This window comes from Pipra filicauda, unplaced genomic scaffold (assembly GCF_003945595.2).
Source record: "Pipra filicauda isolate LSUMZ 115617 unplaced genomic scaffold, ASM394559v2 scaffold299_size895176_pilon, whole genome shotgun sequence".
In the NCBI taxonomy this organism is placed as follows: Eukaryota; Metazoa; Chordata; class Aves; order Passeriformes; family Pipridae; genus Pipra; species Pipra filicauda.
The window spans coordinates 345073-412676 of record NW_024104419.1 but is presented as its reverse complement, the minus strand read 5'-3'; the positions used below and the strand labels follow the sequence as shown (position 1 = coordinate 412676).

Genomic DNA, 67604 nt, shown 5'->3' with positions numbered 1-67604 from the left:
CAGCATTCCCAATTTGATCCAACTAAAAAGGAGCCAGCTAGTGTTCAAGGAAAGGACATTCATCCTATCCAAAATGCTGAATGCCCTCTCATTCTTCCTAGAGCAGGATGAGGAGCATAGAGCTGCAGCTGTGAAACTTTTCTCTAAGTACTGGGACACATTAAGAATGAACCTTCCAAACACTGCAAAATTTCAGAAAAAAAAACCCTAAAGTTTTTTTGTTTTGGTTTGGTTTTCTTTTTCCAAAACATAGTGAAAAAGCATACAGAGCTTCAATATCCACAGCAAAAACCAAAAATCAAACAGAGCTCCTCTGATCTAGAGTGCTTTTCTTAAGGTATTCAGAGACTTTAGTGCATTCTTTTTAGAACTAAGCTCGGAAACTATATTTAATTTTTCATTTTATTAGAAAACTAAACTGTGTGAGGCAAAGAAACATTTAATCAAACACACAACAGTGAAAACATGGCACTGACAAGGCAATTAACCCAACCATTGTAACAAACTCTGCTTCAGGCTTCTCTATTGCTTACAGTCAAGTATACATCATCTCCGCCATGTGAGACATCTTCTTGGGAATATATAAGTAGTATTCCATGTATCCCGAAAGATCTTCAATAGTCACGTCATCCACAAAGGCTCGAGCTTGCTCGGAACAAGACCTGGGAGAGCTTGACGAGGCTGTCCCACCAGGGGACCTGCTCTGGAGAGAGTGGGCATGGACTCCCAGGACCGCCTTCTCGCACTCCGACAGGACGCTCCGGAGGCCGGAGAAGGAATACACCTCCATGGTTCTCCACTGCTTGCACTGGCACTTCTTGTCCGTACAAGGGCACTGCTTGCCGTTGCTAAGCATGGATAAGGACTGGAAATCTGAGGTTTGGCTAGAATGCAAGCTGGTTTCAAAGGAGGAGGGCGGAGCAGGGCAATGCTCTCTCGACTTCTCCAAAGGCTCCTCGGCGGCGAAAGCTTCCCGCGGTTCAGTTCTGCCCTCGCTGGCCTCGAGGGGAGGATCCTGCCCGTCCTTCGTACCGTGTTCTGCCGGGACAAAAACGTCTGCGCTGACGATGCCCTTCGATGTGTCTGCCTGGGATTTCTGTTTCAGCTGGCTGTTGGCTTTCATGTTGCAATATGTAAATTTGGGAGGATGCAGGACCGGAGACTTGGAGCGCCGGCGGCGCGGGACCCTTGCTGATCCTCGGGAAGGCTTCCTCACACACCTGCAGGGTTACAACAGGGGAGCAGGTAGGTAACTGCAGAATCAACACCACAGCTCAGCAAGCTTTAAAATGTGGCTAAAAATGCTTCAGAAGATTTTTTTTTTCTGCTTAGAAAAACCAGGTGACTGGTCACTTGCTATCTCTGACAGGAACAGCGGAGGAGTCTGAAAAAGTTTGGGCTCCCCCAAAGGAAAGACATGTACAAACAGCCCTTATTTAAGGTGCTTCCCCCAAATCTCCTGTGTTAAGCAAATGATACTTTGTCATCCCAAGCTGAACTGTAGTAAAGAACCTGTACCAGTTGGAGCTGCTGGCAGAATCACCCTGAATATCCAGATACTTCGATACAGATATAAAATAACCCAAGAATGAGGTGAGAGGGGGTTGCAAAGGACTACTGAGGAAATCAGTGGAAAAGGAAGTTTTAGGAACCCCCTCTAAGAGAAGAGGCAATATTGCTTTTGAAGTCTTTGATGAAATCCCCTTAGAAACATCGTACTGATTATGGAAAAATTTTGTAATAGAAAGGAGAGAAGAGATATGTTGAAGCAACTAATTAACAACAACTGGCACTGAAAGCAGCCTGCAACTGTTAAATGTCTCTCATGTTTTACCCATGCCACGCTTCCTTGGAACAGACAGTCTGTTGCTTGGCTCCATCCACGGCTGCTCTTGTTGTTGTTCTGAGGATGGTCCCGTCGCCCACGGCCAGAGCTGCAATGCATCTGGGGAAGGGAAATGCCACGTCACAGCAATGCCTGAACACACAGCTCCAGAGGTCCAGATTCAGCCTGTTCCCTTTGGATGCTCGGCTATCACAGTCAAATTCCCAGCCTTGACTTCCTCTGTAGTCAGTGGGTAGAAACAGGGCATTTACAGGGATTTATCCGACCCCTCTTTACTACACTGGCCTCAGTCAAGTGGCTAAAGATAGGTGAGATGAAATGAAAGGCGGCCAAAATGCCCAGAGGCTGATGTCATGCCCTATTTGTAGCAAAATGACACGTTAAAGGAATGTAAACTCAGGTTTCCAGGCGTTCTGGTCAGACAATAGTTGTTAAAATAGACTCCCACTCATCTGAAATGCAAAGTCAGGAACCAGGAGCAGCAGGGTGAGGGGGAGTCAGTGGGGAAGGGGGTGAGGTACAACAGATAAGGACAGATTACTGGTTCATTTATCATTAAATTTCCCAGATAAACATGGAATGACCCTGGAGGTCCAGATGACAAACATAAATGCCTCAGCACACGAATCTGTATTTATGATGGCTGTAGGTATGACTTGGAACACGGGATAGGAAACTGTAGGAAACGAGGCTGAAATTCTAGCAAAGAGCCCCAGCACTCTGCCCAAAGCTGATCTTAAGGGATGATTCACAAGACTTGAGCAGTTCAAAACACAGGCCTGCAAAACAAGATCTTTTTATGCCTAAGAAGGTATCATCAGTAATCACCCAGAATCCCACACAGTCTGCCACTGGTACTACATCAGAAGTGGGATGTCTAATAAGCACAGCTCCTTGTTAGAGAACAGCCATTTTTTTCCACACTTGTCAGAAGACCTCCTGAAGCAGAGGAAACAAGTAGCAAAGCAAAGTGTATTTCCACATGCAGGGGAAGTCCTGAGTTTGCAGTACTGATGGCTGTGGAGATGAATTCACAGGGTAACAATGTCAATACAAAGCTTTCTCCTGTGTCTGTGAACTCCTAAAAGACTTCCCAGTGAACTGCCTCACAGAGTGTTAGACATTTATTAGCTCCTACTTTTAAGGAAAATCTTATCCTACATATAATCAGCACACCCAGTGTATTATGGAACATGTTTTTAATACCAGAATGGCTGCACTTTGCTCCACAAAATCCCCTGAAACCAGAGACAAGCTTTGTATCACAGCAGGTGACTACAGCTACCCTGACAGTTAAGAGTGGGTTCATTGCTTTGGGCAAGTCATTTGTATTTCCATAAAGTCACTGCGTAATTTCAGTCGGATATTGTGTCAGAATTAGTCTGTAATAAAGTACTCCTTTGCATATTAGACAGTTATAATTACTATATTTCATCTGAAGTGATGCAGTTGTCTTCTCCTGAAGAGCAAAGAAACTTTCACCAAATTACTTTTTCTTTTTGAAATGCAAAATAACAGCAAACAAATACAAACAAGTAACAAAAATCTGACAGATTACATGGCCCTTTTGGTTGCTCACTTACCCTGCTGCATCCACTCTCAGCTTTTTGAATGCTGTTTGTAGACTCTCTTCCTCTTCATCTTTAGCTTCCAAGTCCATTGATGAGCTCTCAGTGGGTAACCAACCGTGCCATATAGAATAAACTGAAATACAGAGATTAGGATTTGATGCTGAGGTCTGACCACACGTGGTCTGTACAAAACTGACTGACCCTGCTGTGGGTGCTCGTTCTTCTGGGGGCAACACCACTCCTTTGTGATCAGGCCTGCCCAGGGCTGCTCACTGTGAACCCCGAGTTTCTCAGAGCAGGCACAGTCTGTGTCAAAAATAACAGGGAGTCTTTTTACCCATGAGTGAACAGATGTTATGGATCCTACCAATCCGTGTAACTTGGAGCTGTGAGCACGGGCAGCAGAGCCTCAGGAAGGTACAGAACCACAGGCTGGCTGAGGCTGGAGGGGATCCCGCAGGTCTTGCCTTACTGCTCCAGCAGGGCCACCCCGAGCTGGCTGCCCAGGTAGCTCCTGAAGACCCCCAAGGAGGGAAGGCTGCGGAGCTGCTCCGGGCTCAGCCCCCCCAGCGCTCCCCCCGCTCGGGCAGCACCTCCCGTGTGTCAGGGCGTGTTCACGGCCTCTGCTCCCTCCCGGGCACCGCTCAGCGCAGCGCGACCCTGTCCCGTCCGCGCCCACCCCGCGGCCATCACAACCTCGCTGAGATCCCTCCGGACCCTCTTCCCACCGGGACGGCCGGCACTGCCCTCCGTGACCCCCCCGCGCCCCAGCCCGAGCCCGGGCCCCGCGGGCCCCGCCGCCCCCTGCCCCGGGGCCTCTGCGCGGGAACACCCGCGGCGGCCCCTCCGCGCCCCCATCCCCGGGGGGCGGTGTGGCGGCTGTCCCGGTATCCCGCTATCCCGGGGGTATCCCGGGGGTATCCCAGGGGTGTCCCAGGGGTATCCCGGGGGTGTCCCGGGGGTCCCGGTGCCGTCACTCACCCGCCGCCTTCCCGGGGGCGCGCAGCACAACAGGACGTGACGTCACGGCCCCGCGAGGGCGCGCCCTGGCCCCGCCCGCCCCCGCTGCGCGCGTGCGCGAGCACCGCCTATTCCTGAGGGGGCGGCGGGAGGCGCCGGGTCCGGCCCTGAGCGGTGAGTGCGGGGCTCCCTCATCCCCATCCTCATCCTCGTCCCTGTCCGCGTCCTCATCCCCTGTCCCTGACCCCTCTCGCTGCCCCGGGGCCGGTGAGCGCTGTCGTGTCCCCCCGGCGAGCCCCTCCCGCGCGGTTCCCCCCGCGCTGGGTCGGGGGAGCCCCGCGGGGTCCGCGCTGAGTCACGGCCTGGCCCCGCCGCGGGGGTCGGGGATGGGCTGGGGAGGGGAGTCCTGGGGGGTGGGGGGTGTTAAAAATACGGGATTTAAAAAACTACGAAATTCGAAAGTGTCAAATTTAAGAATGGGAGATTTAAAAAAAAAAAAAAAAAAAAAAAAAATTTAGAAATGCGAAATTCAAAAATGAGAAAAAAATTTTAATGGGAGTTTTAAAGCAAAAATTTTAAAAAGGCGAAATTTTAAAAGTGTAAAATTTGAAAGCTTTAAAATTTTAAAAGGTGAAATTTTAAAAGTGTAAAATTTTAGAAGTGTAAAACTTAGAAGCTTTAAAATTTTAAAAGATGAGATTTTTAAAAGTATAAAATTTTAAAGCTTTAAAATTTTAAAAGATAAAACTTTGAAGAGATGTAATTCAAAAACTATAAAATTCCATAAGATAAAATTTTGAAGGTACGAAATTTAAAAACTGTAAAATTTTGAAAAGATAAAATTTTGAAGGTACGAAATTTAAAAACTGTAAAATTTTGAAAAGATAAAATTTTAAAATATAAGTTTTAAAAGTACTTGTTCTGCATTGTTTGTCGGTGATGAAGGGCAGCACGAAAAAATATTTGACCTAAAACTGATACTATATTTTCAGTCGTGTACAATGATTTTTAAAATTTTAACCCTCGTCCTCCTGCTAAGGTTATATAATACAGGAGTTTGGTATGAAAAAAAGAAAAAAATATGTAGCCTGATTTATTTTATTTTAAAGACTCATCTAAAGATGATTAAGGGGGCCAAGGAAAAAACTGAAGTAGGGACCATCTGTTTCACCAGAGCAGTAGTATTTGGCTAAGAGAATATATAAAATAGTAACTTGCTCAGATTCCTGTTGTCAGTGTCTGTGTAAGTTCCTCTTGTGTTTACTCACTCTCTGACTCACTGGACAACATGTGCCTTGAAATTGTTATGATACATTATCCTTCTGTGTGTGTCACCAGAGCTGTCTGCAATCCGGGGTGTCCAGGTGAAATCACAGCACAGGGAGCAGCCAGAACAACAGCAGGGAGAGCTGCCACCTCCAACGGGATTGAGGTGCTGAGGGAGCAGAGATTGCCCCTCTCTGTCTGCATAAGTAACTGAGCTGCAGAGGTTCAGATGACCAGTCCCTTCATCATCTCAGTGGCCCTTCGCTGGGTCCTCTCCAGCAGGTCAGTGTGTCTCCTGTACTGTGGAGCCCAGTGCTGGACACTCCAGCTGTGGCCTCACCAGAGCTGAACAGAGGGAAGGATCAGCTCCTTGGACCTGCAGCCCAGGATACTTTAATCCCTTTGCCACAAGGGCCTGTTTCTGGCCCATGTCCATCTTGGTGTCCACCAGGACCCTGAGGGCCTTTTCTGCTTGTTCCTCCCCAGGGCAGGGCTTTTCCTTTCCTCTTGTTGAAGTTCATGAGGTTCCTGTCGAGGTCCCGCTGGTGTATCAGCCACTCATCCCAGTTTGGTGACAACAGCACACTTGCTGAAGGTGCTTTGCCACATCAGCCAGATCATTAATGAAGGTGTTGAAAAGGACTGGTCAGTCTTGACCCTGGGGTTCTGACCTCCAGAGAGCCTGGAGAGCATCAAATTTAGAAATATTTAGAGACTCCTGTGTAGTAGATTAAATGACAGCCAGGGTAGATTAAAAAAAAACACAACCATCAACCAGTTTTATCAATTCTTTTTTTTTTTTTTTATTATTTAAAACAGTGCTTGCTGGTTGTGTTCATTTGCATTTGTACTTGTTCACCAACTGATATTGGAACATTTTAATGGCTATTTGCAATACCATGTTCTGATAGGATTGTATAGCTCTTGCTGGGGCCTAGACATAAAGTCAAAAAATGTTGTTTGGCTTAAAACTTTATCTTGTTCTAAGAAAAATCTGTTGGTTTGAGTTTTTTTAAAATACATGCGTAACATCGAGTCCCAGATGAGGAAATAACAGTTGTAACAGATTGACTGTTTCTAGTGGTGGTGCTCCTTCTGACTTTCCCCTCTTCTGCAATTATTGTGGTAACACTGTAAGACAAGTAGCAGACTTACTGGACTGTAATGGATGTGCAAGATGCTTGTTGACACCAAATTTTACTTTGAATTGCTAATTCAGCTACAAGAGACTGTTTGTTTCATTCTTGGGTGTCATAAAGCTGGTTCTGAATCAGCTTTCAAAAATGTTCTGGTAGAATGACCTCAGCTTAGCGTGCACAGTGTGCTATTTTGAGTTTATTTTCATGTATTACGGTGCTGCTGGGCAACTAATGTTTTCAACAAGGATTTGGCCTTTATTTTCTTATGCCTTTTTTCTGCTCGAAGCAGTACATGGTAATTCCATCACCTTCTGGCCATCCCAATGATGAAATCAGAAGCTAAGGATGGAGAAGAGGAAAGCCTGCAGACAGCATTCAAAAAGCTGAGAGTTGACACAGCTGGGTAAGTAACACCACAGGGAGGCACAGAGTTAACATACTACAAATGGACTCGAGGGGAACACCCTTGCTGTGAAATTTGAGGGAATGAGGTAACTGCAAAAGGTTAAGCATGGAAAGCCTTCATTATAGTTAAACAAACTGAAGTGAATTCCCTACCTGTGGACTGCACTTCTCAAGGAGTTGCAGTTTGATTGCTGTCAGCTTGCAGCTTGAAACAAACCTCACAACCATCAGCAGCTGACAGCATGCTTGAAGTGAATTTTGGCATTAATCTGCCTGCCAGAGTTCACCAGTCCTGGAGTCCACAGTGCTAGAACTCTGCTGTTGAAGTTAGCCTGTTGTCATGGCTCTGAAGGCCTGGCATGAGAATAAACTCCCATCTTTTCCCGGGAGAGAAACTTTCCATGTCCCTGAAAGAGTGCATTAGATTCAGTGCATGATTCCCACACAAACTATTTTCATTGCTGTCACCGATTTTCTATTTATAACCAAAATCATTACATGGGAAAGAATGCCTTTTGTATTGTCTTGTCTTGTGGGAGATCTGACACGTGGCACTTACCCTCACTGACCCAGGTAAGAGAACACAAACACCATGTGTCTTCTGATCGTTTTTATGATCAGGAAGCTGCAGTCAGTGATGCAATTATACAGTCCCTGAAATGAAAGTGTAGGTAAGGCAGCACGTAAAGATCAAGGTGTTAACTGGAATTACCACAGAGCTGAGATTGTGAGTAGATGGGCTTCTAAAGTTATTTTTCTTTTAAGTAATTAAACTCATTAGTAGTGAATTGCCTCTCCTTTTTTCAGTATCTCTAGTCCCACCCCCTAGCTGGGCATACTTAGTTACTTTGGAATTTTTACTGGTGTCCTTCAGTTTTCTTCTGTGTTCACTATCCTTTAAATGGAAACTTAAGGATTTGGATTCTCTTAACCCCCTCCTAGATTAGTGTGTGGGGACTCATTTTCATTTTTCAGGTTATCCACCCTGCTTACAAACTAATTTAATACAGGATTCGGAAAATAATTTTCTTGTGAATTCCAGTGTAATGTGTGAAGTCACAACTGGGAAAAATTGTTCTTATTACAAGTCGTTCCAAATGAGAGTCTGGGATGAACTTACAGCACCAGAAAATTTAGTAAATATTCTGAGATCCCTGGCTTGAGTAGAAGTTGAAGGTCTGACACGTCTGTGTTGCTCAGTAGTATGAGGAGTTTTAGCTTATGTTGCCCTAGACAGAGGCTCAAGTGTTCTTCAGCTAAACAAAGTCTATTTATGTCCAAAGAACATTTATTTTTAGGAAAGAAAGGCTTATTTGTCTCTGGAAAAAGAGACGTGTTTCTTCAGTGATGGTGTTTTTCCCCTCCCCTCTCTCGGGAAGCTGAAGTTTAGTCATTGTGTGTGTTCGTCATTGACACGTGGGGTTCGGGTTTGCTGCTGAATGGCATCCTTTGGTGAAAGAGTGTTATACAAACCTTTGAGATAGGAATATGTAAACACTTATCCTTCTAATTTGGGTCTTTATGGGCAGGATTTTAAGACACATTCTAAATTATTTGGAGCAATGTTTTCTGGGAAAGAAGATTCATAAGGGGTTTTTTTCATAATCATATTGCTAACCAGTCTAGGCTGTTAACTGTTCATTCTGTTCATCCGTTCTTTCACAGATCTACTACTTCTCTCTCTGTGGGTGAAGGGACAAGTCCCAGAGCACTAGTTAGAACAGTGGCAGATGAAACCAAACCTAAGACTGTGTGTGCTTCAAAGGAAACCTGGCATGGGTAAGAGAAGCTTGGGATGATCAGACTACTTCAAATGATACTACATTGGAAGGGAATTTTAAATAGACAAGGTTTCTAGTAAGTCCCCCCCTAAACAAGGAACCTGAATGTCCTTTATTAAAGAAGTGTTTCAAATACTGCACCCCACCTTTTTCTGTTCATATATGACTGCTATTCTTATTTACAGTTATGTGAAGTGACATGCTGGTCAGCTATAGGTTGCTAAATGTTACAGATGTTTCTCAATACAAATGTGAGTTGCTGATTTTGAATCAGACAATGATCAATGCACCTCTTTCAATCGCCTCTTGACGTTGCAGAAGCTGTCATTGTGCCTTGGGAACAAGATTAAAATAAAGAATTGATTTCTGGAGTGTCTGTGCAGAACTTCATGCTCATCTGAAACAAAAGCTCCCTTTGCCCTGGATTCATTGCTTTTGTGCTGCCTTCTTGTTCTTTGTCCTTCTCTTAGGGGTTATTTTGTCATGTCTCACATGCTTTACTCATTTTCTAACTTTAAAAACCCTCTCTTTTGAGTTCATTTCTCTAGTGTTCCTTTTGTATTTTATAAGCTGCTTGACTAGCACAAAGTCAAGATAGCAGAATACTCTGAGCTTAAGGCTCTTGCATGCAGTGTGAATGCAGTAGGGATTTTGCCCAGTGCTATTTGTGACCCAGCAACAAGTCTTGTAGTGAATCTTCACTCCCTTTTGTGTCCTTCCCTGGCAGGTCTATGAAGAAGCCTCCGAGAGGAGTCGTGAGAACCCAGCGTCGCAGGCGTTCCAAGTCTCCCATTCTTCATCCTCCAAAGTTCATCCACTGCAGCACAAAATCGCATTCCACGTGCAGCCAGCTGGTGCAGAAGAGCCAGCTGGATGCCCAGGACGACAGCAGTGGGTTTGGGATGCCAATCTCCAGGGAAGCTGGTGCACACGGACGATGCAGCGCTGCTCCTGACCTTGGCCACAAGGGAGCTGAGGTTGAGGCTTTGGGGGTTTCTGTTACACAGTTGACATCGGAGAACAGGCAGGAGAACTCTCCAGCTGCAGCTTCTCTGGTGCCCAGAGCCAGCCTAAAGACTACGGAGCTTTCTGACTTCCAGTCCATGTGCAAGCTGAACACGAGTAAGCCGTGTGCCTGTGCAGGTAAAGCCTGTCAGTGCAAACTGTGGCAAGACATGGAAGTGTACAAATTCTCTGGCTTGCAGAACAGCCTCCCCCTGGCACCCGACAGAACAGTTCCTGAGGATCACTCGCAGCCTTTGCCATCAAGAACTCCCTCAAGTTCTCCACGCTCTTGCTCTGAGCAAGCCAGGGCCTTTGTGGATGATGTGACAATAGAAGACCTTTCGGGATACATGGAGTATTACTTGTATATTCCAAAGAAAATGTCTCACATGGCAGAAATGATGTACACCTGACAGCAATGAGTGCCAGAAGGGTGGCTGGTTTAAATCTGCTGTCACACTCATGTGAAGATCCAACCCACTCCCTGCTCACTTGCAATAAAAACACTTCTTTGCATCTCAGCTGATGTTCATTATTTAAGCTGGACCAACAGTTCAGTTTCAGCATTATAATTTAAACTTGGAATAGATAACGAGGTAAAATGTACCTAGATCGTACCTGCCTGTACTTAAGACCCAACACTTGGGAAATTCTGTTTTTGTTTTCAAAATCCTCTTTTTGTTTTGCTGGGGGAAAAGAGTCCCTATTTTGCATGGTGATTAGAGCCCTTATTGTCAGACACTTGGTGTAATTCAGTTTCTTTGAAATCACTTTGACCTCAGGTTTCAACACTTAGGCTTGTGGTTTTGGATGCTTGTGCCTCTGATTTTTTTTTTTCATAAAGGATTGTGACCATCTCCCCTTGGTACTGTTACCACTCTGGGCAAATTCAGGAGATGGAGTCACCTCTTCTTGAGTAGAGGCAGTGGTATTTCTTTGTGCCTGAAGAGGCTTTATTTCTGATGGGCTGATCAGCATCCTCCTTCCCTGTCTGGGATGAGGTTAATGTAGTCAGATGCTCTTGGGTTAACACCATTTCCTTGCTGGGCTACCTGTTGAGAAAAGAAACTTGGGTGATCAAAGCAAGATTGTTTCAAGAGGTTTCTGATCTCTGTAGCGTTGATCAGTGGAAAATATTGGGAAAGTGGAAACAAAGCTTTTATTAAATGTCCAACAGGCTTTAGAGACTTGTCTGCAGCAGGAGAAACACCCTGTGTCCTTCAGGGGAATTGCTGCTGCAGTTAACCAAAGGAAAAATGAATCTGTGGGCTCTGTTCAGTGTAGTTTTAATGAAGGCCAAAGCAGCATTTGCTCACTTCAGTGGTCTTAATTCACACGCTCTGGTGGTTGAGGTTTTTTTTTAGCTTCTTTTTCATCCTGCTCTAACACCAAGTATAACCTTTCCTTCAAGTTTTAAGACCTATAGACTTGAGTGAACAGTTGCCAGTTGTAGGGATGTCTTGAACAGTATGTTTTCTTTCTCCTCCACTCCAGTCTTTTTGCTAAACCATTGTCATTTTAGCTGCCTTGTCCAGCTTTGCATTCTTCCTGGAATTTACTACTTTGGAAGCAAGCAGCTCACTACCCATTGTGTATCAGCCCAGTGTCTCTTTTGTAAGCCTTTAGCAAAGGAGCATCCCATCAAATAATATAATTTCTTGAGGGAGAGAAGAGTTATGTTTGGTTTGTCTTCACTGTTTGCAGTACCTGAACTTTTCTGACCTCTGAGGTCTGGAAAAGAAACAGGCACAAACATTTCCCTGTGAAATCCTTTGGTGTTGCTCTTGTGGTTTTTTTTGTTGTTTCTGTGGTATCTTAGAACAAGTGGCCTCATAAATTTACCTGTTTTGCCAGTTCTGAAGTGTCATCTACCCCTTGCAGAATGTACCTGGGTCCCACATCTCCTTTCCGTGTCCCTGCTCTTCCATAGCTACATTTCTGCCACGGTGTTCTGGATTCAAGGCAGTTATTTGGTAACTCTTTTGGTAACTATTGTCTGCAAAGTGACCTTATTTCTCAAACAGTTATTCTCTTTACTGTTCCCAAATGCAAATTCCAACCACGGCACCATTGTGGGGCTGAGAATGCCTTTCAAGACCGAGCTGCTTTTTACCATTTCTTTGTTAGTCACAGGCCTGCAGGGTTTAGGATTGCACTGTCCACTGCCCAGTACTGCGTTAAAGGGGCTTGAAATCCAGGAGGTAATGCAAAAACAGAGTAGAAAGACACGAACTGGTGGTGACTGTGGAGGGAGAGGAGCAGTGCTGGGCCACTAGAGGTCAGTCCTGGCCGTGTGGGTTGGCTGCTGACACGGGCTCAGCCTTCAGGGGAGAACGTGAATTTTTCTGCCAAAAGGAAGAAACAAGACCAGCTCTGTGCGGTGCCCTTGTGCACACACACTGTTAGGGCTTTCTGAGGTTTGGATTTGTTGGTGGTCAAAAAAAAGCTCTTTAAATGCCAACATCTGCATAAGCTATTGATGTTTAAACAAACATTAAATGAAGTGTTTAAACACTGAAGTGTGCAATCCGTTCACAACTGTGCTATGTAATTAGAAAAAGTTGCTAAGTAAATAATTACGTGGTCCTGAACTTGGCATCCTCTTGGGACAGTTACGACATCTCTGGGCTCGTAAGTGCTGGAACACCATGGGTAGCTGCAACTGCTGCCTTAACACTTTCCCTTCTGTTACTACAAGGTGTTTCAAGATGTTTTGGTCTTCCCAGAAACCACAGAACTAAAACCTCTGGTTTTGCTTTGAGAAAATAGGAGTTTCCAGCCCTTGATCATGCAGCAAGAACTTTGAAAACATGCCTGAGTAGTCTAAAAGCTTGGATTTACGGAAAAAAATATCGAGCTTGAGCCAATTTCAAAGTCTGACTTTTTCTTTTTTTAATTAAGAAAGCTTTTGAGGGCTGGTTCTGCCAAGCAGCACTTCTGAGTAGTGTTGGAGTCTCTTACCAAAGTGCCCCTTCCTGCCTGTGGCTGAATAGAAGTGAAGCCTTTTGTAATTAGCTTTGTAGGGGGCACTTGGTCCTTCTCACCTGTGTCTGCAGGTGTTCTGTGTTTATGTGCTGTCTATACACACTTAGCTTTTCTTGCAGTTATATATATTGTGTGGTTTCTCTATACATCTTCCTCCTAGAAATGGCAGTGAGGTTGTCCAGGTGGTAAAATGGTGTTGTGTGAGTCTGGAACTCACCACTGCCTGTGGCAGCTTTGCCCCAGAGCTTTGTGTGGGTTTTGGGAGCTCCCCTGGAAGGGCAGGGCATGGCATGGAATGGCACAGCCTGCTGATAGCACCCCACAGCTCCTGCAGCTTCCCAGCGTGGTGCTCAGTAAGGGGAAGGTCATCTCCCCATGGTCTTGCTGTGAGTGTCTTTAGGAATGGGACAGGGGTGCTGGAAGAAAGAGGGCTTGGATTAGCCTGTTACCTGGTCTTTCATTCCTTGTCCTCTACCATTTGATGATGTGAATTGTTACAACGTGGGCTGTCACTGCCCTGTCTCTCTGCAACTGTTCCAAAGGCACGGTCTCACCTTTCTTTTCCACACATAGTGAGGCTAATTTATGCTGCCAGCTGTTAAACAGAAGATTTTGGGAAGTGTGTTGTTTTTTGGGAGAGAAAGGTGAATGACTGCTTGTGAATTCCTTTCGTTACCCTAAAGCAGCTTTGGAAAGTCACTCTGAAGGAAGCAGAGGGGCAGCGTGAGCTGTGCACTGCACTCTGGGTGAGGGCTGTGCTCTTCCTCCTCCTTCCACCTCTACCGTGTGAGTGACCTGTCCCCCGGTGCTCCATCCCCGCATCCCGCGGGGCTCCCGGTGCTCCTGGGGGGGAGCGAGGCGGCCCCTTCCCAGGCTCTATTTTAAGCAGACATTTACTTTCCCAGCCTCTTCTCCGCCTGGATCCCTGCCCGAGGCGGGGGACGGCGGGGGGGGGTGGGATGTGTCTCTCTCCCTCCTTCATAAAAGGGCCCCGAGGCGGGGGCCGGGCTCCGGGGGGTTATTTTTGGGAGCAGCTCCTGGGATCCGATGGCCTTGTTAGGGCAGCGCTGACCTTTCTCCCGGCGGGGGAGGAGAGCGGAGCGGGACGGGGCGGGCGGCAGAGGCCGGGCGGGGAGAGCGGCCGGCTCGGGACCCCCTTCCCTTCCTCCGCCGTGGGCTCGGGACCCCCTTTCCTTCCTCGCGGGGTTCGGGACCCCCTTCCCTTCGCCGCCGCGGGGGTGGCTCCCCGGGCGGCCCATGCCCGTGCCCGCCGGGCAGGTACCGGCGCGGAGCGGCTGCCCCGACGGGGGGGCTGGAGCTCGGCCCGCCCTTCTCCCCTCCTTCTCTCCCAATTTCTCCTTCCTCCCGTGCCCCAGCCCCTCGGCCGGGCCAGGCGAAGCAGGAGCGGCCGCTCCCGGTGCCCAGCCCGCTCCCCCCGGGGATGCGGCAGCCCCGGAGCGCTGCCCCTGGGAACGCTGCCCGGCTGAGGGGCACCGGAGGGCACCATGAGTGGCGGCAGGTTCGATTTCGATGATGGAGGTGCCTACTGCGGGGGCTGGGAGGGGGGCAAAGCCCACGGGCATGGCATCTGCACCGGCCCCAAGGGCCAGGGCGAGTACTCGGGCTCCTGGAACTACGGCTTCGAAGTGGTGGGCATATACACGTGGCCCAGCGGCAACACCTACGAAGGCTACTGGTCCCAAGGCAAGAGGCACGGCCTGGGAATCGAGACCAAAGGACGGTGGGTTTACAGAGGCGAGTGGACCCATGGCTTTAAGGGACGGTACGGCGCGAGGCAGAGCATGAGCAGCGGAGCCAAGTACGAGGGCACCTGGAACAACGGCCTGCAGGATGGCTACGGCACGGAGACCTACGCTGACGGAGGTGAGGGTGGCTCCAGAGGGGCTGGGAGGGGGCTGAACAGCAGGACACCCAGCAGAGGTTGCGTGTTGTCCCTGCTGGTGACCTAGTCCTGTCCCCACTAGTGAGATGGGCACAGTGGTCTACCATGAGCCATGGGGGTGCTTCAGTGAAGGAGCAGAGCTCGGGGCACAACTGTGTGTGCCCTGATTTTCCCAGCTGGGCACAGCGTGCGTGGCTCGCTGTCCGCAGACACCAGGGAGGAGCAGCAGGAGCACTGACCACCATCCCTCCCTCGGGACCTGCTCTCGAGTGTCCCTATCGATATTTAACACCAACCAACTTGACTTGTGTAGTCTGTGGCTCCTGGTTCCCCAGGGACTGGGTATTCCTGAAGCAAACCAGAAGCTCCTGGGTGGTGCACAACCACAGCGAGCTGTTCCCTTGCTCCCCAGGCAGCGAGCTGGGAATGTTCTCATGTCAGATATAAGCCGATATAAGCCACCCACGGCACTGTAGCGCTCTTTACCTGTGCCTTAAACGCCGCCTGCCTGCCTCTGACGGGCTGCCTGGACATCTCCTTTGCCAAACCGTTTTGATTGAGTCTAAGCTGTTTAGAATATAGCCTTTCCCTAAAATAAATCCCTTTGATTACTTGTAAGCTTTCAACCCCTGCTACTACAGAAACGCACCACATAGTCAGATATTTGTTGTGTGCTGTAAATGCTCGGTCTAATTGTGTTCTCGCATTAGTGGCAACTTTGGGGGTTAGAAACATGGCAAGAATTTCTGTGCAAGTAATTCTGTAGCTCTTCAGCACTGTGATGTTCCAGGCTGCCACATTTAGGATGGCTAAATAGAGAGGGTGATTTGAAAGAAATACCCTTCAAAATACGGATCAGAATTGCATCTATATTTATCTACAACAGGCGTTGGAGTTAGTTTATAAAGAAAAATGGCTGTAATAGTATAAATCTTCAGAATGAAAAGCATCACAATTATAGGCATTAGAAAAATGGACTAATTCAAAACTGGCTGTCAGGGTTATGCTTTTACATAAATATTTCTCAATGAGTTGCGTGGGTTTGTGACTAATTTTAAAACTGGGAATGCAGTCTTGAAGTTGACCCATTTTATTTGCACCCTTGGCGGTTGTAGGTACAGACACGAACTGAAACATCCCTCCAACTCCTTAAATTTTCTCCCTTCTCTGTCCTGTGGCCATGGAAGGGTTTAACAAGTGCAGGATGCAGGGCCATAGTGAGAGTTCAGTGCACAGAACCTTCCCACGAGGCCATAAGAAGGGTAGGTGACATGTGAGGTGTGCTCTGATGAATGAGGAGCAGTGATCAGGTCACTGTCAGCAACGGCTGCCGTTGGGACTTTCATTCTGGAGATGTCAAGATCTCCTGTGAATTGGCACAGCCACTTCCTCACTGCTTCCTAAAATGCAGGTTCCTCTCAGGGTGAAAGGCTCCTGGAGTTCCAGTTAATGGGGAAGAATTTTGAGAGGCAGAACTTGATGAAGGATATGAATTTGATTAGATCTTGGACTGGAAGCTCGGGAGAGGAGAGCAGGAAAGATGAGTCAATGTTTTCTCCTGCAAGGATATATAATATACTGCTTCTGTCAGCACAGCTCCCCGGGGTGTTGTCCCACACCCAGAACGTGCCAGCTGCATGATCCCTGGTGCCACCCGAGGTTGGCAGTGAGGTCCTGATCCGTGAAGATGTGCCCTGCCAAAGCCACCCTGGGCAGTGCTGAGCTGGGCTCTCCCCAGGGGCTCACGAGAGCTGTGTCCTGGTGCCCAGCAACCACTCCTTGTGTTGGGCCTTCCCATCCTGGCTGGTCCGAGCTGTTCACTCAACACGTGAGCTCCTCTGATGGCACAGGGACATGTAGGAAGCTGCATCCCAAGCCAGGGTGGGGATCACCGTCCAGCAGCACCTCTGTAGGACAGGGGTGTGATGGTCTTACTGACCTGCAGGACCTTTTTGTGTTTTGTCTCCTCACCTGCACACCAGTAACCACCTGCAAGATCCAACTGTGGCCAGGCTGCTAATGGGACCTGTTAATATTTGAATTTGAGGTTGCCAAGATAAACATCTGGAAAGGCTCTGGAAATGTGCTGTCCCTCGACTAGGGGACACCATTCCCAAGCCCCTTGGAAGCCAGCCACATGAGGAAGAGGGCTCTGGGAATATGCAACTCTTGCCAGGCCAGCAGAAACTTTAGGTCAGGGTTGGGCTGCCTGCGGATTTCAGGGAAATGTAGCTGATTCTAATGTTTTAAAATAGACTTTAACTTTTTATATATAATATATAGAGAGAGACATGTATAAAAAATTTATACTTAAAAATACACTTAAAATATACTTATAGGGTTGTCTGTGCTTGAGTCTTGTGTCTGGCCAAGATTGGTGGCTAAATAAAGCCCATATCTGGAGTAAAGCTTTTTGAAATTCCATATGATTTTTGGTGTCTAGTAAGAAGCAGAGTCATGGTACAGTTTAGCCCAGGCACTGTGTGGGTCATGCACTCTTTCTCTCTGCTACAAAAAGCTCATTTTTGTGAAAGCTGTGAGAGACTGATGGTTTCAAGGAGCCTTCTGTAACAATGATTGTAATCAGCCAGGAGGTTCAGAGCTCCTGGTGTGGCTGGGCAGAGGCAGTGACACTGTGATCTTTGGATATTCAAGTTGGATATACTTGTGTCTGCTGCTGTCACCAGAGAAGAGGTCAGAGCCCTTCACAGGGGCAGGATGCTCGAGCTAAAGTGGATGGTGACTGGGGCTGTGAAAGGCACAGAATTAAGGAATTCATTGTTTTGCAACATAAGCTATGAGTAAACACCTAGTTATTTGGTTTCCACTTGTGAGTTTTGTCCATGCTGTAAGGAAGGCCTCATTTTTTGGATACTTTTTTGTGTTTGACTCTGAGTCAAAACCCAGTGAAGTGTTACTGCAGAAAGCAATCTCGCTGCTGATGCTAAATCATGCTGCACACCCAGGATTCAGCCCAAAGCTTGTCTTTGCTGTACAACTGCTTATATATATCTGTATGGGTCAAAAAACTCACTTGCAATCAAAGCGGCCTAAAACCAACTTATTTTTGATGCTGCAATTTGTTCTCTAGGGCACCAGGGAAAACAGTGGTGGCAATTAACCATGAGGAAACAATTAGACCAGTCAGTGATCACAAGACCACAGAAAAGGGGAAGAGAAATGCAGAAGTGTGCTTTACTGGGGAGATGAAATGGGTGATATGGAGCAGCACAAATCCCTGAGTGCCTGTGGCAGGGAAAATACAGTGGGAAGTGACCTGGGCTGGGACAGAAGGAACAGCATCCATGGGACTGCAGCTGGGAAAGGAGGAAAGGGCTCTGGAGAGCCAAGATGGTGCTGGCTTGTGTCTGCTGCCTCTGTAGAGAAGCTCCTGCCTGGCTGAATGGGACCCATGAATTAATATGGTGATTTTTTTTTACCCTCTAGTGGTTTTTTTCTGCCTTTCTTTTCCAGCAGAATCCATCAATTAGTACAGTTGGCACCAAAAAGCAGTGCTCAGTTTTTGCTGACCCATCTTGCACGTGATGCTGTGCATTCTTTTAACATTCTTTTAACACTGAGTTCTAATGCATCTGTCCTTGCAATATCTGGGTGACAGCAGAGGGCTGTAGGGCAGGGATTTGATTTGAGCTGTTTGCATTATTACCTGGTTGTTTGTGTTATTTACATTCATCACTAATTACATGAGAGCCTTGAGGCAGGCTGGGAAAGGGAGGTGTGGCACTGCTGGTGGTGGGCTCTCTCTGCCATTTGGCATTTGGCACCAGGAGCTGAAACTTGCACCTCTGCTGCAGCTCTGCACCATCCCATCCTGCTGCCAGGGCGAAGCAGAGGGTTCTCCCACCCCATCAGTGTGTCTGGAGGTGAAAGCTACAAGGTTGCCATTTCCATCAATCCCACAATTGAATCCTCTCCTTGCTATGAAGTTACCTGGGCAGCATCCCCTGCTTTGGTCGGGGGTGGGCAGAGGTGATGAACTGCATCCCTGGGGGTCGCAGAGGTTTTTGTCATTATGACAAGTAAAAATGCAGGCAATAAAGGCTTAGGGCTGGGGAGTCAGGGAAGTGGTCTCTGTCCCATTTTCATCCTAAATAAGAGATTTATTTGTTTCACATCCACTGCTTTTTAATGATTTTTTGCAGAACCTCAGGCACGTGTGAGCCCGTGGCTGCCTGGCTGCCAGCTGTGTGTCCTGCCTGTCCCCCCTTGCCCAGGCTGTTTTGGTACTGGGGGGTGGGAGTGGCTCAGGGACGTGCAGCCCTGCTGCAGAGAGGCTTTGCACAGCCCCATTGTCTCTTGAACTGGCTGCACTGGGACGTGTTGGTGAGACAGGGCTTGGCTCCTCTCAGACCCTGCGTGCCCTGACACACGGCCCCCGGCGCCTCCAGCCGCTCCCAGCGGCCTCTGGCTCTGCTCCAGGGGTGGTTTATGGCCCTGCCCTGGCACAAAGCCTCAGCCAGACAGGGAATTGCAGCATGACAGGGGCCTGGCAGTGCCTGCTCGCCGTGTGTCAGTGCCCTCCCTTCAGCCAGGCGGGGTTGGCAGGTTTGGTCACACCACGTGTCACAGACACAACGTTGCTTGTGCTGAATGGGCTGAAATCAGGCAGCAGAGACCAGCCTGCAGAGCTGGTGTCAAATTCTGTGTTGGTCTAAGAAGTGCCAACCCAATCTCTGCTCCATGAAGACCCACTGTGCCATGTGGCTTTTCCCATCCATGTGGCTCCAATGCTTCCAGGGGAACAGAGTGGGGCAGGGACTTTCTGGAGTGCAGTGGCTGCTCCAACATGGCTCCTAGGGAGCAGCTGAGCCCCCCTAAACCTGCAAGACTTTTCCAGAGTTCCTTTTCCAGGGAATTAACATGGCAGCACTATCAGCTGCAGCCTGATACGTGTGAAGTTGTTCCCATCCCAGGAGAAGGTCTCCAATGTCACCCCGATCGTGTGTCAGCCCTGCTGGCTGGCTGGGCAGGCAAGGTGGAGCCCTGACCTCATGAGCTCTCAGTGGGGAGTGATGTGGGGGCACCATGGGGGTCTCTATAACTTCATTTTTCACTAGGGAGACTCATCACCATTTTATGGAGAGGGATTTAGGACCACGGTGAGGAACATGCTGAGGTGCCTGGGCATCTCCAGTGATGGTTCTTGGCTCCTGGATCATGCCCAAACCCACACCGCCCACCTTATTTTTCCTTAACAGAGCTTCAGGCTCTGCCAAGAAACCAGGCAATGGCCCCTTGCTCTGGCAGATGGCTCCCCATGGTTGGCTGCCCTCTTCACTACCTGAACCCCTACTTTTTTTTGTAGGAGAGACCAACTGTTTGCAGGGAGCCCAAAATCCTGCGTGCCGTGGGGTCGGCAGGGGCTGGTGGGGGGCGGCTCACTCAGGGCAGCAGCTGCTGCCTGCTTGGACACTTCTTGTCTTTCCTGGCCCTCAGCACTGTAAGTTAACACTCCACAGGCGGGTCCAAAGAGGATTTCAACGAAACCTGAAGCTTGGGAGGAGAGATTATGCTGCAGAAGTGGCCTGGGAGAGTGTAAAATATGCACTCTCACAATCGCCAAAGAAGGAACTGGATTTGCTCCTTGGGGAGCAGGGTTATCCCTGGGCTCAGTAACGGTGTCTGAGGGGGCAGATGAATGCCTTGAAGAGGGGTCACACCCTCTCATCTCAACCTGGCCCTGCCTGAGCCTCCCCAGGACCCTGGGAGTGCCTGCTCTCCCAAAATCACGTGCAGGCTGCCTCCTGCTCCCTGCTCTGGGTGCAAATCCCATACAGGAAGTGGCTTTGGGTTTACACCAGTGTTGCCTGATGCCCCAGCCCCTTTCCAATGAGCTGTCACCTGCCAGCAGAGTCTCTTGGGTTTGTCCTCTGCTCTTTGCTCCCTGGAGGCTGATGCTTTTGCGTGTGGGTGAGCACTGGTGGAACTGGGGCTCCCCTTTGAGGGATGGCGGGTACATCTCCCCTAGGTCGGTGCCACCCCGCAGCCCACCTTCCTTCCTTCGCTGGCTCTCCTGGGGCCCAGCTGCTCGTTCACCCCGTCCCTCTTCTCTCCCGCAGGCACCTACCAGGGCCAGTTCACCAACGGCATGCGGCACGGCTACGGCGTGCGGCAGAGCGTGCCCTACGGCATGGCCTCGGTGGTGCGCTCCCCCCTGCGCACCTCGCTGTCCTCGCTGCGCAGCGAGCACAGCAACGGCACCCTGCCCCAGCAGGACTCCCCCGCCGCCCACCCCGAGAGCCTGCCCCTCTCGCCCACCATCACCCGCGGCGGCTTCGCCCTCAGCCTCTACGCGGACGCCGAGGCCGGCAAGCCCAAGAAAGGGGGGCTCTTCCGCAGGGGCTCCCTGCTGGGCAAGCTGAAGAAGTCCGAGTCCAAGTCGTCCCTGGCCAGCCAGAAGAGCCGCGTCAGCTTCCTCAAGAGCGAGAGCGGGATCAGCTCGGCCGCCAGCGACGCCACCTCCACCGTCAGCCTGGGCGAGGGCGCCGAGGGCGAGGAGTACACCCCCTTCGACTCCGACATCGACGCCACCACCACGGAAACCTACATGGGCGAGTGGAAGAACGACAAGCGTGCCGGCTTCGGCGTCAGCGAGCGCTCCAGCGGGCTGAAGTACGAGGGCGAGTGGCTGGACAACCTGCGGCACGGCTACGGCTGCACCACCCTGCCCGACGGCAAGAAGGAGGAGGGCAAGTACCACCACAATGTCCTCATCAAGGGCATGAAGAAGCGTGTGATACCCCTCAAGAGCGCCAAGATCCGGCAGAAGGTGGACAGGAGCGTGGAGGGGGCTCAGAGGGCCGCGGCCATCGCCCGGCAGAAGTCGGAGATTGCAGCGTCCAGGTGGGTGCTCGGAGCTCCAACGTGCAGGTCCCTGTGGTGGTGGTGGTGGTCCCCATCTCACGTGGTCAGGACCTGTCCTCTTTCTCGCCCCCTCTCTTGTCCCCCTGCAGCTCTGGTCTGTGGGGATGCTGCTGGACAGCAGGGACTGGCACCAGCCCTGGCGCTCAGCAGGATGGGGAGTGTGAGCTGGTGGGATGGGGAGCACCCTGGTGCTGTGCCAGGCTGCTGGAGCTGCTGGGCACTGATGGGGCAGCATGACAAATAGTGGAGCTTGATGGTGGTAAATCCAACAGGCTCACGAGCAGCCAGTGAGACGTGTCCCAGACAAACTGGGGCTGCAGCAGAGCACGGCTCAGCCCCTGGTGTGGCTCTGTGGGGAGCTTGTGGGATGCATTAGGGTTGTCACTTAATTTTAGCAGCACAGTGTCATTACTCCAACACCCCTCCTGGGACAGAGGAGGGAGGAAATAAGAGAGGCTCCAGGGTCTGCCTGGGGAGGGCAGGGGAAGTTATCCCTCCCCAGCTTGCATCCCTGCCTATGTCCGAGCTGTGTTGGCAGCATGCTCCTCCTCCTGCAGGATTCCTGCAAGTCTCAGAGCCGACCTGGCAAAGACAGAGATCTGGGAGGCAGGGTTGGAGCCTCCCTTCCTCTCCTTTTCCTTGGGGAAATGTGGTTGTAACACATTTTGAGGTTTCACCTGGCCTCTCCCTCAAAACTTCCCCACATAGGCTTTCCTCAGCTGCTGGGTGGTGGCTGCGACTCCACATCTGTCCTGTCTCACTCCTTTAAATTCCTGTTTAATTATCAGTGACTTCATTATCAAGCAGAGAGGGGAAATAAGCAAGGAGGACACCTATTCCCAAACCCTGTCTCTCCCCTCAAAAAATCCCAGCTTTACTCTCCCAGCTGCTGTTTCTGCTCTGAAATTTTGTGGGGAGCGTGACTGAGATTTTTTAGCAAAACACAGTTGCCTCAGAGAGTGGTGGAGAAAACCCATCAGGATTGCAAGTGAAGCTCCGTGCAGGGCCAGCTGGGATAAAAATAACAGTCTGGGGCAGCGTGGGGCCCGCTGGATCCTCCTGGCAGGGCAGGCTCAGCCCAACCAGCTTCGCTGTGCCCGGGAAGAGCGTGTGGCTGCGGTGTGAATAAGGAGGCTGGAGCTGCAAACGCTGCTCCCCGAGAGCTTGGCTGGTTTACACAAACCTCTTTTTATTATACACTATTTACACTTTGGATCAAAAGCAGCTCTGCAGTGTTTTCCATCAGGAGCTGGAATGCGCCCGCTGCCCTGGTGGGGGACTGCATCCCTCCCCAGTGCCGGGGAATAATTTCCTATTAAGGAAACCTTGGAGCTGGAGGAAATAAGACGTGAGAGCCGGTTTCCTCCAGGGAGCCCTGGGCTATCAGACCCTGCAGTGGTGTGGCTGCTGGGGCAGGGAAGGGGTTGCTGTGCTCCCTGGCACTGTGGAACCCCAGTCCCGTTCCTGGGGCACTGTTTGCAGCTGAGCTGGACCCACTGAGAGAGCATTCAGGCTCCTCCATCCTCTAAACTATAACTCAGTGTTTCCATCAGTGTTTATTCCTGGTGTATGTTGCTCTGAGCAGAGCCACTCTCTACTTGATGTCTTTTGTAAATTCGACTTGTGCTCTCCTCCCTCCTCCCTTCAGCTCAGTTTTGGGGTTGAGAGTAAATACAGACAATTTTGCCCCAAGAGGGTCCTTAGGTTATCTCCAGCTCTGCCACTGACTTTCGCTTTGGCCTTGAACCCTTCCTGAGTTTCCACATCCAGGACAGAGTAATTGCAGACAGATTGTGAAAATGCATTATTGCAGTTTATAGAAGGGCTGCACTATCATTAGCATCGCCCGAGCTCGTAACTGCGAGGTGGGGTTTCCTAGATGGAGCATTCATGTTTCTCCTCGGTTTGCAGTGTGTACTTTACCCACAAAAATGCCTTTGAGGCTGCACTAATCCCTTTCTGGGGGAAGATGTGGCATATCTGTATGTAAGATTGTAACTAGGAATTAGTTGGAAGGACGCAGCAGGCTGTGCAGGTTCCCAGGTACCCCTGCATACCTGTGCCATTGTATATGAATGTTTGAGTTTCATTTGCTTCTAACACTCAAGGGAGCCCCTTGCAATAAAGAGCTGAAGTGCTGTAACATCCAGCCTTCTGTTGTCTGGGGGTGAAATGTCAGGAGAAGACCAGATTTCTCCCTTTTGCACCATAAAAGGCTCTTTTGGGATAGAAATCCTGAGGAAAACAAGCCCAGGCGCTGGAAGCTGCCTAGGGCAGTTGCACCGCAGAAATGCCAGGCACGTGCCGAGCTCTGGGGGTGCTCTGTGGGCAGCAGAGACGGGAGCCCTGCCTGGGGCTGCCCTGCCTGGGGCTGCCCTGCCTGGGGCTGCCCTGCCTGGGGCTGCCCTGCCTGGGGCTGCCAGGCGGGAGAGCAGCGCCAGCCGGGGATGATGGTCAATGTGGTCACCAAACCCTCCCTGTCCCATTTCCACTCCAAGGGTGTCTGAGGTGCCAGGCTGCTTCACAGCTCCTGTCCCACCTGCCAGCTGGTGCCAGCTACTGCCTGCCCTGCCCCAGCAGCGCTGCCCTGGCCTCCTCAGCTCCCTCCTGAATCCTCCTGGCTCGGCGATCCCGCTGCTTTCCCCATTGTGCAAGAAGCTGAGGACATCATCTCACTGTCAGCTGAGGGAATGGCAATTTTTTTTTTTCCATTCTGTTTTTCATTATTTCAAAATGTGAAAATCATCTGGCTCAGTGTCCTGCTGTCCTGAGCAGCCCCCTCAGACCAACCAGCTCCACCCTGGGCAAGGCCCCTTGGTGCTGCTCAGATACAAACCTTGGGCATGTCTATTGGCAGCGCTGGGGATCAGGTACTGGGATGGAGCTGATGAAAGCTGAGGTAGGAATCCTCGCCCAGGCTGCTGTCACTCTAGGGAAGAGTCATCTTGGAGTGCAGCCTCTGTGGCAGGCAGCAGACACAGCTTTACCCCTGCCCAGGGGTGACACAAATGGACCTTGGTGTTAGCACATGTTTGGTGTTCATTAGCTCTGCTGATGCTCCAGGGCTTGTCCTGCTGTGATCCCAAGGGATTCCCATCAGAACTGGAACACAGCTGTTCCTGAGGCACTGGGTGAAGGTACCTGCTGTGTTTCTCCACTCTCCACCCTGACTGGGAGATCATTGAAAAAATGTTGGGGTGGATGGGAAAAGCAGTGAGGGCCTGGGATCATAGCCAAGGTGATAAACTGGCTGGAGGACAGTGAGGAGGGGGCAGCCACCACCAAACTGCGAGTGAGGCAGTTCAAAGCCATCCCGAGGTGTGTAATGGGAGTTCTATGGGCACGTGGGTTAGTGCCAAACAGGGTGCCTGGGGAGTAGTGTGTGCTTGCTTATCCCATGGGGAGGATGGTCCCACTGGATATAGGGAGAAGGAGCGTGAAAATGGTCAGCTTTCACCTCTTCAGAACAAAAGAAAATAAAATAAAGCTAGAGTAAGGGCAGGACTTGGCTGCAGGGGGAATCTTTGATTTTTTCAAAACTGTGTGCTCAGTAGCTGGGCAGCTCATACTGGGGTTTTCCTTCTGACAGGTGCTTTTGGGAGATAAAATGAGTGTAAATGCTGCAAATCCCACCTCTGTCCCACTGCAAGAGCATCTGACGTGGTCTGCCTCTGCATGTGGTTGTGCTTCCCAGTGACTTGGACTGAAGTCAATGGAGGGACTTGGCCATGTGTCCTGCAAGGCACGGGCCTGGCCAAGCTCTGAGATCCTCTGACGGATGCATGTCCTGGCAATAACACCTCAGATACATCTGCCAGATGTCACAGGATCAATAGGAAAGCAAGATAGTAGAGGCAATAATGGCTGCTGTGCTTCACCCTTTTGTCGTCGGGTGCTGGCTCTGAAGCCCCTGAGGGGTTTTTGCCTGGAGAGTTCAACTAGAGATGAATACATTTTGGATTTATTTTTGTTTTAATGTAACATCTGTAGATATCTGTAAGAATTTCTAGACTGCATTCTGAAGTGTGGGGCACCAAGCCCTGATCAAGTAGGGTTTGCTCATCATGGTGAGCCTGGGCCGTGTGGAAGCACCGCAGGGCTGCTGGTGTCAGGAGTCACATCGGCTTCCCCGGCAGCGACACATGGGCATCGTTCACAGTGAGCTGCTGCCTGGTTTCGAAGCCTAAGCTGGTTTTCTGTCTGTACCCATGGCTTTGGGGCACATCTTAGCTCTCCCTTCAAATTACAAGAGTGCTCCACAGCTCCCGTATCGCTTTCCAACCCTGCCCTGCCCAGCCGCATTCCCGGCAGCGCCGCCGCCGTCTCCCTGTGCTCAGCATTTCCAGGCTGCATGGCCGGGCAGCAGCGAGCGGCTCCTTGGGGAACGCGGGTGTGTGGTGCAAATGACGTCCTGAAATCGCTGCAGTCAGCAGAGGCTCCTGACTAAATAAGGGCAGGCAGAGCGGGGCTTTATCGGCCCGAGCGCGACAGCTGAGAGCCGGGGCCGGGGCAGCCCACGCCGCCGGGGTTCGGCCACACACTCCCACCAAAAGCTGCTTTATTTGGCACAGCTCTGCCCCGGCGAGCTCCTGCCCTTGGCCCCGCTGCTCTTGGGGGTCCAAGCTGCAGGTGGGGAAGGTGGGCAGCCAAAGGGATGTCACCTTTTGGCGAGGCACAGTGCGTGTCCAGCACAGAGCTGGGCTGGACTGGTGGCCGCGGTGGCCTCGGCCCTCCTGGGGCTCACAGCACAGCTCAGCCAGGTTTCGGATCTGGGATTTTAGGTCTGTTGAATCAGACTTGGGGTTTGCTCTGAAAGTTTTAGTTTTTTGTTTGTTTTTTAAATATGCATTGATTTCTGCTTTCCTCAGGCTTTTAGCCGGTGGCACAGGCATTAGACACTTCAGGAGTTCCGCACATTCCCAGACCCTCAGGTCAGAGGCCAGAGGGCAGGATGCTCATGGCCACCATGGAAGAGCAGGCAGCAGCAGTGATTTGAGGCAGCCCCTGACAGGAGGGCTCCCTGCTCCTCTGCTCTCACAGTCTCTTTGCTCCAGGACCCCACACCTCTGTGTCATGGATGGACATGTGATGAGGAGGCAGCAGCAGGCAGAAGATGGGCAGAGCCTGTCCTGACCCCAGTGGGGTTGTTGGCTGTGATTTACCTCCAAGTGGGAGCTGCCAGGGAGAGACACAGGAGCTGGGAGCAGCATTTCTGCAGCTGTATGATCAGACACCAAAGACATCACAGCCTGACCTCTCAGGGGGCTGAAAAGACAAGTGCATCACGTGAAGGGGTGGAACAAGACTACCCCTCACCTCCCCATGGGGTGCAGGGTGAAGCTCACTCCCAGTAAGGTGCAACCACACCTGGAGGGAGTCGAGTGGCCTGAGCTGAGGACAGGTCCTTGATGGCTGAGCATTCTGGCTGGCCCAGGTATTCTGGCTGCCCCACAGCCCCCAGAGTGGGAATCTGCATCTCGGTGCTTCCACAGGCAGAGCTCAGAGAGAGCCAGTGCACACATGAGCAAGGAGAGACAAGAGCAGCCTCCTGCTATAGCTGAGGGCCAGGACACAGCAGTGAGGGGATGTTCCTTGGTGCTGCTGTCCCAGCAAAGACATTTCTCACAGAGCTCGGTGTGTTTATAAAGAGAATAATCTTGTTTCATCACTCCTGGCTAACAGAAACCCAGTTGGTGGCATCTATTTCTGCACCAGCCGAAGCCAGGACCGGGACTCTCCCACCTTCTGTGTGGCACAGCAGCCTCCAGCTCTGCACAAGTGCTGCCCTTTTCACACCTCTGCCTGACCCTCATCCCACCTGGACACCGGAGCCATGCAGGGAGAGAGCTTCTGGGTTTGGGTGAGCTCCTCTCCATCCCTGGTCCCGTGTGGCCTTGGGGACAGCGAGCCCCAGCATTGGGGTCGAGCCAGGATCACACACCCACCCCAGCTGTGAGACCCCCACAGTGTGTCCCCCCATGTGTGGGGCTGTGGGCTGGAGAGGTTCAGTGCCATTGGGTGAATGATGTTGAGATGTCTTCACTCCTTTCTTTGAGCCCTCCCCTGGAACAGCCCCATCCCCAGCCTGGGCTGGCTGCAGTTCCAGCACTGACACATTTTTGGCCCACCATGCTCCTTATGCCGAGATGCTTCTCCAGAGGAGCTTTATCTGTTTTCCACCCGCCTCACAAGAATTTCCTCAGGCACTTTCATGCCCTATTAGGGTAAGAGGGAACGTGCACTTTCAGTAGCTCCAAGGAGGAAGCATCTGCTGGGCAGCAAACTGCTTTCTCCAGGGCTTCCCGGGTTATCGGGGTTGGAGCAGGCGAGGCTGTGGCTTGCAGGGATCCCCTCAAGAGGAGCAGAGTTGGGCTGGCAAGATGCCAGCCCCAGGGATGGGTATGACTCTGATACCAAGCCAGGCAGGGAAAGTGGAATTAATGGGCTGTTCAATCCGACCTTGTGGGAAATCCTTATCTCAACACCTTACACACACACAGAAAGGGAAAAATGAAGTGGGACTTTAATCTGCAAAAATGACTGTGGAAAATGATGGCTTCTCGTTCAGTTGATCTGGTGCTGCGTGGAGTGGGAAGGCTCTGACCCCCATCCAAATGCTTGGAATCAGCTGGCAGGGAGCCGGGCTTTAAAATCATCAGATTCAATCAGGCTTTGGTCAGAGGTTATCATCATCTCAGTGGAATGTGAAACAGGCTTATCTTGAAAAAGAAACAATATTTCAGTAAAATGTCCAATTAAAATAGAAAGCCAGTGATAAAGAAACCCTCCCTCCTCCTGGAGGAGGAGCAATTTTTTCAGCTTATCCTGGTGCTGAGCCAGAACCCTTTGGCTTTCTGAGTCCCAAGTTTTTTCATTTTGCTCCTGCAAAGCCTGATGAGCCTTCAGTGGCCACCAGGAGGGACCTGGTGTCCCATCTACCTGGGTTCCCTCAGCAGCCTTGGGTGCAGGTGCCTGGGAGCTGTGGGTGCTGCAGCCCAGGCCACGGGCTGGCTGCCCTCACACCTTCCAGCTCCCTCTCTTCTTTCTCTGAGACCTCAGATTTGTGAATGTCTACTCAAGAGACCCAGAGGGCTGGAAGAAAAAGGCTTCTACCCTAAATTTTGATAAATAATTTGGGTTTTGGCCAAATGCAACATTTTAAGAAATTAAAAAAAAAAATAAATTTATTTATTTATTTATTTATTGACTGGGGAAAAACCCCACAAAACAGATACAGCAGTTCCTCACTCTTTTGGTTTGGATTGCTGAAATCTGGAAAACATTTGAATTAGAAGTTGCTAAAACTTTCTGTTGAAGAAAACCAGCAATCTTAGAGTGAAAACACAGACTTTCTGACCCATTTTAGCTCTGGTGGACCTGGCAGTCGAGTAAAACATGCTCAGCTTATGGATCCATCTGTTTGGCAGAGCCTGGGCCTCGGCAGGAGCTCCTGGGTGAGGTTGGGTTCCCTTGAAACAAATGGCTGCTGCATCCCTGATGTTTTCTTGGAAGTGGGAATTCTGAGGGCAGGGCAGGGAGCAGTGCAGGTACAGGCAGGGAGGCAGGAGCACACAGGGGATGGAAAGGCTGGAAGATCCTGATTGCACATGTGCTGTGAAGATGTTTTGGTGTGCTGTCAGCAGGATAACCCGGCTGCTTTCATCTTGCAGTGGTGCCCAATTAAATCAGGGTCCCCAGAGCTGAGCCCCTTTGGTAATGGAGTGGTTGGAAGCTGGGATAAATCAGTGGCATTTGGGCACAGCCCCAAGGCTGTGCTGCTCTGGGAGATCCATTCCATCTGCACCCAGGGCAGGAGGGAGGACAGCAGACCTGAAATCCAGAGGTAGGAGGAAGAGGTCCAGCTGGCAGCAGCAAATCCCTCTTTTTCCCAAAGATATCTCTGTGGATGCTGTTACGAGCTGCTCTGAGCCTGGCTGTGCTGGCAGGAAGGCTCCAACAGAGCGAGGAGCTGCCTGTCCTGCCTGTCTGAGGCCAGGGCAGTGTCCCTGGTCCCCTGAAGCTGGCAGGCTCTGGCTTGTTCTGCTCCATTTAGAGCTGGCTCCAGGCAGCTGCCGCCTGGCATCCCAGGGCTGTGGGGTGAACAGAGAGCAGCTGTGCTCTGTGCCAGTGCCCCCAGCTCCTCACAGCCCCGTGGGCTCCCATGCAGGCTGGCACAGCCCAGCCCCAAGGGCCGCTGGCCACCCAGTGCCGCTCACTCACGGGGCACTCGGGGTGGCAGAGATTAACTGGGCAAACCTCCCACACGCGGGGTTGGGGTGTGTAGGTTGTCATCTTATTGAAGACAGCTGCAGATCTGTCTGCTCTAAGATTAATATCACTTTAACTGTTCCAAGGGGAAGTATTCCTCGGTGAAAGATGCAAGTGGCCCGGAGCTATTTAGAGCTAAGGATAACGTTTCGGCATTTAAAAAATTCACCAAGTAATCATAAAGGCTAATGCGTGCTGAGCTCGTTAGGTGGCAGGGAGCTCTGCCAGGCCTGTGATCCAGAAGCATTGCACAGAAAAGGATGCTCTTCTCCTGGCTGAATGGCCTGGCTGTGCCCTTTCTGTGGAAGGAGGGAGAAAAGGTCTGATTTATCCAGCTAAGTAGCCTGGGCATGTACAAAGTGCCACCACTTCTATGAAAGTACTGGTACCAAAAGTGAAAAGCCTGGGGCACCTCTGAGCTGCTCTGCAAGGTCAGGATGACTTCTTTTTTTATACTTCTGTTGCAGTAGTATGGAGGTGTTTTCTTCAGGAAGCAAATTGTGTTGATTTATGCTTATTTCACACATTATTAGATAGCCCCTTGAAGAGTCCATATTATAAAGAAGCAAAGGCTCATGCATCCCAGGGATGTCAGAGTCCAAGCTGAGTGGGTACTGCATGTGAGGAATGGAGCAAAAAGAGCAAAAGGAGGATGAACAGTCCAGCTGTCTGTCAGGGCAGGACACCCATGGGGTGGGACACACAGATGGGTTTGACTGAAGGTAGGGAAAGTGGCATGAGAGGTGGACTGAAAAGGGAAATTCAGTCCCATGGGCTGGTTACAGGTGAATGAGGGTAGCAGAATTTTGCAGGTGTCTGCATGCATGCAGAGGGAGAGACACAAAGGAGATGGATTGGGACTAAGCAGGAAGAAAGGGATGCCCCAGCCCTAGAGGTGACACAAGTCCAAAGACAGTGTGGAAAATGGAGAAGCCATAAAGTTCTGTCCTGGTCAGGATGTAGAATCACAGAATTGTCTGCATTGGAAGGGAGCTTTAAAGATCATCCAGTCCCAGCCTCAGCACAGGTGTGTGCTGGTCAGGTCTGTGCTCTCTCACCCTTTATGATCGTGAAGACAGAAAGGACCACGTTGCCATCAGCAAAAACACTTCTGCAGCTTTCCCTCTATCCCTTCTGAGTGCTGCAAACATTCCTGCCAAGACAAACTGTTATCTCAAGTTTCTTCAGAAGGACAAAATGATTCCTGCTGGATGCTGGAGCGGGGATTTGGCTGGGAGTGGAGAAGTCAGCAGAAGTCTCCCTTCCCAGAGCTGACTGATGAATTACATTTGTTTTGTTGTCTTTTTGACAGCTCATAATACCAGGAGTGGCAAGAATCATAGAATGGGTTGGGTTGGAGAAGGTGTTCAGTTGATCCTTGCTCAGGGTTTGCTGTATCAATGGGAGGAGGGAGACCCTGGAGAAGGAAGGACAGTTCTAGACAGGTCTGTCATTCCCTCAATAAACAAATGGGAATAGCTTGGGCAGAGAGCTGAGCTCTTGCCCTATTTCTAGCAGCAAGGTCATTGCTGCACCTGCAGGCACCCCAACCCCACCTGGTATTTGCAGTATTCTCTGCTAATTCCAATCTCATTTGCAGTCTAATCCAACGTGGATGTGCAAAAGAGCATAAACTGTCCAAAGAGCTGGGCATGCTGGCTGGGCTTTGGGCTCACCTGTTCGCACGGTGCTCGGCTGTGGCTCGTGTGTCCACAGGGATTTCAGCAGCAGCCCGAGGAATGATTCAGGCAGTGTTTCTGGGAGATGGCCAGGAAGGACAGGAGTGGTTCTCTGTCCTGCACTAGTACAAAAACGATTAGAGCACTAGAGCCGTGCCAGAGGAGCAAATAAAACAACAGATGCATTTAACCCTCCCATCCTGCTGGGAGCCAGCCGGGAGGCAGCGGCAGCAGGGCTGGGACAGGGGCTGCAGACATTGCCCACATACCTCCCCTCAGCTCAGCATGGGGCTGCTGCTCCTCCTTGCAAAGAATTCACTGGAGATATTTTTAACAGCACTGCCCAGGGAGGTGGCTCAGGGTGCAGCTGGGAAGTGTTCATCCCAGAGGCACTGCTTCGGCTGGGACGTGGGTTTGTAAAGGCCCCTCTTTGTGTTTATACCCCCACTTGGATGTGTTTAGTGTTTGTGGCTCATTTTCCAGCACTGCCTTGAAAAGGGGTTTTGAATTCTGCTGCTGGCTCCTCTAAAACCCGTGGGACTGTGTTTCAGTTTCCCCCTGACCTCCTCCATCTCAAAACTTTCTCCTCTGCTGGTTTCTGCAGGGGCTGCTTTCTGCAGAGGTGCCGGGAGCTGACAGCACAACAAGCAGTAAATAAAAAAGTTTGGCCCTGATTAAATTGCTGCCTGAAAAACATCAAATTTACATTCAGATAATAAAAGGCTGGCATTTCCATTTTGCGAAAGCTGATTCAGCTTTTTCAGAAGATTTTAACCTCGGAAGAAATTTTTCTCTTTACATGTTTCACGTCCGAGGTTCAAAAATCACCTTCCTGACACCCTCAAACCTCCCTGGGCTTTTTCTTTCCTTAACTCCTGCTCCTGGCAGACCCCAGGCTTGGGCTGGGACAGGCTGTTGTGCCATGGGCTGCATGCACTGGGCTCTCCCAGGGCAGCTGGTATTTGTCTCCTTCTTTGCTGCCAGAGCCAGGTTTTCCTTCTCTGCATTGAGCTCCCAGGGACTGCCAGCCATGAGGATAAATAATAAATTCAGGAATACTCGAGGCCCAATTAGATGTTATTGTTATAGATGAGCCCTTTCCTCCGGGCTGGGCTTTGTCACAGTGCTACTAAACCCTCGGCGTGGGTTTTTGGAGGGTTGCAGCAGCTCTGCCTTCACTTGGTGCCCCAGGGATGTGTGGCACAGCCAGGGGAGATGTACTTAAGAAACCATGAAAGCCAAATGTTCATCACCTAGCTGCTGCCATAATAAATTATCTCAGCAGTGGAGGGACCCAGCGTGGGGCATCAGCATCCCTGCTGTCTGGGAGAGCAGCGCTCTCCTGGGATGCCAACAGGGACAACACGTGGGCTGCTGGAGGTGTCAGATTTGAAATTGCAGCTGTGCTGACCATAGTCACTCCAAATCAAACACTTCTGGATGACTTTGTGAGCAAGGAGACAGGAGCAGAGGTCAAATGTGTCCTGCAGAGCCAGAGAGCTGGGCAAAGCTGCCATGCAGCTTGCAGTCCCTGGGCAATGCAGGATCCCAAAGTTGTGTTGCTCAGCTTCTTGCCACCGCTCCTGTGTGGAGCTTGAGAGGTGCCCAAGCTGGACACCCCTCTGTGCCCAGGAGGGCTCATGACAGAGCCCTTCTAGCTTTGGGGCCGTGGTGGCTCAGCTCCTCATTTCCCCCAGGGTCTCACTGCAGGCTCTGCAACCCAGGCTGACATCTCCTTGGTCTTGCCATCTGCAGGAATTGCAGTACTCAAGCCCCACACAGCAGCCAAGTAGCATCCAGCAGCTCCTCTGGAGGAAAGGAAATCTCCACCAGGAGAAAAGCATAACTGGGAGCTACCTTGTAACTCCAACACCCCCAGGCTGTTCTCTTGTGTTTTTCCGAGATGCTGGGAGAGAGCTGAGCATGTGGGAGCCACCTGCACCCGCTGGGTGACACGTGGAGTCCAGCTCTGTCCTTACTAGTGAGAGCAGACTCCACGTCTAGTCCACTTCCAGATGACTTTTTTGGGAGCCACTTTGAGGAAAGCACTTGTCAGGAGCTGTCTGCTGCTCCTCCAGCTGGGGCCAGCTGGCTGATTGTCTGGCTGGGAATTGGTCAGGGCAGCATCCTCCCAGCTCAGCAAGCAACTGAAAGGGAGAATTTTATCTCTTGTGGTGAGTCTTATCCTCCAAAAGCAGCAGGACAAAGCAGCAGGACAAAGCCAGGGGCTGGAGCCCATGCTGGCGGGATGAAGAGCTGGATCCCCCTTTGCAAGGCTGTTCCCAGGGGCCAGCACCAGGCAGGCTGTGTGCCCCAGGCACAGTGTGCCCAGCCCACTCTGATCCCCCAGGCACGGAGAGCACAGAGATATCCCCCTTGGCCCCTGCCAGATTATAGTGGAATTAATCACGCTGATTATACGCTACCAAAAAAGGAGGTGCTCTCTCTGTCTGGAGCTGGCTCAGACCCCCTGCTTGTGAGCAGCAGCTTAAAAATGCTGTTTTCTGCCTCATCATGTCTGGTCTCTGAGTTTGTCAAGAGCTGTAATAATTTTGGATAAAAAGACCAAGAATGACTGCAATCCCAGGCAGCTCAGCCTGCAGAGGAAGCGGGGAGATAACATATGAGTGTGGGCAGCGAGGTGAATCATGGTTCCAGAGGAGTGGGATGTCATCCCAGGGAGGGATAGGCTGAGCCACAGCAGCTCCACACCCTCTCCTCTATTGCAGGGCCCTGAACAGTGTTTTCAGCTCCCTGTCAAGTCACACTCTTGCCTGTGTCAGTTGGGATTGATGTCTCACATTTAGTTCTTTCTTTGCAGCTACTCAGAATGGCATATGTGTGTATCTTCTCCCTTCCAAGGCTCTCAGAACAGCATTTCTATCACTTTCTCATTGCACCTGTTGAGTATTCTGACTACAGCTAGTCTTGTCTGCCTACTGCATCTCAGTTTAATGGGAAAGAATTAATCCTGATTTCACGACTAACCGTCCAAAAATTCCTCTGGAGCATTTTCACTGCCGGGATGAGAAGTGCATCTTTCCTCCTTTTTTTTTATCCTAAAACATGACCAGATGCCAACCTGAATCTGAAAAGGGCTCATCAGACACCCTAAGTTCACGTTAAAGGTTGTGATTCGGGGTGAATTGGTGTTTGAGGAATGCTAACTCCTTATCTTAACTGTCCCCACAAAAATATGTGGGTTTGTATGTAAAATGGGAGCTATGGGCAGCCTTGGCAAACCTGACAGTCAGAGCATGGGGAAGGCAGCTCTTGGTAAGCCCCAGGTGGAACAAAGCAGATGAATATTTGGTGCTTCACCCACCCTTATTTTTAAGGTGCAACTTTGCTGTTTGAAGTCAGCTCCTTCCCAGACTGAGCAGCTGGGCTGTAAAGCCACCCTGCTTTTAGCAAAAAGATCACAGGGCTCCGAGCGTGAGGCATGTGAGGAATATGACAGCTGGCCAGTAAAATAACTCCCATAGCCCTGTAGCCCTATGAAGCAAGGAGAAGATGTGCTGGAAAGAAGTGGAGAGGACTCAGGGAGCCAAGATGAGACAGAGGCAATAGCTCTGTCTTTCCTACACTGGTGAGAGCAGCCCCATGGGCTGTGGTGAGTAAAGGAGCCCCTGGACAATGTGTGGTGTTTGCTGGAGAGCTACAGGAGAGACATTTGGGGTAAAACCTGTCTTAGGGGTGTGTGGGGCAGGGACACGCTGCCTCTGGTGAGGTGCAGCAGCTCAGGGCTGGTGAGAGCACAGCAGAGTTCAGCCACCACATATTGTCCCCTTTATGCTCCAAAGATGCCTGTGTGATGCTTTGGGCATTCCTCTGAGCAGCACAGCAACAAGCAGCACCTGCTGCTTCACTGCAACACAAGAACATGCTCACATTTGCAAACACACCTGCCCTGTGCCCTTGTGCAGCTACATGCAACCTTCCCACCTTCTCTCTGAGCAGCTGGGCCCCTTCCTTCTTGAAAATCTGGTCTTTTCTCCTTGGCTGTCAGGTTTGGGGTCACCTGGGCAAATGCTGAGTGCTATTATACCAGATGGGCTGGTTTGTTTTTGATGCTGGACAGGGTTTGCTGCTCGAGCTGGGACAGCCTTGGCTCAGAGGGTGCTCACTGTTGTCCCCTCTTCTCTCCACAGGACGGCTCACGCCAAAGCCAAGGCTGAGGGGTCTGAGCAGGCAGCTCAGGCAGCCAACAACGAGTCGGGCATAGCCAGAATGATGGCCAGGGAGCTCTCCCCAGACTTCTACCAGCCAGGTAGGATCAGAGGCATCTTCTAAGAGGGGTTTTGCAATTTCCTTGGGGAATCTGTTCAAATATTTTACCCACTTTATAACTCTACAAGTTACCCTCCTGTCTGTCCTAAATCCTCTTTTGCTCAGTTTCAGCCAGCCCCCTGCCCTGGCTGTTTTGCTGCTCTCCTTACACCACTGTTTTACCCACTGTGTTACCATAGACTGGAGGAAAATCCCACAGTCCCTCAACCTCTCCCCATGTTTTTCCACACACCGAAGCCCTCAGAACTCCAGGCAGGACAGGCAGCAAGCTTGGGACTATTTGCAGCACTCCTGTAGATATATCCCTTGTGGCTTTTTCTTGGAACAGCTTTGCACATTACCTCCCAAGCCCATATCCTGTGGGACCCCACAATGCATAAGGGCACAATCAGACTCTGCTAATTAGGGGCTGTAATATCCTATAAGAAAGCAGTTAATGCAAAATACTATTTCCCTGATTCACTATTTATTCGTTACCATCATTGCTGATTATTTGGCTGGGAAAGCACTTGGGAGGTTCCTTCTGTGAGACCAAGCACTGAGGATTAGTAGATAGGAAGTGTAATATTAGAAGCAGCATTGTGAATGCCATTACCTTTCCCTAGACTGAGTTAGCCCTTCCTGGAAAACTTTCCTTTCTAGAGAGGGAAGGTGGTAACAGAGCAGAAAATAAGATTCCAAGTGCCTACATTTGCATCCCATCTTTCTTATTATCTGGCTTTGTTGCCTGCAATGAGTGCCCCATGGCTGCTGAGGCAGGATCACAAGGGATTATCATAGCAGCAGAACTGGGGTTAGAAGCCAAAGGTTGACTCCTGCTCAGCAAAACCTGACACCTACTCCTGTTCTGATTTTGGTGTCTCTGCATCTCCCGTACTACACCCCAGCACAGGGGGAACAGGGAGAACAGGGGGAACAGGGGGAACAGCTCACAACCAGCACTTGGCTGGGGAGAGTCATGCTGACAGATTTGCCTAAATCCCCTGTACTCCCACCTTGCTCTGCACCTACCAGCTGGGGAGACACTGTGCTGGAGGGCTGCCTGTTCCAGCAAGGCCTGTCAGAGCTGCTTTGAGTGGGGAAACACCACAGCACCCGGGCATGGGCATGAGCCAGCGTGTGGCACTTCATTTAACAATGGCTAACCATTGCTTGATCCTCACATAAGCCCCCCCAGCTGCCACTCACAGCTCCACATTCACTCTTTGCACACTGGGGTATTTATAGCACAGAGGCAAAGGAAACTGGAATTCCCAATGGGAGGTTTTGGACATCCAGCTGGATTATTTTTTCCACCCATGTTGATTGAATGAGACAATTGAAATGGTCTCTGTAAAATGCTCGAGGCAGCCTGACCTCCACTTCTGGCTCCTCAGATACTGGATGTTGCTGTTATGTAGGACCTCACTTGGGTCCTGGACTCCCTCTCTCCAGGCCTTGTAAGCTGCTGATGCATGTTGTTCTTCCACGATTCTTTTACATCTCTAAATTCCTAAGTGCACAACAAGGGCAGATGCCTCTTCTTGCACGGCTGCACCATCCAGGAACAAACAGACAAAAGTCCACCCTTGGATTTTACTAGGACTGGGAGCTGCTGGTCACAGAGCTAAGAGAGCCCTGTAGTGTTTTGTAGCTGTGTTTCTCCCTGCTATCCTGGCAGATAGACCCTGCTGTGTCTGGCACAGACAATCCTGCTCAGCAAGCCTCCTATCTCTAATAAGTATTGAGCCCCGGATTTCAGTTAGGGTATCATCCCTAATAGCTTCGAGGACAGAGATGTAAGCCAAAGCCCTTCCTGAAATGTTATGCTGGGAGATGAAAGTGAGGAGGTGAGTGTGGTGCTCTCCAGGCAGTTGGTTTGGGGTTTTTTTGGTGTGAATTATTCAGGAAGACAAGAAAGCAGCAGGAGAGAGCAAGGAGCCTGGAGCTGCAGGCAGCCTATTTTGAAGAGTCTGAACAACTGTTGAAACGGCTTCCAAATAACTCACTGGTAGCCAGAAATAAATGGCCCTGAATGGGTCACCTGCTGATTGACAGGAGTGGGCAGGCAGGGCAGAGCAGCTAAAATCAGTGCCCTCCTTCTCCCCACTGCCCCTCCAAGCAGAGGAAAAGGTAGCAGTGTGCAAATCATACCACTGATTTATTAGAGAGAAAGGAGCACCAAGCCAAATTTCCCAACCAGCCTTAAGTCTGCATCAGTTCTTGGGTGGAGGAGACAAGGGGAGGGGTCTTGAGGCAGCCAGGGGTGGTGCAGCTCCAGGATCTGTGTTGTTCAGGAGCACAGACAAGCCCTGTAGGTCTGCACCCCTCAGCATCACTGAGGTTCAGCAGAATAAGGGCAAAGCAGGCGCTTGGCTTTCTAACCAGATGCTTTGTGACCTTGCACTGCCCATAAAGGGCATGATGCTCTTCTTGTTCTCACTTGCTATGATCATCATGGTGATGTGCAAGGACCCCTATCCCAGCACATGTCCCAGCATACAGAGCACTGTGCAGGGTTGTTATTCCACAAGATATTCCCAGTTGCTTAGTGGTGGATTTTGGTCAGCCAGACATGCACTATGATAGATATCTTCAGTGTCAGGCTCTGGCTGACTTCTCCAGACCCAGGCTGGGCTGCAATTTCCTGTGCAGACAAGGCCTAGGGTTAATAAGAAGTAAAGATTTAATGGGTTAATAAGAAGTAAAGATTTAATGATAAGTGAATAATTGAAGTGAGGCAACATTGCTAGGAACTCATAAGTCAGCATGAGAGATGAGGCCAGAACGAAACCCTGAGTCAGCTCATGTGATGGTACCAGGTATCCTCTTTAGCCCCAGCATGACCCATCTGTGTGACCACAACAAGCTGGGCTGCAGATTTTCATTGTTTCTTTACCCTCATCTGCAGCTCTCCACCTGCTCCTTCCGGCTTGGCTCTTCCCAACCAGGCAGCACACGATGGGCCTTGGGGCCTCTGGCTGCTCCTGGAGGAAATCCCTCCTGGCAGCAGGCTCTTATCTGTGTCCTTCTCACACCCTCCAACCCGGACACTTGCACAGCGATCCCCAAATCCATCAGGGCAGGGGGCGCAGCTGCCGAAGCCGCGATGGTGCCGTCCCCCAGCCCTGGGGAGACTCCTCACACCAACCCCTCTCTCCGCAGGCCCCGAGTACCAGAAGCGGAAGCTGCTGCAGGAGATCATCGAGAACGCAGAGCACACGGCCAACATGGAGGAGGAGGCGCCGCGGCCCGAGGGTGCCCCGCCGCCCCCCACACCGCCCGAGAGCCCCCAGCTCCACGAGCCCGAGGAGCCGCCGCGCCGCACCAGCCCGGCCCCCAGCCCCGCCGCCACCCCTCCCGAGGCCAAGCGCGCCAAGGCGGCTCCCCAGCAGGATGGTGCCCTCCATCCGGGCAGCTGGGCCGAGGCGGGCGGCCAGGCGGGTGGGAGCCCCGCGCCCCCCGAGGGTGAGGCCCGTCCGGCCTCGCGGGGCCGGGCCCGCCCTGCTGAGCAGATGGAGATTGGGCCGCTGCAGCGCATGGCGCTCGAGCCCGACGTCGAGCTCTTCAAGGGCTACCACAGCTACGCCGTCCGCACCTCCCCGGTCACCCCCGCCACGGACTATGAGGAGGAGCAGTTCCCCGAGCACGAGCCACCCTCCCCGGAGCCCCGGGGGGACCCTCAGCGCCGAGGGGGCACCCCTGCCCCGCTGCAGGAGCGGGAGGAGAAGCTGGCGGCCGTGGCAGAGGCCAAGCCAGAGTCGCCCCGGCCCAAGGAGCTGCAGCAGCGCCACAGCCCCGAGCGCAGGCCCACGGGCCGGGCTGAGCCCACGGCCGACAGGAAGACTGAGGCCAGGGCACCAGGGTGGACGGAGCCCAAGGCAGGGGCCAAGCGGAGCCCGACCCCGGTGGCGGCGGCGGTGGTGGCAGCACAGAAGGTGGAGGAGTGCGAAGAGGTGAAGTGGAGCAGCCCTGGGAGTCCCCCAGGAAACTACCTTGGCCTTTCATTTATTGTTCCCAGGGGGTCCGACAGGACCCATAGAGATGCAGAGCCCACAGGCTTGAGCCTGCAGCGGGCCCCCAGCAGTGCCCAGAGGCTCCTTTTGGAATGCCAGAGCTCGCTGGAGCAGAGCCTTGGTGTTCCCCATCCTGCCGCTGTCCCAGCCTGCCCTGCTCCAGATGCTGGGGCTGGCATTCATAACCCTCCTGTTTTGACCTCCTCTCTGCACCAGAGCAGATATGCTTTCAGACACATCCCTATTTCAAAATCTGGGGAAAACAGACATCTTCCAAATCATGTTTTAGACTTTTCTCCCCTTTTCCCACCACTTTACCAGCCAACATTGATCTGAATATTGGGGGAAAAAAAGCAGGGAAAAAACCTAGTGTGTTTCTCTTTTATCTGTTACATTTACTTTTTTGCTGTAGGGGCACCTGGTGAGCTGAACGGTGGTGTCAAATCACCAGCTGATTTCCCAGGTTTAAAATACACTCACTGAAATTCAATTTTGCTGTTAGCAAATACAGCTGGAAATCCAGACATTTTATTAGACCACTGAGTCTCATCTTGCAGCCCTTTGGACATGAATGGTTCCGATGTGACTTTAGAAAAGCCCAGCTTGGAAATATTTCAGTCTGAAATTAAAGCATTACGAGAATCTCATATGGGTGCTTTCATTCATCTTAAAAATGGCAACTTTACAAACGTGGGCCTAGGGGGTGCAGAAAGGAGTTGGGAGGAGCAGCTTGACATGGGCTCAGCAGTTCATGTGCCTGTGGTTGGGGTCTCCTTTAAACTGATTTAGCCTCAGAAAAAGCCTGATTCAGCCTCCTTCTAAGGAGTTTGCAGGGAAAAAGTAGGAATAGGGATTGATAAATGTTCCCTTAGGTTGAAATTCAGGCTGGTTGTTAAGTGCCAGATTTCAGCGTGTCAGGAGGGGGTGATTGTAGTATTTTTGAACAGCAGAATCAAGCTGCATCTGTCTCTGCTGGAGCTGTGGTGTGTAATACTCTGTTTTGGGTTTTTCCTTCAGGGACCTAACACAATCGTGATCTGCATGGTCATCTTACTGAACATTGGTCTGGCCATCCTATTTGTACATTTTTTGACATGATGAGCCTCTTGGACAAGGTAAGAAGAGGAATGAGATTTTACCCTCACTTGTAGACCTCACTGGATGTTTTAGGGTTGACTCGCTTTACCATCCATGCAAATCATTCACTGATAGATGCCCATGTGATGAAAATGCAGGGGCACTTATTCAATAAAGCAATTACCTTGCATTAAGCATTGAGATTCTCAGTTACCCCTTGTTTGTTCCAACAGTGGTTTGTGGAGTAACTTCAGTGGTTGGTTCTCATTTTTCATAGAAAATATGAAACTGAAATTTGCAGTTTAATTGCACCAGTGCAAGTTCTGCAGCCGCTGTTACGTGATTGTTTTACTAAAGGTAAATATGAGCCAAGATGTCTGTCAGACTAAGGTTAAACTGGAGCTTGAATTGGGATGAGGGTTTGAATATGGATTTGGTGGCAGTAAAATTTTTTGAGGTTTCTCCTGTCTGTGGGATTCCTACAAACAGGAATGTGTCCTGGGCTTGAACAAGATTTCTCTCACCTTGAGCTCAAATAGTTCAAAAAAATCTGCCATCAAGGCTGAACCTGACCCTTGAGCCTCATGTAAACATAACACAAAGAGGCACCTCCCAAGCCCCTGTGAGGGTGTTGGGCTACCTTCCTGGGGCCTACTGGGGGATGAAACTGCTCTGCTGGACACTGCTTTGTGTTGTGTTATTAGTCCCCATTCAGACCATGCAGGTGAAAGCCTTGCAGACAACTGCAGTTACATGTTGGTTGTGTGTCTTGCTCCCCCTTGACTCTCGTGTTGATCTGTGTCTGGGACAGGCGTTGCTGCTGATGGAGACCTCAGACCTTGGTGGGGATTAAAGCTCAGCCACCCGGAAACACCTAAGAGGAGGACTTGAGATCCCAAGGTTGCAAACATCAACCTTAAACGAGAGCACCTGAAGATCAGTTCAGTCTCCTGCTCCCAGGCTGGGGCTGGCCTCTGCAATCTACCAAGGAAAAGCCAGGATTTCTGCACTGTGGTCTCCTTCCCTTCTTTGTATAAAATAGCAGTTGCCTTAAATTATTCTCACCAAAGCCATCAACTGTCCTGCCACGCCGGGGATGAGGGATTTATCTGTAGCAGTAGGAAAACGAGTGAGAAGGTCTCATGCGTGCACACTGACGTGTTTTGTAACTCCCTTGGTTGACTTGGTGTCAGAGATTTTCCAAAGGTTATCACCCATGGCGTGGAGCTGAAGCGATACACAGCAACCAGAATGACTCCTGAGAGCCGCGCCATGGCCAGGGGTGGACGATGTCACCCTCCGTGCTTGGAAGTCATCCAAAGGGATGAACAAAAAGTCTTTCCTTTCCCCCCGTCACCTGGAGTCATTTTCCACTTATGGAGGACTGAGAGGGGGAGCAAGTTGAAATTGGGCTTGTTGAAGTGTAACCCGAGTCCTGCCCATGCTGGCTGACGCATCGCGGGCGGGGCCACGGGGTGGGGTGTGAGGGACTGGTGGATCCAAGGCTGTTGGTGCATGTGGGGGTGCTGTGGGTGGAGATGGTGCCTGTTTTGGGACCAGGCACCGTCCAAGTGTTCTCCTGCCACCAACAGCGCTCTGCACAGAAGCGTCTTGCAGTGGGTGGCTTCCCGCTGTAACGGGAAAAGGAAACAGGTGTGCTGAATTTGTCCCTTTACCCCCTTTTTTCTATGAAAATGTTGCAAGTTACAGTAAAAAGGAGGTACTTGCTGAAAATACCTCTGTATGCCTGCAGGTTCCTCCCCTTGAGCTGCAGGGGGGCTCCTGGGCTCTCACTGCATGGAGCGAACAGACTTTCCAGCCAGAGGATGCAGGGTGGCTGTCGTGGGAGAGGTTACCTTATTCCTGAAAGAAAAGAGGTGCAGAGACACGAGTGACTCCAGTGTATTTGGGTGTTGGGCTCAGAAATACGCAGCAGCCAGGCTTTCAGCAGGGGCAGAGTACAGTGGGGCAGTTCCAGCTGTTGTGTGCGAGGCTGAGGCCTGGGCGGTTTGCACCGATTTTCCCAAAGCTGCGACAGGGAGTGACCTTTGAAAGGAGATTTTTCCACCATGATCTGCTCTGATCTTTAGCAGTGCGAGCTTGGAAAGTCAGCACAGATGAAGTTACAGTTTAGTGTGAGGCTGAGTGCTTGGACATGTTTCTTCTTTCTTTTAAGAGCAATGTGTATTTTCTATCCCTTTTTAAGATAATCGGAGATGTTATTTATAGTTGGTTGTGCACCTCTGTGTATCCTGAAGTCCCACAGCACAGGACTGGGTGGGAAAACCTTGTTGGACTGGAAGAAATGGGGAAATGATGGTTAAGGAAAAAAACAGATGCCCAGTCTGCTCCAAAGGTCAATCTGGAAGGATTTCAGAGATGGGGTGGCAGACACGCAGGGGTTTACACTGACTGGAGACACAGGGCAAAACCTGCCTAATTTATCTACTCTAGCTATGGCATAAGAGAGTGAGAATAATTCAGTACTTTTCTTTGTGAACCAATTTTATTTTTTAACCTTATTCAGCTCAGGAACTTTGCCACAGTAGCAAATACGTGGTGTTAACTGTGGGAGAAGTGAATGTGATCCCTAAAAGCCATGTGGCTGTACCAGTCCTGAGAAAGCTGTGCAGCATCATCTACACTTCCACAGAGCGTAGTTTAGTAGCAATTTGCTTCTTTTCTCTTTTATTTTTTTCCTTTTCTTAAGTATAAATGTATTGCAAACCCCAGGCTCTGCTGCCTTTGACGTTTTATCTCAGTTTGCTGTCATTCACTTGCCAGCTCTGCAGTTTCAATATGCCAGCTGCTTTTATTCACCACCAAGAGAATTTCCATCCAGAGACCTGAGGGGCTTTTACTTATCACTAAGCACAAAAATGGATCTTTTTCAAGAGTGCTAAGGTAATTCCCCCTCCCCTCAATTTTTTATGCATGTGATATGCACTCATTAATGTGCTTTCCTCCTAGTAACCTTCTGAGAAAAGGTGGTAGATTTGCTTTTATGTGACATATAACTGTATCCATATTGCACTGAGATATGGATATATATACATAGAGAGAGAGCCCCTTAGGGGTTTCATTTTCTTAGATGCAAAATACCAGATTTACCTCAAACTGCATGCTTTCAAAACTGACTAGGATATTGTGTTATACTTTTCAGGTCTTACAAAGATGCAGATACCTTTCGCTCTTCACACAAAAATACCTTCATCACAGATTTTGCAAGCTGTTTACTACAATCTGTGTACTACTGTCCAGAGTTTTCTGTCGGTTGTTCTGCTGGATTACGTGCAATAATAAACAGTTATCTGCTCACTTTATCCACATGGATCTTTGCAGGGGAATCCACAGGTTTCTTCCCGTGTTGACACATTCACTCCGGTCTTAAAGGAGAGAGCGTTGCAGAATTTCACTGGCAGCACCTGGATGTTTTTCAGCTTTTCCCCAGTTGTCCCTTTTCAAAATCTTGCATTCTTTTATTGACTGGGGGTACTTTGCAAGGAGAGCTGTTTTCACTTACTGCTCTTTAGGAGTTTGGTGGCAGCAGTCTGAGGACACCCCCTGCTCCCTGAGCACACTCTGTGTGCCACCATCCTGCTGGCCTCTGGCAGAGGTTGCCCTGGGCCGGGAGGAAAGGCAGAACACTGGCCCGAAGCCTGCCCAGGCAACGCAGGCGGCGGCTGACAGGTCCCTTTGCTGCCTCCCGACCCCAGGGCTGCTGCCAAGTTTCCTCCAAGCTGTGCGTCACTGGCTGCTCCTCCAGTGCCACATTCCTCCTGGGTTTGGGCAGGAGTGATTCTCCTTTGCCTGTGACCTGTCCTCTCACTCAGCCTCTTGAAACAACCCAAGTGAGAGGAAAGCCAGACACGAGGGGCAGGGAGATGGCAGATGGGTGATTTATGGGGGAGGATGGAAGAGCAGAGCCCAGCACCAGCCTAGGGCAGCAGAGCCCCGGGGCCTGAGGAATCCAGAGTAGCTGAAACCTTCAATCCCTTTTCTATTTCTGGAGTGTCTCACATGAGCAAAGCTGGGCTGTGCAGAGAGGCTGGCGGGATGCAGGCTCAGTCTTCACAGGCAGGAGTGCCACCCTTGGCTTTGTTCAGTGCAAGGAGTCTTGTGGCAGAAGATTTCATGCCTTGGTAGAGACTTAAGGAGATGAGTTTGATGAAACGATGGCTTTACTCTCCTCTGGGCTTGTTTTGCTTCTGGTATGCGAGGAACCAGCCGCATCTCATTCATCAGTTGGGGACAGCAGGGTAACTGGAGCCCTGTGCACCTCATAAATCTCAGGCTGATGAATGGAGCAGGTCTTTGGCCCATGTGTGGCAGAGACAGCAGGGAGGTGGGTCGGTTGCTAAAGCAATGACATATTGCTTTAAAAGTATTAATAAAGGCAGAACAAGAAGCCTGCACCTTCCTCAGGGTAGGGGGAACAGTGCTGGGGTCTGTGGCTCAATAGCTGCTGATTTCAGGGGTAGTGTCCCCCCCACTGTGTCCATCCGAGTGTCCCCAGGGGTGGGCAGGGAGGTGTCTGATATGTGAGAACTTGGCTAAAGGCACTGGCCTGATCCTGTGTCGAAGGGCAGCAGCCTTGCCCTCCACTGGCGGGAGGGAAGGTGCAATCTGAGCCCCAGTGTCCTTTGAGAGTGACCTGCCCAGGTGCCCTGGAGACAGCTCCACTGTCCTTGCAGGGCATCAAGGCTCTCAGGAGCAACCTTTTCTATTGGCCTTCCTGACAAGAGGAAGGGCCAGAGCTGGGGTAAGGGTGGCCCTGGCAGGGAGAAGGTGCAGGGAGAACGTGCAGAGGGGTTCCTGTGCTCCTTTCTGGCCTAGGAGCCAGGAATGGGGCTGGCTCCACACCACTGCCTTTGCTTCAGGACCCTTCCTGGAGGAAGCCAGTGTGAGTCCCAGGAGCAGTAACAGACACCATCAGCAACTCCAGTGAAGTGTTTTCCCATGCCTGGCCCCAGCCTGCTCTGAAAGCCAAGGGCATGCCATGCCCAGCTTGGGGATGGCATCAAGGGGCCCCACAGTGGCCACTCTCTCCTCTTCTCTTCTGCCAGAAATACTGGCACTGCACAGCTGGAAAAAGTTGCTTTTATTTTATTTCCTCCGAGCAGCCACTCACACCGTGCCCACAAGGGCAGAGAGGATCAGCCAGCCTGGGAGCACCGTGGGCCCTCAAAATCATGTTATCACCAGGATGACCCTAGGACCTTCCCCCCCCCCGAGAGGAAAAAGCTTTTAAAAGCTTCCCAGCTTGTGGCTTCAGGCATTCATTCCCTATTGGAGGAGCAGTGAGGGGCCACCAGTGCAGTCACAGCATCCCCTGTCTCTATAGAAACAGCACACTCAGAGCCCAATTCATAAGGTGGTTATTAAAGAAAATTCAGCAATTATAAAACAGATTGTCCTTAATACTTCTGTGACATGACACCCATGTCAGAGGGACCCTGTGGTGTTACAGTCACGTTCCCTCCCTCGGGCAATAGCTGGGAAAGCACCCGGGATTTGGGGCACAGGCAATGCCCTCCCACTGGAGCCTGCATTTAGACACTGTCAGGGCAGAAATGTGCAGGGCTAGTTAACTGCTGAACTGAGGGTATTTCAGTAAAAGTCAGTCCTGCAGGACTGACAAGCTTTGATCTGCTGAGTGTCCCAGTCTGCTCCTGGAACAGATACCTTGGTTTGAGGAGTCCTGAGAAGCAACCCCTGAGCCCGTGCAGAGAGCAGGCAGGTTCGGGGGCAACGCTGGCCAAAGAGCCCTCCAGAAGCCTTGAAGTGCACATGAAGTGCAAAATAAATAACTGCTGAGTGAATACATTAATACCGCTGTAGGACTATCCCCCAGCTTTAACAGCATCTCTTTAATTGTGGCCTGCTTGAACTAATTAGCTCAAAGAAGCAGCCGGGGGCCAGACCAGATTGAAGAGGTGCTGTTTCCAGTCCCTTCCCTAATGTGTGGTCCACACTTTCTTGTGGCTCTGAAAAAATTAAGGAATTGCTCAGCATCCTCTTCAGTGACCTGAGTATTATTCATTTAAAGGTACCACTATTTGATCTCTGTACTGTGCTCGAAGCCTGCTCTGGTTGCAGGGAGGTGCTGGGAACCCTCATGGCCTTTTTGTCCCTTGTTAAGGGAACTGCTGGTGTTTTGTGGGTCACTTCCTAACGTGGCCCTGGGGCAGGCTGGCTTCTGGAGTGCTGGCCAGTGTTGTAGGGGAGAGGCTCTCCCAGAGAGCCATCAGCATGGCCATGCTCTCCTCTGGCACAGGCTGGCATAGATGCCCAATTTTCCCAATATTCCACCACTCAAAAAGACAAGGTGAGAAGACAATCTGACTGGGCTTAAAGATTTTGATAAGTTATTTAACCTTTTGTGTTAATTTGCAGGAGCACATAACCCTTGCTGAGGTCCCATGTACTGTGTAAAGGCACTTACTGTGTGGGCTCTGTCCCTGGGACCAGCCAGATTCAGGTAAACATGCTGGATGTGGTGTCTCCTAGACTGAAAGTCCCTGAGAAATGCGAGGAGCTTCAGCCAACCTGTGGTCCTTCAGGCCCAGAAACCTTACTCACCCCTCTCCCAGCAACCCTTCCCCAAGGCTCTGCCTCCTCCATCCTCCTCTTTGCACTGCTCACAAATTCTTCCCCTCTCCCCAAGGCTCTGCAGCAGCACCAGGTCCCTCCTCTCCTGCCAGGGGACTTATTTGTTTGTAATTGAAGAAACCAGACTGTGTTTAAGCAGGTTAACAGGCACTGGAAGGGCAGGGGTTAGAAATAATGAGCTTTAATTAGGAATGTAGCAGGTTAGATTAACCTGAGGAGCAGCTTCAATGTGGTAGATTATTTGGGAGCAATAGATTCTTTATTTGATGGCATATTTATAAACTCACAGCCTACACTCATGCCACTGAGACAAATAAATGCTGAGGGTAAAATACAGCTTCAGACTTCACGAGCAGGGTGGGATGTTGCAAGGTACAAGGTAATGCAGGCTGAAGGCTGAAGCCTGAGGGGAGCTCTTTGACTTCTTACAAGGAATTCAGACCCTGGATATCCAGAGGAAGTTACAGTGGTGAGTTAATTCTTTTAATTCCTTTCTGCTAGTGATTTATTTCCCAGCAGCACGTAGCTGCCTGTCCTCTTAGCCAGCATCTCTTTAGCAAGCTGAGTGCTGACCTTCTGCCTCCACTTCCAGCTAAAACTCTCTCAGCTCCTCCTAAAGTGTCAGAATACATGCAGGGGGAAAGAGCAGGAACTCATTCCTCATCTACAGAGTTTAACGCTCTGGTGCGTTTGCCGGAGAACTCGTGGTGCCAGGGGAGTTTATCTGCCAATTACTTCTCAAAAAATAACACAGGGTCATGCTGTACTTGGCAGCTAAGGGCAGAAGGGGGAGAACAGAACTGGGTTTTAATTGAATCCTAAGTATGTTGAACAGAAATTTCAGAACTATCAATTAACTGTTGGCCTGAGGCTGAAATTTAATTAAGAGAATAGCGCTTTTAGAATGTCTCTCTCCGGGGGGAAAAAACATAAATGGGAACAGTGAAGACTGGAAATGTGATGAGGAGGTGGAAAATATCCTGCTGGAGATACTTCAGAGTTAGCTGCTCCTTGTGTTGGCAGAGATCAAGGCTGTCTGTCAAACACACATCCCATGCCTGAAAAATGCCTTAGGTCAGGATGCAAGTGGGTTTCCAAGCTCGGACAGTAAATCCTCTTCCCACATGGCCTCAGGGCAAAGCTGGCCTCCCTGCTGCTCTCTGCACCCACAGCTTCAGGGTGACAGGCTGGGGGACACAGGACAGCCCATCCCTGAGGAGATGCTGCCCGTGCTTGAGGCCCCAGGGAGGCCCCAGCAATGGCCCAGGGCTCCTCTTCCTCCTCCTTCTCCTCCTCTTCCTCCTCCCTGATCCTTGCTGCTGTGGTTTGATGCTTTTATCAATGGCTCATTCTGAGCTGCTAAGGAAAAATCTGTTCTAAGGGGAAAAAAACAAAATCTGTACCAGAGAAAATATTGTTACAAGCAAATTCTCCCATGTTAGCAAAAACACTTCCATCCCAAATGTCTCTGCAGAACTTCCCTAACAACAATAAATAAGAACTCTGTGCCTCAATTCCCAATATACACAATATACACAAAAGAGTGCAAAAGTGGCATGAATCCTTAAATTCCAAATCCATTGTGTTTCAAATAATTGCAAAAAACAATGTTCTTTTCCCTCGTCCTACAGTAATTTTAGGGGCAAAGTAGATAATTAATAACTCACAATATAATAATCATACAAGCAAAACCACCCTACACACAATGAAATAGGTCCTGGACAGTTCTGACACACCAGGGGAATTTCAGGTCTTGTCCTGACTCCCCCAGTGAAGTGATGCAGAATGGTTACCCACATCTTATGCTCTTAAATGTATCACACAGATATTTTTCCTGAGTGGATGCAAAATTCTAAGATCTTTTGACACTATAGTTTGCTGAAAACCAATGTTAACTAGTGAGGCTGCACTGGCTGTTCAAATAATTTTTTGCAGTCACTTGAGGGTTACTGGTGGCTGAGACTTGTTTTACTTGGCAAGATCCTTAGGGTTTGGCTCGTGTGTAATCTGTTTCATTTTACTCTTAGTCCAGATAGTCTCTTGCAAGTCTGGGTCAAGTGTTCTTGGGTTGGTTTCTTGGATGCTGAAGGTTATGAATATCCACTTTGCTCACAAGATGACAGCAGCAATAAATTGTGTCACTTACCAGAAAATACTTGAGGGACTTTCACAAATTATTCTCAGGAAATAAGAAAATTTCTTCACCTGCCATTGAAATGCAGCTGTAGCTGGGATGGAGAGCTCTCCACTACACAACTGCACCACATTGAAGCTTTCAGGACAAGGGTGCAGTTTCCAACTGAAAGAACTAGAGGGATTTGGACAGGAAAGGTAAAATTATCCAAAAGAAACTTAGACCACAATGTTGGAAGTATTACTGTTACCTTAGGGAAAACTCAGTATTAGTTTGTTCATTTTTCTGTGACAAATTCAACTGGTTTGGACCTTGGGTTTCTGTGCTACCAACACTGTGATGCTTCCAGAGACACGACGTGAGGTTAATGACACCCAAGTTTGGTTATTCCTAACGCAGGTGTCCCCACCAGAGAGAATCCCTTTACAATCAGAAGTAGTCACATCTCAGAAGGCATTGATCTCCTCAGCAGGGCTGTGTATTCCCCAGAGGACTGTGCTGAGAGGAGACACTATGTAGAAGTGCCTAATTGTCCCCATTAACTCTATAAGGTCTGTAGAGAAGCAGCTCCCATAGGGTGTCTGTGTCAGAGGCATATAAATTCAGGTAGGGGAGTCTCACTCTCTAAGAAAATGGGTCCAGCAAGAAGAGGTTGTTTTTTATTTCCTTGAATGTTCTTCTCTTCTTGGGTTTCCTTTCAGTGCTTTGGCCCAGCTCAACAAGCAACTGCACTTGCATGTGACACAGAATGGCATTGCCCTGCTGTATTTACAATAGATGCTTTAAAGATGCTAAACACTGATCTGCGCCTAACACTTCACCAAACAAGAATAAATTAGAGTGAAGGAAAAGCAAACCGATTTGACTTTAACAATGTGCTTTGTTAAATGCCCCGGGGAAGTGTTAAATGCAGCTCGCTGCAGCGCCAAAGCGATTCCCCTTGGCGTTTTCCCAACACAGCCACACAGCCGCACAGCTCCCAAGATTTGCTTCAGGGTCCCAGGATTTGCTTGTTCTTCTTTGCAGGGGCAGGGAGCCTGTGCAGGTCTTCTTGCTGGGTGACACTGTGCTCAGAGCTGGGGTGGGAACAGTCCCTCCCGACGCTGTAGGGCGCCGGGGCAGGGGGCTCAGGGCGCTTCTCCTCGCACTTGTACAGCTTCCTGAAGGCAGCCCTGAACTTCTGCGACATGAGGTTGTAGATGATGGGGTTGATGGCGCTGTTCAGGTAGATGCACATGCGGCAGAAGAGAAGGAACCAGGTGTTCAGGTAGGGAGGGTCCATGAAGGAGTTCACCACCACCAGCGTGCGGTAAGGCAGCCACAGCAGGGCGAAGAGCACCACCACCACAGCCAGCATTTTGGTCACCTTGCCGGTGGGGATATGCAAAAAAGAGACATAGTCAGGTGATGCTGAACCTCCGGCAGAACATTCCCTCCTAGAGAAGTGCTGCAGACAGCTCATTCAGTCTACACAGTGCTTTTATCTCTCTTTAAGCATTTTTAAAATAGGCACCCAAACCATGGAGCTCTTCATCTCTGAAACTATTTTTCTCAGGAAACAATCTTGCATAAATAAACCCTTAAATTATAGGTTTTCATCTACCCTTGAAGATCCTCTAAAATGCTTCAGAACCATCCACCATCCTGGAAGTGGGCTAGGATAATCATAGAAATTTCTGTACCAGGAAAAAAAAAAAGTTGACAGTTGTGCCTAACAATAAATCAATGGGGAAAATACTTGTCCAAAAGTAGAGACCTAAGTTTTGGGAGTGCCATAGGATATATCTCATCTCCCTGCCTAGGGTTTCCTGGTTTCCTACATCAGATATATTATTCCAGGAAATAGGCTCCTGATACAGAGCAACACGTGGGGGCAGAGGAGACTGTCAGGAGTCTTAAAGAAATTCCTCCTTGTGCTGATATGGGAGTTACTTAGCTAATTGGCATGGGTTATTTTAATTTGCAGCACACTGGGGAAGTACTACATTAACATAGTGGGAACAAGAAGAAACTGAGAATTCAGAAGTGAGCAGTAATTGCCCTCAGCTCGACACAAGCTTGTTTGGGAAAATGGGTGTTTGTACCGAAACCTCAGTGATTCTAATAATTTCAACAGCTATTTCTGGGAGGTGACAATCCTCATGCAACAAATACTTACAAAATACACACGTCCCCATGGAGGAAAATATGACTAAACACTGATGCCACATTCATATCAAGGCAGTGGCGTTGCAAACGTCAGGGGGGGAGTTGTGCAATAACTCCAGTTCTCGGTATGGAAATAATCATAGATCACATTTACAGTCTCTCAACTTTTCTTGGAGTGCTTTTTTTACTTCCTCACAAGGAACTATGCCTTCCTGTAATGCTGTGAGTAGAAACTGGGGGGTGGTTGGTAGTGGCAACAAAACTTTCCCTACAAGAAAGGGACTGTTATCAAGCTGAGGCCAAAATAGAAGGGATTTGCTGTGAGTGGTTTAATGGAAAAGTGAGGACACTTCCCAGAATAAGATCTCACAGTGATACAATGAGTGCTGAGGCTGTTGCTAAGACTCCAGCTTGTTTGCTGCCACAGTTTGCTGCCTTTTGGGAAAGATATGAGAGAATGTGCAAGTGGTGTCAGTAAAAGCTTCAGAGCTTTGCAATGCCTTTACAAGGGCTGGCTGGATCCAGAAGAGCAAGACACATCTCACAAGCTTTTGGTTTTAGGTTTTGTGGCCTTCAAGCATCTTTCAGGGTAGCACCAGCTCAGGGACAACAATTTTCCAAGTGTTCTGCCACAACTCTGTTGCACACAGTGCACACGGAACAGCTGTAAATGAGCTGTGGATAGAAGCAAGACACGGGTTTGCAGACAGAAGGGGATGTTTTACCAGATCAGCTGATATTAAACTGAAAACTACTTTTAAGCACGTGAACCAGCGTTATTAGATGGCCAAGGATATCTGCTGTACACACTTCTGACTACATCCTGGGTCCCTATGCCAAAGCTGAGGGGCAGCTCATCTCCCCAGCCAATGTCCCCCCTCCTGGTTCCCGCACCATCATCCTGAGCTGCATATCCTTTTTTTAGGAATCCCACTCCCTCTAGTGGTCCCTCCCCAGCAGGTGAAATAAGTGCTTGGAGGTGGCTGGCGTTTGTATCAGTGACGAACACAGTAAAACTTACACCTTGTGTTGTCCTGCTCTGGACTTAAATGTTTTCGAGGCACCAGTGAGGGAAGAGCAGCGTCTCCACACCCTGAAAGCAGTGCAGTGCTGGGGCTGTGTAGGAGCACAGCCACAGCAAAACACCCCCAGCCATCCAGGCTCTTTAGAGTCAAGGGAGAAAAATGGGCACCTCTGAGGTAGCCCCTGTAGGACCTCTCCCAGGGGACTCTGGGCACGGGACCTGGAAGAACCAGTTCCTCTATAAAGAGAGGCCAGAGGGAGAAGGCTGTACTCCAGTCAGAGGGACTGGCTGAGCTACACACTCTCAGCTACAGGAAGCCCTGGAAAACTGCTTTATGGTTTTAAAAACTCACTGCCATCTTTATTCCTAACGATGCCAGCTCTGTGATGCCAGGCCATCCAGGAGAAGCCTGCATGCTGAGATATTTCAGGAGGTAATGATGATCTCGAGTAAACTCCCAGTGTAAAGGAAAAAAGAGCACAAAATGTTTCCAGGATCTGGAGTGCCCCTCATCCAGCCCCAACAGCCACTTGTCCTAATGATGCTGGAGCATGCTTTGTGCAGCCCAGCCACTCCACGGCACAGCACTGGGGGGGGAGAGGCGCAGCCCCTCCAGCAGCTGCTCTGGAAGGAGAGATCCATCGACCTGCCTTGTATCAAGAGCCCTCGCTGCTGAACACCCTGCCTGAGGCTCCCACAGCAGCCAGTGGCCCTGGGAGAGCAGGCAGATACTTCTGCAGAACTTGGCACTTGCTTTAAACCTTTCAGTGCTGGAGAAAAAGGGAGGAAAAGCTGAACTGGAAAGACTTAGAAGTGCATGAAGAAATACACGTTCTGTGGGCTGTTTGCTTCCCCTCCATGACTCTGACTCGTCTCTTCTGGGGAATGGAGGTTTCTGTGCAAGGCAGGCAACAAGACACTGAGTGGGAAACACAAGGACTTTAGGGCAGGCCTGTTTGCCTGTTTTAGGCTGTCTGGACATCACAACAGAACTAATGATCTCAAGGACTCAAATCAAACTCCCAGAATCAGCCCTTCCCTTTAAAACAGAGTATGTCTCTGCCTATCCAGAAAGGGATGGGCTCCTGCAAACAGCAGGACGGTGAACAGGCAGGCAGGAGTGTCCCATGTCTAGATAGTGATCTGTCCAAAGAGATGGAACATGAGGCAGTGATTGTCCATGTGTACAGGGAAAGAGGAGGAATGAGGACAGAAGGAGGTGGAAGGAGAAGGAAATGGGCAGTGAGCAGGCAGCTGAATGACAGAGGAATCACCGAGAGGCAAACACACCACTGTGACATCCAAGTACCTTCCCCAGCTGCAGGGACTGGGGGGGCTGCAGCCCAGGTTGGGCTCAGAGGGAAGGAAGCTCTCCTTTCCCTTTGCTCCTTTAAATCCGAGGTCACCTGCCCAGGACCCTGCCTGAGAGGCGAGTCTCGCTGGCATAAGGTGACCCAGCCCTCCCCTCCTCGGGGAGGCAATCAGGAATTAATCAGCCAGCAAACATAGCTGCACTCCTACCACTCCCAAGTGGTGCTGAAGCCCTGTCCTGCTCCACCAAGCCCATCTGTGCTGCCAGACCCCAGCTGGGCCTGGGGGAGGCTTCTTTGCAGCAAACCAACCCTCTCCACTCCCCCCACAAAGGGAAGCAAAATACTGTGGCACCCCGTCCCGTGCCAGGGTGCCCCTCAAAGCCCCGAGCCCCTGACAGTGCTGCCTGCAGCCCAGCGTGTCCCAGCACCGTGGGGAGCCCCTACCTGCTTGCGGGAGCTCAGGGCTCCCTTGTTGGCCCGGCAGGAGAGCCCGAGGGAGCTGCCCTGGTGCACGGAGGCCAGGCGGGAATGCTGCGGGGTGGCGGGCAGGGGGCTCATGAAGAGGATGCGGGCAATGAGGCCGTAGAGGACAGTGGCCAGCCCCAGTGGGATGACGTAGAAGACAGCAAAGTCCAAGAAGTAAATGGGCAGGTAAAGGCTTCTGGAGACCCGGTAGCCACAGCTGACCTGTGTCCCATCCGAGAAGGTGACCTGGGTCGTGTCCACCAGGAAGAACCACACGAGGCAGTACAGGGAGGTGAAGAGCCACAGCGAGGCGATGATGCGCTTGGCGCGGGACACGGTGCACAGGAGCTGCGCCTGGATGGCGTGGCAGATGGCGATGTACCGCTCCACCGTGAAGGCAGCGATGGACCAGGCGGAGGTGTTGATGCCCAGGTACTGCAAGTAGGTGATGCAGAGGCAGCCGGCGTAGCCGTACACCCAAGAAGCCACCACTTCAGAGATGTTGGGCAGCCCGGCCGCCAGCAGCACGATGAGGTCTGCCACCGCCAGGCTCACCAGGTAGCAGTTGGTGGGGGTCACCATGTGCTTGGTGCGCAGCACCACCAGCACCACCATCGCGTTGCCCGCGATGCCCACCCCGCAGATGAGCAGCACCAGCAGGATGGTGACCACCTGCAGCTCCAGGGGCTGCCGGGGCATCCTGCCCAGGCTCTGGTTGCCGCTGCCGCCCACCGCGGCTCCCGAGCCGTTCTCCATCGTCCCCGCAGCCGTTCGCGGCGGAGCCCCGCGCACCCTGCGGCGAGAGCCGGGGCTGCCCCCGCGCCCCCTCCCCGCCTTCCCGCCCACCCCGGCTCCTCCCTCCCTTCTTTCCAACGATTCACCCCAAATCTTGCAGCCGCCCGGCTCTTTGCACCCCTCTCCCCTGCAAACTCCCCATCGAGAGGGGCGGGGAGCGGTCAGGATTCCCCCAGTCCCCGAGACCCTCCAGGAGTCCCCAGCCCTGGGAATCACTCGGGACTGCCCAGGACCCCCAACTCCCGGGAGCCTCCAGGACCTCCCTCAGCCGCCGGGACCCGCAGGAATCACCAGGACTCCCTCAGGACCGCCCGCAGCTCCCCCGGGGATACCTCCACTCCTGGGACCCCCCATCGCCTCCCCCCGGCATCCCCCGCCTTCTCCCGCCGGGTCCTAGCGCACCGCTGAGCCGAAGAGGAGGAGGAGAAGGAGGAAGGAGCCCAGGCAGGGGATGGGGTTGCAGCTTAGAGAAGCCAGGGTGCAGAGACACAGGGGCTGAGAGTCCCCCAGCAGTGTGTTCGCTCCAGGGCTCCGGGCTGTGGGTGCCTTGTGTCCCCAGCCGATCCTCGGGCTCCACTGTTCCCCCCACTCGGGCAAAGAGAGCTGAGGATGAGGAGTCCTTCCTTCCTTCCTTCCTTCTCCTCAGGAGGATGGGACCAGAGCGATGCCACTGAGATCCATGGCCTTTCCTGTATCCCTTGGGCTGGGGCAGAGGGATGCCTTCCCTGGACATGAGGTAGTGACCTCCTTGTGCTGTCTTTCCTGTAGCCATCCCTGTCCCAGACAAGCACATCACTGTTACTTCTTTGGGAAAAGGCTTACCCAGTTCTGGACTAGGAGATCCTGTATTTTTCCAACGATGAGGCTGGGGTGTCTGGTATCTCCCTGATGGTCAGGCTGGGAGATCCAGAGTCTCCCTGATGGACAGTAGGAGCCAGAATTTGCTGCCAGCTCTGTGCTTGCTCCTGATGTCTCTGCACTCAGAAAATGCATTTTCATATTTAAAGAGCAATTGTGTTTGCAGGGCTAAATGCTAAAGGTCCCCTAACCTGCGGATGGAGGAAAGGACAAGGAGAGAGCTTACTTTTTTTTATTAGATTAGATTTCAGTTACAGTCAGAAGTGTCCTGCTAATTCCAGACACTGAGGTGCATATCCAAAATATGTAGGATCATCCTGATGCTGGGTGATTCAAGTCTAGCATTTCACAGGCAAATTTCTAAGCCTGGTCTGTACAAACCTGGGTGGAAAGACTGAAAAGACCTCTATGACTTCATATATTTAGTAAATAAAGCTGGGAGAAAGTGATCCTCTTATTAAAATCTGTGATAAAACACCTCTCCATTCCCTAGAGCTTCATAACCTACAAATATTAAACCCATAAAACTTCTGCTGTTAGAGCTGGGACTCAGAGGCTGCATCCACACAGTGCCAGTGGAGAAATGGAATGACAGAAGCCACAGGTGGTTTTCAGGGACTTGTTACTGGGTTTAGCACCCTAGGCAATGGCCAAATTTTGAATTGCAAGTGATGGTGGGGAAGTAATTCCCACTTTTGCACCCTGCAACTCAACAGGGACCAGGCAGGAAGGTGCTCGTGGCTCTGCAAAGCAGCCTGAGGGCTGATAAGTGCTATTAGAGATGGACTGTGAGTCAATCTCACAGAAGCAGCAGTTATTGCTCAATCAGAAAGACAAAGGAGAGGGAAGTTCTGGCAAAATTGCCTTCAGTGTTCCAGAGTCACAACCAAGAAGCAAATCACTCTGGGGCTTTATGGGTTAATGCTCTCAGAGATCAAACCCGAGCAAAAAGGCAGTTGTGAAGGAATTAAACAGATGCAAAAGCAACCGGGCAGTGCCACATGCACACAGAACTGAACTACCTGGTGGTTTCCTACTGATTCCTGTGAGCAGCCCCAGAGGGACCAGCTCACGGACCTGGGTTGCATCACATCTGTGCCAACGATGTGGGAGGGAGGGAACAGCATGTGGAAAACTTTGTGGATGAAGAGAAGGAGAAGGGAATGCAAAACAACGAAGATGTTGTATCACAACAGTGATACAGATTTCTATGGGTGAAAACCAATTCAGGCTTGAAGACAAGAGTATCTTCAGGCTCTTTGCCTGGGGAATGGGGCAGGCAGCATTTCCCACCGGGCAGGGGGTGCCTGATGGACCTGCTGGTGCCAGGCTTAAGGAGCTCCAACCACTGATTGTAGCATCGAGCCCAGGGCAATGCTGTGACAGGGAAATGATGCTTTTCCAGCCCCAAGTAAGGACAGGGATGGTTAGTTACTTGCAGGTTCAGGGAGCACAGGCAGCTCTGCAGGTCATCTCAGGCTCCTCTCTTCCCCATCTGGCCGGCACAGTTCCCTCATGGCTTTTGGTTACATTTCTCTCTGGTTTGTATAATCTCTCTTTTAAAGATATGTTGTTATTGAATCTGTGATGCACCGTGTCTTGAAAATGCCTTGAGGACACAGAGGAACTGGTGATCTTTCTGCAGCTAATACTTCAGCTAATATATTTTGAAGGAACCAAAATTTTAAAGACATTAAAATGAGACCACTTTCACACATTAGAGGAAAATGACCCCTTCTCCTCTCCTTGCTTCCCTGCTGCGTTCGCAGCCTGAGACCTCAAAGGAAAAGCCTCTCACTTCACAGAAATTAGTAAAGGGATGAAAACAGATATTGCAGATGAGGAAGGACTTCTCTGAGTGCCTGAAGAGTGAGAAATCAGTGATTTCAGAGTGAAACCTGGAAATCAGGGGATGGAGAAAGGTGGCTGGAGGATTGGCTTCTGTATCCACATCCCAGCTTTCAGCAGCCTTCTGGGATAACCAATGTTGCTTCTACCCCATTTCAACTGTTTTTGTCGCAGGATAAAGGACTGTTACAACTAATTTGGAAATTAGTTACAACTAATTTGGAAATTTTCTAATGTGAGGCATTGAGCTCAGAATGAAACCCTGACACGATCTGCATTAGAAAGAGCCAGGACCAGGGAAACCCTTGCTATGAATTGCACACAGAACACTATGAAATAGCTTTTATTTGCTTTTATTTGTGGTCATTAATACTTCCTTCTCTAAAGTTTGGTGCATGGAAGTGTTGCTTCTCCATAGCAGTAACAGTGCAAATACCATAGGTAGGATAAATGCAGTAAAAATGGAGTTTGCTTAAAAATCAGGAAACACTTGAGGAGAGAGGTTTTTGTCTGCTTGGCTGTCTGCTCTGGTAGATGCAGATTTGTGGCTGTTTTTGAGATCTTTCCTAGAGACTGTCTGAGTGAAATAATGTGCACTTGCTCCTCAGTATATTAAGGCCATTCATTCTTGCCTGCCAGTCAGCCGTGGGCAGGAACTTAGCATATGTTTTGCCTGTGAAAAATCCACTAAAACACACCACAGAACTCCAAGGCAATCAGGGCTTTCAGGGCTGTCCCATGTGAGAGTGACTTTGTGCCCCCGGGGATTATTGCACTTCTGGAGAAGAGAGCAACCCAGGGGCCTTTCTCTCTTGTGATTAACACTTTTCTCTATGTAATTAAGAAGCCTCAAACCTCAACAAGTGCAAGGAAGCTCCCCAGCCCCACCACAGCACCCCAGCCCTGCCTCTGCCTCAATGCATGTGAATGTCTGACCCTGAACTTTAAACTTCATGAATAACCAAGCCTGGAAACCAGATGTAGTGAAACCCTTCCCTGCAGAACACAGTCAGGGACAGTAAATAATTAGGAGCAGCACTGACCAGTAGGAATTTCCCTGAGGTGGACACTCAGGACCCACCTTGAGGGCTCCAGACCCAGCATGGGGGGCTGGTGGGTGACAGTGACACAGGACAAAGCCTTGGTCCCTGTGTCCTCTTGCCTGTGGGACAGGAGGGATGTGCTGAGGGAAAACGAAGGCAACGAGAGCCACCATGAGCAGGAGTGAGAGTGGGAGTATGGAGGGGCTCCGAGGAATGAAAATCCCTTAGCAAATAACAAGGCTTGTACATTAGTCATACTTAATAAAAAAATATGTGAATAAATGAATGTTGCCTGCTGGTTCATCTGTTCAGCATTTCTCTGTCGCACCATTAAGCAAACCCTGACGAGGCAGCTGACCTCTCCAGGGCACAATATAGCTCTATAATGGTAATGTTTCCTGTTTTGTCACACCTTTATCTGAGGAACAACACCTCTCAGGAGAGCAAAGCAATTTCCAGCAGCTCTGCCTCCTGCCAGCTCCCCTGCCCGGGGAAAGCACGACAGCCCGAGTCGGCACCAGGGGCGACGTGACTGCTGTGCTGCACAGGCTCATCACCAATGCTCATCTCCTGCCAAAAAGATGAGTCTTCCCGAGGAAAAACTTTTTAAAAAGATGTTCTTGTTGGAAGGGGAGATGCTACTGGGATGGTTAGCTGGCTAGAGGTGCTCCTCTCTTCTCTCAGCTCTATTTTAACCCCTAACTCCAGATAATTTTGGCTACTCAGTAGTATTTCCTAGAGAAACCCCATGACAAAGCCCCCCATTGCTGCAGAGGCAAAAAGGTGCTTGGATTAATCATCAGAACAGCAGGAAATTAAGAAACCTGGGGTGATGAATGCACCAGGGTTTTTCTTAGATAAATGCTTAAAAAATATAATCCAGACCTACTTGCTTCAAGTACCTCGGAAGCTGAGAAAATCCGGTGACTCTGGCAGCAGCTGCCACTTCACTTCTGTCATTTAATCTCATTGAGGTGCATTATGTCGAATAATTACCTTAATGAAGACTTTAATGGAGGAAGGGAGGAAAATAATAGGGATGCTTCGAAGAAATGAAGTTGTGAAGTTGCTTTGTTTATAACCTGGCACAGATGGATCTCCCCCCCCTCTGGCTCCTGCCCTTACAGAGGTGTCCCATCTGCCTCTCTTTCAAAAATAACACACTTCAGATGCTGCCCTAGTGATGGATTTATGCATTTTGGATACAATGGCATAGTTTCTGAGTTTGAAACAACCCAGCATTTAAAATCATCAAGTCCAACTGTTATCCCAGCACTGCCAAGGCCACCACTAAACCATGTCCACAGGTGCCACATGTACAAGTCTTTTAAATCCCTCCAGGGATGGTGACCTTGAAAATTAAATTAATCGAGTCAAATGAGTTTCCTTTCTTGCTGCCTGAAGGTATAACTTGAGAAAGGAAGCGTGTACTTCTTCCAGCATGGATGTGGTGAAGGAGGTGAATGAGCTCTTCCCCTACCCCAGCTCCCATGTATTTCCCAGGCAGCAGTTAGCCTTGGCTAGTGCTGCAGATATGCTCCCAGTCATATGAGCCATCATCTCCCACCTCCTGGAACAGTTGACTCCAGAACTTCTAGATATTAAAAAAAAAAAATTAGCCCATTTATCTCAAATTGATGCAAAATGTGACATTTAAATTTTTTTCTTTTTTTTTTTTTTGTCAAATGTTTTTCCCCAGACTCCAACACTTCTCTAACTCTGGAAAATTAAGTGTGTGATGCTCTTGCAGAAGCCTGTGCCGAGCCACTGCCGTGGATGTCAGACATCCCCTTGATTTCCAAAAGCACCCTCAGTTCTTCACACAGCTTTGCTCCTTGTTTTGCCTCCTGGACAGCTTCCTGTAGAGGTAAAGCACTCGCTTCTCCTCCCAGCTCGGGAAGAAGGAGGCGGCGATTTTTCGGCACAGGCGGCGTGCGTAGGTTTCCAGGAACACGGTGGAGTAGAGGATGCAGAAGAGCAGCCCCACAACGAGCAGCACAGAGGGGTTGGGAGGCACTGGGGGGCTGATCCTGCAGTGGGCAGAGCTGGAGATCAGATAATGGTGGTAGTTCTGCTCGAAATCCCGAAGTGGTAATTCCTCAGCAGGAAACCCGAAACCTTTGATAAAAGAGGGCAGGATCCCTATTTTAGCCTGAAATAAAGAGAGTTAAAAGGTAAATGGAGTCTGAACAGACCAAAATCAACTGGTTTCTACAGAAACATCAGCCTGGGGATGTGGAATCACCTTACAGCACTAGGGGAAGGACACTGAAGTGTCTGTACACTTCAGTCTGAGTGAGAGTAACAGTGCAGGTGCTGAGTACTGGGCACGGTAACCAGTTCTATCTGTCATCTTTATCTGCTGCTACAGAGATCATAACAGGTATTCACTGTGTGAGATTTATGGTGAAAGGCATCATCCAGACAGCAGTATTAGTGTCTGCATATCTGAATATTAGAGGCTTTTCCTAAGCCCTGATTATTTTCATGTAAATCCATCGTAAGCAGGTGTCTGCACTAAGGATCCTGAGGCTAGGGAGGGAAGCAAGCTGTGTGACAGAAAAGGGAAGCTAAAACACCAAACCAGAACTAGTCCAGATAAATGATATTGAAATACAAACTGGAGAGGTTTGTGAAAAGGATTGGACGGGGTAAAAATGAAGCCAGGGAGCAGGGCTTTCTACTTAAAAGACAGCCAGTGCAATAAGATGAGGAGACATCCTCAGCGTTCATCAGCTTCCCCCTTCCTTTTGGGCTTGCACCTGCTCTGCAGTGGAGGGACAGTGCCACAGGGACTCCCATTCCTCCACCTTGCCCAGGGAAGGGAGGTCTGACTGCCTGCTGCTGGCAGTGTCTTTGCAGCATGAGGCACTATTTGCTCCCCTCCTCACTCCTGAGGGGCTGCAGTTTGGAGCAGGTGTCTGCTGCTGTTTGATGCACTCCAAGGAGCAACTGAGGTTGTGCCTCTGCCTTCTCCCCTCCAGGCCTGTTGCTTGTCCATCTGGCTGCTGAGGAGGGAAGTCAGGAGTGGATAAATAAGGGTACAAAGATTGTAATCCCCACCACCACCTCCTGTGATGTGACACACAGCGGGGTCCCCGTGCAGGGCAGCACAGGGCACCCCAGCACCCACCTTGTATTTGATGTGGAGGGTGACGGGCACCATGGAGAACTGAGCTGCCTTTCTCACTGCAGTGTCTGCCACGCTGAAGGCAAAGTGCTCCATCGCCACCAGCACCAGCATCAGCAGCAGGGCCACGGTGAGCAGCACGGCCTGCACGAGGCACTGCAGCCCTTCTTCCCGGGACAGCTTCAAGCCTGTCGGTCGGATGAGGTTTTTGGATGAGCCCACCAGCAGGTGAGCTGCTTTTCTGTCCGCAGCCAAACGCTCCAGCTTCTCGGTGATGTAAAAATTGTCGAAGCGGAGGTTGGTGAGATAATTTTTCAAGTACCAGGTGGACTCAAAACAGAGATAGAGCATGGAGAAACCAGCAACCAGCCTGTTGCCTACTCGTACAGAGTCTTTGACCAGTACCTCAGCAGACAAAAAGTCCCTACTGATCTTCTCACCTGCAAGGTCCATTTTTTGGTATATGGAGGAGGTGTTCTGAAGCGATGAAAACTTAAAACGTCCATTCATGGGCTTATAAAAGGTTAACAGATAAACGGCTTCTTGGATTGCACCCCCAAACTCCTGGGAGGCCGCCTGCAGCAGGGCAGTGGAGTTCAGAAGGCTGTCAGAGGAATTCTTGCAGATGCACTTGATGACCTGCAGGATGGTTTGGATGTTGCTGACGATGTTGGGTGTTGTGTTCACCACCGCGATCACCACGCAGGTCGACAGGAGAAGTTTCCGGCCTTGCTTGGTGCCCAGCGTTGGCATGATCATACTGAAGACACAGCGGGCAGGATGCACCAGGAAAAGGGTCAGGAGAAGGAGCAGGCTGAAGGAGATGGACATTGCAGTGGAGAGATGCCAGGAGTACTCCAGGGAAGCAAACATCCAGTTGTAAAAGAGGCCTCCTATCAGTGCTGTAATGCAGGAACACTGCAGAAACAAGGTCCACAGCTCTCTGCCATCTGCTGGGACAGGTTTGGAGTAAACCCACCATAGGTCTGCCATGGTTCTGTGCACCTTTGGGAAGAGAAAGTCTTCACAGTAGATGCGGGCACTCATCCTGTAAAAAGAACAAGTACCTGGGTGTACATAAACACACTGGTTAGGGGGCTTTTGCAAGATAATCACTCATGGGTCTTATAATGTCCTTCTCTGAGTATTTCTGGTCTCATCCTTCTCTACTTTCCTGCTGAGTAGCTGGGACCAAGATCTTCCCTGGAAGCAGCAGGACAGGGAAGTTCAAGGCATTTCTTGAAAGATCAAATACCAAGTATGATGCAGCTGCTCCTCCTTTAATGTAAGCACAGGAAAGCATTGTGTTATTCTATGAAAACCATAATAGAGCCATTCAGAGGGGTCAAATCACTGGCAGTGGCTGAGCGTGTCTTTAGTGGTTATTTAGAGGATGTTGGAGCGAGAAAGAGGAGGCTCCTGGCTGCTGTATTTACAAGTCAAGTTGTATTTACAAGGTGATACATAGATGACAGGTAGTTGAGGGGAGTTTCTGCTCTCTCTGCCCCTTAAGAGGAGGCCAAACACAGATCTGCAGGTTTAAGTGTGACGAACAGAGAACTGATCTGAGAAAACAGTTTCACACTGAAGCTGCAGGGCCAGAGGAAATCTCCAAGGACAAGAATTTGGCCACTACAGACAGGATGAAAGGTCCCATTAAGCTATTTAAATGTCTAGGGGAAACAAACATTTGGGAAAGAATATAATTTCTCAGGCCTTACATCTGGAGTGACTCTCTGGAGACCAGAAAACCTGGTGGGGAAGAAGAGCCTGCCCCCAGCCAGGCAATTCCCATCTCCTACTGCTCGACAGCAGCCTCAGCTATCCTTTGAGGGAGATTTTTGACTAGCAAAGCAGGTTTTCAGTGGAAAAAACCATACAAGAGCTATCAAGACAGAGAGAAAGAGAGATTTAGAGAAGACACTACATACCCAGCAGCAGTGAGGTACCCCAGACTCGCTCGAAACCTCTCCATGCTCCAGTACCTTATTGCTCTGAGAGAGGATCCCGGGTGTGGCAGTCAGGAGAGGCAGGATAAAAAAACCAAGGCAGCACCAGAGAGCCAGGACTCAAAAAATAAGATGTTTTAAGGCAATTCAGATCAGCAACACTGGCAATTCCTGAAGTGAGTGGGGCAAACCTGGTGTGTGAAGCCCGGGGAATAACACCACTGTGGAACAGAGCCAGGATGCACAGCACTGCTTGGGTTTTACACTTCTTCTGGTCTTACTGTTATTGCAGACAAGGCTTATTTACATGACACATAGCTGAAAAAATGAGTCAATAACATATGGGCTGATAAAGATGGAACAAGCATCACATGGAACGTGGGGTGTCACCATCCCTTGTTGGGAAATCAGATGATTACTCCTCACACTGCCCACCAGCGACCAGCAGGGTTGGAATCTCTCTCAGAGTGAAGGGGAGCTTTTCCCCTTCCAGACATCAATCATGGCACAAAGAGCATGGCAGGATCCAGCAAACCATGTGCTGGTAACTGTTCTTCTGTTCTGACAGACTGCTGCTCCCTGCTGAAACTGTGTGCAGGGCTCACAGGCTGCTTCAAGGCTCATCTCACAGTCCTGGCAGAGGAAAATGAAGCTTCTAACTTGAACCTTTCCCAATTCCCTATAGCCAGCAAATCCCCTGATTCCCAAACTGTGGAGAAACTCTCCGATGTACAGGCCAGGAGGTGCAGTCCCCATGGGACTGACTTTCCTGGCCCCCCAGGATCTGCAGGGCACAGAGCTCCAGCCGCCAAACTTGCTCACCAGGAGACAGGAACCAACCACGGTGTTTGCTCCTCATTTATGAGCCTGTGGATTTACAGGAACCTTCCCTGGCTCCCACCAAACCTGCCCCTTTGCCAGACACTCTCATGCTAAGCCACCATGTGTGGGCAGAGGCGACGCAGCTCAGCCAGCTGAGCCCATTCCTGACCGGGACCTGCTGTCCCGTGCGGAGTTGAGCCCTCCCGCCGGCTGGGAACTGCCGGGCCCCCGGGATGTTCTCATGCTCCCCTGGGCGGGAAAGGGCGAAGGGCTGGAGGTCAGCCCTGTCCCGGCCACCCCTGGGGACAAAGCACGTGGGGCTCTGCCCCCCAGAGAGAGCTGGGAGAGCAGCACCTTCCCCAGGGGACGTGGCCAGACCCCACGGCAGCGGCAGTTGGAGGACACGGAGCAATGAGCACAACCCCTGCCTGCCTCCTCTGCCCTTCCTGCAGGCACCAGGCAAGGCCCCTTCTGCCCTTGCTGCTCCACTCAACAGCTCTGCTTTGTAGTGAAAAGTTTTGTTTTTCCCGTGTGGCTGGTGGAGCAAAGCTTTCTTCCTGGTGCCCTGGAGCACAGGGGCCGGATGAGAAACTCTGCCTGGCTCCAGCCGGGAAGAGGCACCAGCCAGGCGGGCGGGAAAGAAAGTGCTGTTTGTTTGGAGCATCCATAGCAATTGCTTGCACAGGCCATGAATTAGGTCTTGAATTCAACTATAAGGGACTAACCCAAAAGGCCCATAGCTGGATCCTGCAAGGCTCATCAGCTTCTCCTAAGACTAAACTTCTTTCTCACTCTACTTCAGAGCAAACTGATATTCACATCAGCCCCTGGGACCCCATCCAGGCTACACAGGCAGCTTTCTGGGGCAGCAAAAAAAAAAAAAAAAATTAGCAATAAGCTATAAAGAACAAAAAACCCTCAAGCCCACAGCATTGTGGTGAGTGTTTTTCTGACTCTACTACATCATCTGGCAAAGGCACCTGAAGTCTGTTGGGAAACTGAGCCATAACTCTGGCAGCATCAGCAAGTGTTTGTTTGCAAAGTCAGATTTTTTCCCCTGGCTCAACTCAGAATTGATCCCTGCAGGCTGCACTACAGGACAGGCTAGATGTAGGATATCGTCTATTTTATACCCAGAACTGATCCTCTGCAGTAGCTCGTGTGTTCGTAGGGATACCCGGGAAACGGCGGGGGAAGGTTGGGAGCGGGACACGGGCAGGGCAGGACCGAGCCCCGCAACGAAGCAACTGTGACATCTTGTGGTCACACGCTGCTCAAGGGCCTCGAGGTCTGGCTCGTTCCGACTCAAAAACTAAAGAAGTCTGTCTGTGTGGGAGAGTTTTGAGGAAAACCGAGGAAGATTAGGAGAAATGCTCTGAGGTGCCTTTTCTTGCCCTGTGTGGCTCCCAGGTGGTATAAAGGCACTTTGCTTTCTTGACAAGTCCCAATCTCTGTAGAGCTCAAGTTCTAAGTTTTCTAATATCACCAATTTCGACTTTTTAGCACTGCAGGAGAAGACAGAGCCCCACATGCCTGCAGGCAGCTTGCTGGAACTATGACACAGCAGAGGATTTCATTGGCATCGTAGCCAGGAAGCAGAACCTGGCTTTACCTGAACTAGGTGTGGGGACTGAGCTTGTACCCCCCAGGACAGAGGTTTTGAATCCAGTCCTGCTTTGCAGATTGCAGTGCTCAGGGTGGGTTTGTGCCAAGATACCTGCAAGTTCAACCTGCGGGGACAGAGTAACCCTGTGGGGGTGACAGTGATGGGAGAGGGTGTGTCATAAAGGAGCAGCTGAATCCCACATAGTGTGGGGGGTGCAGGAACTGTACAGCTTAAGAAAATGACTGGGTAAAGAAGATGAATGGAGGGCTAAAACAGAATCACTAAGGCCGAAGGTGTTTCTCCATGGCAATATCATCAGCACCTGCTGATCACGTTATTTTGCCCATTCGAGAAAATGAGGGTGTGGGAAAGATTAGCCAATTAGTGGTGGCTCTTTGCTTGTTAAGATCACATTCAAATTAACAACTTATGGTAATACAGAGCCACATCACGTCTTCTTAGGTTTCTACTATAGAAATACAGAAAAATCCCAGCAATATCCCTTCAGTTACTCATGAGGCATAACTGTGATAAGGGAACTAAGGCTGTCTAACCTGCAACAGCTGAATTCCCCCTGTCATGTTGGGCTTTTGTTTGTTTTGTGAATCTTTCCCTTTCTCTTCTGAACTTCCAGCATCGCTGCTGGGTGCAGATCAGCTGAGCACAGCCCCAGAATCATTCCCTGCTCCAAGGACCCACAGAGCAGATCTTCTGTGTGAACGGTTTGTAAAGTGACTTGAATGCTTCTGGGATAAAAGACACTACAAAATGCTTCCCTACTGTAAATAAACCAAAATGATTT

General features: G+C 50.4%; 5 protein-coding genes across 9 annotated transcripts in view; 2 read left to right on the top strand and 3 right to left on the bottom strand.

Annotated features, from left to right (window-relative positions):
- LOC114001022 (oxidative stress-responsive serine-rich protein 1-like) overlaps positions 1-4455 on the bottom strand; it is a 5229-nt gene extending 774 nt beyond the window's left edge. Inside the window, exons 1-4 of the mRNA XM_027745873.2 lie at positions 4399-4455; positions 3430-3550; positions 1835-1945; positions 1-1220 (exon numbers count right to left, since the gene is read on the bottom strand). The exon at positions 1-1220 is cut by the window's left edge and continues 774 nt beyond it. Coding sequence (XP_027601674.2) covers positions 536-1220; positions 1835-1945; positions 3430-3506 — 873 coding nt within the window. The 5' untranslated portion in view covers positions 3507-3550; positions 4399-4455 and the 3' untranslated portion in view covers positions 1-535. The remainder of the gene's footprint in view (positions 1221-1834; positions 1946-3429; positions 3551-4398) is intronic.
- Positions 4456-4495: 40 nt separating this feature from the next.
- Positions 4496-10494, top strand: OSER1 (oxidative stress responsive serine rich 1). Of its 4 annotated transcripts, XM_027745872.2 has the most exons (6): positions 5139-5179; positions 5487-5620; positions 5716-5925; positions 7072-7185; positions 8853-8966; positions 9696-10494. In XM_027745872.2, exons 4-6 carry the CDS (start codon positions 7106-7108, stop codon positions 10384-10386), a joined length of 885 nt encoding a protein of 294 aa, XP_027601673.2. In that variant the 5' UTR covers positions 5139-5179; positions 5487-5620; positions 5716-5925; positions 7072-7105; the 3' UTR covers positions 10387-10494. The 4 variants fall into 4 exon arrangements, with proteins under 4 accessions (XP_039239008.1, XP_039239007.1, XP_027601673.2 ...); XM_039383073.1 differs by lacking the exons at positions 5139-5179; positions 5487-5620 and adding an exon at positions 4535-4551; XM_039383074.1 differs by lacking the exons at positions 5139-5179; positions 5487-5620; positions 5716-5925 and adding an exon at positions 4496-4551.
- A 3887-nt stretch (positions 10495-14381) lies between these two features.
- Positions 14382-44692, top strand: JPH2 (junctophilin 2). 2 transcript variants are annotated; one of them, XM_027745903.2, is made up of 6 exons: positions 14382-14842; positions 20942-21725; positions 35845-35963; positions 39128-39918; positions 40996-41093; positions 41867-44692. In XM_027745903.2, exons 1-5 carry the CDS (start codon positions 14464-14466, stop codon positions 41074-41076), a joined length of 2154 nt encoding a protein of 717 aa, XP_027601704.1. In that variant the 5' UTR covers positions 14382-14463; the 3' UTR covers positions 41077-41093; positions 41867-44692. The 2 variants fall into 2 exon arrangements, with proteins under 2 accessions (XP_027601704.1, XP_039239004.1); XM_039383070.1 differs by having other exon boundaries at positions 41333-44692.
- A 2716-nt stretch (positions 44693-47408) lies between these two features.
- LOC114001074 (thyrotropin-releasing hormone receptor-like) lies at positions 47409-55527 on the bottom strand. The gene is made up of 2 exons (XM_027745940.2): positions 54731-55527; positions 47409-51167 (listed from the first exon to the last, which is right to left on the bottom strand). The coding sequence occupies exons 1-2, from the start codon at positions 55505-55507 to the stop codon at positions 50793-50795; spliced, it is 1152 nt and encodes a 383-aa protein (XP_027601741.1). The 5' UTR covers positions 55508-55527; the 3' UTR covers positions 47409-50792.
- Positions 55528-60819: 5292 nt separating this feature from the next.
- Positions 60820-64423, bottom strand: LOC114001047 (osteoclast stimulatory transmembrane protein). Its single transcript, XM_027745906.2, has 3 exons — positions 64357-64423; positions 62429-63473; positions 60820-61447 (listed from the first exon to the last, which is right to left on the bottom strand). Exons 1-3 carry the CDS (start codon positions 64398-64400, stop codon positions 61106-61108), a joined length of 1431 nt encoding a protein of 476 aa, XP_027601707.1. The 5' UTR covers positions 64401-64423; the 3' UTR covers positions 60820-61105.
- Between the last annotated feature and the right edge of the window lie 3181 nt (positions 64424-67604).

Excerpts from the sequence above, each read along its gene's own strand:
- JPH2 (XM_027745903.2), top strand. The coding sequence starts at position 14,464 with ATGAGTGGCGGCAGGTTCGATTTCGATGATGGAGGTGCCTACTGCGGG. Across the intron at positions 14,843-20,941 it reads GGAGACCTACGCTGACGGAG|GCACCTACCAGGGCCAGTTC; the intron begins GTGAGGGTGGCT and ends TCTCTCCCGCAG. Across the intron at positions 39,919-40,995 it reads AGGTGGAGGAGTGCGAAGAG|GGACCTAACACAATCGTGAT; the intron begins GTGAAGTGGAGC and ends TTTTTCCTTCAG.
- LOC114001074 (XM_027745940.2), bottom strand. The coding sequence starts at position 55,507 with ATGGAGAACGGCTCGGGAGCCGCGGTGGGCGGCAGCGGCAACCAGAGC. Across the intron at positions 51,168-54,730 it reads CCCTGAGCTCCCGCAAGCAG|GTGACCAAAATGCTGGCTGT; the intron begins GTAGGGGCTCCC and ends CCCACCGGCAAG.
- LOC114001047 (XM_027745906.2), bottom strand. The coding sequence starts at position 64,400 with ATGGAGAGGTTTCGAGCGAGTCTGGGGTACCTCACTGCTGCTGG. Across the intron at positions 63,474-64,356 it reads GGGTACCTCACTGCTGCTGG|GATGAGTGCCCGCATCTACT; the intron begins GTATGTAGTGTC and ends TTCTTTTTACAG. Across the intron at positions 61,448-62,428 it reads CCCTCCACATCAAATACAAG|GCTAAAATAGGGATCCTGCC; the intron begins GTGGGTGCTGGG and ends TCTTTATTTCAG.
- OSER1 (XM_039383074.1), top strand. The coding sequence starts at position 7,106 with ATGATGAAATCAGAAGCTAAGGATGGAGAAGAGGAAAGCCTGCAGACA. Across the intron at positions 7,186-8,852 it reads CTGAGAGTTGACACAGCTGG|ATCTACTACTTCTCTCTCTG; the intron begins GTAAGTAACACC and ends GTTCTTTCACAG. Across the intron at positions 8,967-9,695 it reads TCAAAGGAAACCTGGCATGG|GTCTATGAAGAAGCCTCCGA; the intron begins GTAAGAGAAGCT and ends CTTCCCTGGCAG.